Raw genomic sequence first — 72,089 nt, forward strand, 5'->3', positions numbered from 1 at the left:
TGCATTTAAATAGAGGTTTGTAGTTTAAGATTTTGCTCACTAGCTTGAGAATTCTTCCTCGTCACTAGTTTGACTTTCTTCTTCTTCTTCTTCTTCTTCTTCTTCTTCTTCTTCATTGTTTGCCCATCCACTTGGTATATCATTTGGATCACATTCCTTTATGAATGTTTCATCGGCCAATGGAGATATGACATGCATATCATGCGCAACATCGTGACCATAAGCGAAGTCATAGACATCATCTGATTGATAGTAATCGCTGTCTTCAGCTAACTCATCTTCCTGTAACTGATCATACTCGGGGTATAGTTTGGACTTCACCTTACAAACTGCCCGCCATTCATTTCTATCTGACTTTTTTATACTCGGATATGAAGTATAATAAACTTGTTGAGCTTGCGAGGCTAATATGAATGGTTCATATGTTTCAAACCTGGATTTATGATTCACCTTCACAATGCCTGAAGCTTTGTCGAGTCTTGTTGCAGTTGGATCAAACCAATGACACTTGAATATCGTAACCCTGTTATTCATGCCTAAGTAAGTCAACTCCATTATTTCCTCTATAACACCGTAGTAATCATGTTCATTTTCACCGTAGCTGCTACCCTTGACACAAATGCCACTATTTATCGTTGATTTGTTTATACCGTAGTCTTTTGTATGGAATCGATAACCATTTACGATATACCCGTTGTAGCATTGCACAACTTTGGTCGGACCATTTTCTAAATAACATATTCTTTGATCTTTAACATCACCATGGAGAACCTACGCACAGACATAAACAATGATTGTGATCACGATCAATTAAGTAACTTAGTGTTGTTTATAAGTACAAAATTTATGTTAGCTTCTTTACCAACTGTTTCAACCACTCCACAAACTTAGTTTCACGTTCTTTTTGTACTTCTGCATCAGTGAGATGTGAAACTTCGCTTTGCAACTCCAGATCAAATCGTCTGCAAACCACAAATACTTATATTACCGAGCCATGTATCCACATATAGAACATAAAAGGATTTATAATTGAGTTGCATATACATATACTTACTCGATGTATGGGTCGATCGCTGAGCAATTAAAAAGAATATAGATGTGTGCTGCATCTTGCTCTCGATCTGTCAATAGCCTTGATCAGCAACTACCAAATGCATGCCCAAGTGGTTGAAATATCGACAGCTTGTCAGCTACAGTTACTTGTTCTCCATCATCGTTACGGGGCGGGCATGTGTAACGTGTTGGAATATGAGGTTCGAAGTACATAGATGAGAAATTTGAAATCTCTTCTAAAGTGTACGCCTCACAAATAGAGTCTTCTACTCTTGCTTTATTACAAACCTTTTTTTTTAGGTCGAACATGCATCTGACAAGAATATACATTTCAAATTTTAAATATCTGTCATTAAAGAGACAAATATAAAAAAACATATACCTTTCAAATGGGTACATCCATCGATATTGCACAGGGCCACCAACCCTTAGTTCATATGGCAGATGTATGATCAAATGTTCCATAACATCGAAAAATGCTGGCGGAAATATCTTTTCTAGCAGACAAACAGTGGTGATGACAGAGTCCTCGAGATTCTTTACATCTGATACAACGACCTCCGATGCGCTCAATGTTCTAAAAAATCCGCTCAACTCAGACAATACCCCCCATATAGGTTTGTCTAACATATCATGGAATGCTAGAGGTATCAATCGTTGCATAAAGATATGACAATCATGGCTCTTTAACCCATATAACTGTCAATCGTCAATCTTCACAGCCCGAGCAATGTTAGAGACATATCCATCTGGAAATCTCAGTTGTCTCAACCATTGACATACATGTTTTATTTGATTAGATCCGAGCACGTACTTCGCCTTTGGTTTCAGTACTTTGCCATTATACTCTTTGAGTTCCAATTCTGGTCTTTTACATATTAATTTTAAATCCACACGAGCCTTCGGATTATCCTTCATTTTTCCTTTAATATTCATTACTGTATTGAACACATTATCAAACACATTTTTCTCTACATGCATCACATCCAAATTATGTCGTATCAATAGGGTCGGCCAATACGATAGTTCCTAAAAAATAAATTTTTTCGTCCAATTGTGATCCTTCCCAAATCCACGGAAGGGTGTAGGACTGCGGGCATCTGTTAATACATCTGAAAAGTATCACAATCTTCTTAGAATCTCTATGCCGGACAATCTTGAGGATGGACCTTCCGTTTCAGTTGTGCCTGCTTTAAACGCATTCTTTTGACGTTGGAACGGATGATCGCTGGGTAGAAATCGACGATGGCACTCAAACCAGTAAGATTTCCTTCCATGCCTCAATCTAAAAGCTTTGGAATCCTCCATGCAGTACGGATAAGCCAACCTCCCATGTGTGCTCCAACCAGATAACATACCATATGCAGGGAAGTCACTGATTGTCCATAGAACATCGGCCTTCATGTTGAAATTTTGTTTTTTGTGGGCATCATACGTGGTAACACCGTCATCCCACAGTACTTTTAGTTCATCAATCAATGGCCTTAGATATACATCAAGATTTTGGCCAGGTGAGGTCGGACCAGGGATCAACAGAGACAAGAAAAGATTTGGACGTTTCATACACAAGCTTGGTGGAAGGTTGTATGGAGTTACAAATACTGGCCAGCATGAGTATGAAGTTGATCTACCCCCAAATGGATTAAATCCATCTGTATATAGACTGAGTCTAACATTTTGCACTTCCATTGCGAAGTTCTGATGAGTATGATCAAAGTGCTTCCAAGCTTCAGCGTCAACAGGATGCGTGATCTTGTTTTCATCGTGTCGAACTTTATTTGTATGCCATCTCATGTGTTTAGCTGTCCTTGAAGACATATACAATCGTTGCAATCTAGGAGTGATAGGAAAGTAGCGGAGCGACTTGTATGAAACTTCCTTTGATCTCGTGCTACCATTGCCTCTTGTCTTTGGCTTGAACCGAGGATGCCCACATGACGGGCATGATATGTTGTTTTCCTGCTCCTTGAAATACAACATGCAATGATTTGGACAAGCATCAATCTTTTTGTAACCCATACCTAGAGGGTTGACCATAACTTTCGTACGATAGAAATTTTGTGGCAATTTCTCATCTTTGGGCAACATACTCTTCACAATCATGCACAAACGGTCAAAATATGATTGACTCAAATTATACTCGGACTTCAAATTCATTAGTTGAAGAACTGCAGACAAGATAGTGTGACTCTCACAACCGTTCCAAAGTGGCTCATCAGCATCTCTAAGTAAATCATAAAATCTACTAGCTGCAGCGTTTGGTGATTCTTCATCTACGACAGTTCTTACATCACTAGAACTCATAGCAGAACCCAGTTCTGTTCCTGCGGCATCAAATATCAAATTCGTATATGGATTATCGTGCACCACATTCACCCGTGCATCAAAATCGTTTCTAAATTCTTCTCCATGAAACGTCCAATTCTGATAATCACTCACAAAACCCTTCCTGTATAGGTGATGTCTAACGCCATGAGGTTCTACAAATCGATTATTCTTACAAATCTTGCAGAGACACCTAATCCGACCTGTGGGATCTACTGTACTGACACTTGCCATTGCAAATTCAATAAAATTGTCAACACCATCCATATATTCATGCGATAACTCATTGTCCACTATCCTACGGTACATCCATTCACGGTTTGCAGTCATTTTATCGTATGATGTTACGGATAGTATCCTAACCAGTTAAAAGAGAACCATCAGAATGCTATGATGAAGAAAATATCAAATTTATCATGCAATATATGATGTCATACAATCACAAGAATTATGATGCATGCATTGATAACTTAATATTTTCACGTGCAAACTATTCATGACACGATACATTCATTTGAAGCATGCTTTCAGTATACAATTTCACATGGAAGACATAATCAAATTAAAAGTAACTACATGTAAGCATGGATACAATCACATCAAACATTGCAATACATCGAAATAATTCATATCAAACAAATGTCAAACATGTACCTGCAGCAAACACACTTCAATATCCCACTAACTACTACCATGCCTAGCATGGACTCCGTACTCCAAAAATAAGAACACTTCCATATTCATACATTAAAATCATGCTCAGCATGATCTTCGAACTCCAACAAAGCAGTCCTAGATATCAACAACTAAGTGAGTGTGTGAACAATAAAGTGTTACATTCAATAAATTAAATAACATGTGATGCACTTGCATCACTTACTCACCATGGGTATTTACCCGATTTGCATTGTTTTTGTCACTTACTTACCACGGGTGGCGGGGCACAAGCGAGTTTCGTTGAGAAATCTGCACAAAAAAAATAATGTTTTAAAATGAAGTCACCATGAAAAAAAACCCTTTCAAACTTAGGACAATAGGATCCTGCCAACTCATCCTTGGGCGGATATGGATCCACGAATATCATATTTGTAGAAATTGTGACTAAATTTGCTAGAAAAGTTATAAATTGGGGTCTACCCCACCAGTATTCCAGTATATGAAGTATGAGATCTAGACATAACTACACTATTGAATTATCTGCACTAGACCTAATACCTCTAGCCTAGCTAAGCCAACTTAGCCTAGCATAGGAACCAAATCTCCTATCTCATCCACCTCTAGTGCTCACACCTAACTATAGTACTGCTCGAGTTTCACCACGCTGGTTACTTCTAGGTTCTATCCATTAACAACACATCACTGCTCATGACTTGAACCAGTTAGAAGTCATTCGGATGACCTCCCCATTGTAATGGAGAAAAAAACCTTTACAAAGAACCGATGAATACTAGGGATGGCAAAAATTGCCATGAGGAAGGTAAGAAGCTTGTTTCAAACAACTTTTTTTATGCTTATAAAACCTTATAATGACACTTCTCAAAAATGAAAAATTTGTTTTTATAAATGTGAAATCAAACTTTCTTGATGCTGAAAATGCACTTAACATTAGAACTTTACTTTTTTTAATTATATTTTTATTATTAGACCTAATGGGCAGCGCCGTTTGGAAAATGAGGTGTGGAGGGGCCCCGCTAAGCATTCAACGGGGCTCAGCTCTTGTGGAAGATGAGTTGAGGTGGCTCTGGCGATTGGAGGCACATGTAGGTGACTCCGATGAGGCTCCGACGGACATGGGAGAGGCTCAGGAGGCTGCGGATGGAGAGGTGTGAGGGTTGAACTCGAGCGCAACGAAGGAGAGGGTGCAATGGGAAAGGGCTTTTCCTTGCCGGGGTCGACCCCCTGACGGGGTCGAGCGCCTGCCGGGGTCGACCCTCTACCGGGGTCGACCCCCTGCCGAACATGACAAGGGGTTGACCCCCTGCCGGGGTTGACCCCCGGCCGGACACGGCAGGGGGTCGACCGCCTGGCGGAGTCGACCCCCTGCCGGAAAACGCAGGGGGTCGACCCCCAATCCATTTAACGGTGGGGCCCAGAAATACCTGCGCTTCCTCCAGGCGGCGGCGGCGAAAGGTTGACGGAAATCGACTTCCGGCGAACGGTGGGGGCCGGCAGAGAGGTCGACGGGATGGATAGGGCGGCCGAAGGAAGAGGGCCGCAGGAGGGAGAGGGCGTCAGGCAGGAGCAGCGAAAGAAGAAAGGAAAAAGAGGGCTGAGATTAGGGGTAATGCGACATTTCGCGACGGATTAATTCCGTCGCTAAGCCATCGTAATTCAAAAAACGAAAAAGGCGACAGAAAATATTCCGTCGCCTAGGCCGTCGCTATTTCGCGACAGAATTTTATCTGTCGCAATTCCGTCGCGAACTGCCGTATTTATTGCGACAAAATATTCTCTCGCAAAATCCGTCACTACTTAGCGACGGATTTTGCGAGGGAATATAATCTCTCGCTAGTTTCGTAAAATTCTCCAATTATAGCGACGGATTCATTTCTCTCGTTAATCCGTCGCTAAGTAGCGACGATATAACGCCGTCGCTAAATTCCGTCGCTAATCAACTGTTTTTTTGTAGTGTCTCTTTGGCATGATTTCCTCTAACTTCCCTCACTATTTGCTTTATGGGTACCCCTCTTTCATGTCACATGGGATTCTCCTCAATCCTTGGTAGAGTTAGATGAAAAAGCCAAAAATTTAGGCTTAACTTAATCCCACATTTTTACCCTTTTCACCAAGGTAGAAATTATCACTTTCTTGTGAAAAAAAATAATTTGTGCACAAGGGGTTTTGAACTTGGGTTTTCAACCTAAGGGGTAACGAGCCCCACCAGTTATGCTACATTGTTTTTCGTTGCAAAGTTTGTGAATTAGATTGTATTTAACCCTTTCAGTTTCGTTCCGGATTTCATAAAAAAAATAATGTTTTTCACTTTTACGTGGGCGCACCGTGAGTTTTGAACTTGGGTTGTGACTCCAAACAACCATATGCCATACCACTACACCATACCATCACTTGGTGTTTACTTTTGCAAAAATATTCTTTTTATGTCATATTGGGACGTTTTTCTTTGTTGATGGATTTCTTCCATTTTCAAGTGGATTTTTCACCCGTTGGTTTTAAACTTGCACTCGCTTACTTTAAATGTGCTTCGGATCTCACGCTATCATCTCAAAACCATCAGGTTTCCTTACTTGGCCTCGTGAACCGGGTCAGATCATCGGATCTCGTCAAAGTCCGGATCCAAGTACCCTTTCCAGTATTCGTTATTGGGTTCGCTCGACTGGCCCGCAAGCCTCAAAATCACATTGAATATCTCATAAACCATATTATCTCACGTAAACACATATTTTTATTTCATTGAAAATTCTTTAAAATTCATGGGTTTTACATGTAATGCTTGACATATCTGAACATAAAAAACTATATGATAAAATTTAAAAATTGCATATATATTAACTCCGAACATGCTTCCTTAAACAGAAACTGCATATACATTTAAATCTGAACATGTTTCCTTAATGAAAATGACACATGATAAACATCTAAAAACTGTATATTCATTTTAATAGAAAATCAAAACCCCAATCTGTCAACAACTAACGATTTTCAACATATAAAGAAAAAAAATATTTTGATGGCATCTTTAAGCACAATCTGATAAAGATTAAAAATCAACAGATCTGGACCTAATATGCACACATGTGAATATCGACAGATCTGTCCATATGTATATTCAGACAGATCTTTCTAGATTTGTCCATCGGTACTATCGAACAGATCTATCCTGATTTGTCCACATGTACGTGTGGCAGATCCGAACATAAGAACATGTACATAACTTCATTTTGTACTCTTGCTATGCATATACAGGAAAATAATTGAAAGGTATACAAAGAGAAAAATAAGATTTTGATACAAAGAGGAAATCGTCCTTCATAAAATAAATCCACACACACACACACACACACACACATATATATATATATATACCCGCTAATGACATATATCATACCCATCTACATAACCGAGGCACCAAAAAGAAATCTATTTACATGCTTCTTTCATTATATACTTTTTTTTCATAATAAAAAAATTAAAACCATGGGTATAGACAATTCTGAAAATATCTTTACATATATTTTCAGATTTGAGCACGTAGGGAAATCAATTTACATATATACAAATACATAAATCTGATAAAATCAACATTATTTATGTTCTTTTGCAACTAGATTTCCCTTCTTCCTCAAACCCTTATACAAATGAGATTTTTACTCATTCTTTCCCGTAAAGACTTAGAGAGAAATCCGTATCTTTGATTGGGGATGAAAAAGAACCAGAAGTATACGTCAGACAAAAAGAACTGAAAGTATACGTCGGATGATCTGAACGGAAGGAGATCCTCTCCTTCTTCTTCCTTCTTTTTTCCCTTTTCCTCGCTTTTTTTTTCTTTTTTTCCCTTCTTCCTTCTCTCTCTGCCTCTCTCTCTAGAAAATGAAATCTAGAGAGAGGGGCGAGTTAGACCCTTTTATAATTTTATAAATTTTTTTTGGTCTTCTAGAGAGAGGGTGACATCCCTTCTCGAGTTTCTCATCTATTTGGCTTAGAGATAAATTTCTATCAGTATAGAACTCTATCTCTAACATCTTTTCCACTTTTTAACAAATTATTACTTTATTATTCTTACTTTTTTACTACATGCGGGCTCTTCTAGAATCCCTACATATTAGGTAGAGTTTCACAAATGTAGAACTCTGCCATACCAAAAATAATTTTTTTGAATTAATTACTTTTTTATAATTAATTAATTAATTATTAAATAATAAAATTTTATAAAGTTTCAGAGGGTATCTCACCCCTCTGGGAGTCTTTGTAACATGGATTTTAACTTAATTTAATCTTTATATTGAATTTAAAACTTTAAATTGGTTAGATTTGGATTTTAGATCTGGGTCAAGATCCAAGATCCAAATCCATACTTAATATCCATATGAATCTCAAACTGGACCAGATTTCAATTAATATGGATCTTAGACTGGGTCCAAATCCATATTAACTTGGGTCAAATGGATTGGATTCCAATCCAATTCAATCCAGAACCGATCACATCGAGGCAGGTCATTTTTAAAAAAATGTGATTTTCGAGCCAACTGTAGCTCAAATTTAGGAAAACAAAATATTAATATTTTTAAAATTTTGAGACGCATCTAATGATATATTACCTAAACTTCGCCTTTGAATTTTGCCTAAATTTAACTCAAACTTTGCTCAATTTTAAAGGTTAAAAATAAATTTTTTTACCAAATCTTAATTGGCTCGTTTAGGTTTTGTTAATGGACCCAGGGCCAAGCCCAGACTCAACTGACTAACTAAAATCAAAGATTTCTATCGACTTTATAAAATACTCAGAAATTTTTTATGAAGTTTTAGAATTTAATATTATAGAAAAACACGATATTATACCTTTGGATTGGTATTCCATGTCAGGTGCCAACCTTTCTTAAATCCCAAGTCCAGTCCCAATGTTTCTCAAAAAGTATCAAATAGGGACCTTGGGTTAACCTCCCACGAACAAAACAGTGGGAAAATTTTGAGGTTTTGTAAAGTTTTGATTTTACCATTAATGAAAACACAATTGCCCCTTTAAACACATGATGGAACATTGAAAGGATGAAGGACGTTTTTATTATTTTTAGAACATGCAACGCTGATTAAGCGGTTGAAAGTAATGATAGGTCTCTTGTTTGACAATTGTCAAAAAACTTGGTCTGTATAAAAAAATTTGTAAAGGAGAGGCCTCTTTTCTTGAAGTTATAACTTATAAGCCTAACTTCTAATGGGATTCGCTCACAAAGGGTCGACACGACTGACTAGATGGGGTGGTTTAAATGTCTTCAAGTTGGAGGTTGACAGTTCAATACCTGAAGTGCACATTCTTTGCCACAAGACCTAAGCCAAACGAAAAACTATGAACTATTTTCCTGGAGACGGGTACTTGTGGAATTTTACCCTGCGAGCATTGACTCCAGTTCACGCCAAAATCCAAACTAAATGTGGCCAGAATCCAGAATGAATCTATATATGAACCATTTTTCTAGCACCGGAAGAAACCATATCAAAGTTTAGCCTTTCTAAATGAAACCTCCATAGCGACATGCTAGATCCTACCTCATGCAGCAGAAATGCACCAAGAACAACGTTGCCTGCTATATTAAAACAAGGAAAGGTTGTTACAGACACAGTAATAGCCCACCAATATGTACATGTGCAAATATACACTTGGGATAACCAAATATTTTTCGTTCTGAACTTCGAAGACCCCAAGAAACTTGATAAGCACCAATTAGGAGCCCCAACTAATCGATCTCTGCATGAACATAGTCAACAAACACAAAATTCCTTTCCAAGTGGTTCAAAACATAAGCAAACGCCCCACTCGCGACTGCAGCACCAGCAGTAAGAATTCTCAACTGCATCTCAGAAGGGATGCCAGCAGTTGCAGCCAAGATGACAGTCACGCCAATCAACACTTTCTGGAGTGCTTGGAAGGCATTGTATGCACCCTTGCATGAGGAGCATTTAAGTGTATATTGTTCATACCTATCCAGCATCTGCAAGCAAAATTTTTGTCCACTGTAAGACATCCAAATCTATGCATATGTGTCGTCCAATTATACTAAGTGTATATGCATATATATTTATAGAGAAAGCACTTTGCATGAATGGTATTTAGTATTCGAGTCATTGATGATTCACATAAGTGGATGCATGCCCACAAGAGCTCCGCCTTCCTGGCTAGGTGCGACCATAGTTTGTCACCTGACATGGGATGGCCATGGTTGAGATGCATGGGGCTTCCTCAAAGCTAAGTACAATCCCCAGTGGACAGGAGAGACATTAAGGGCTTTTTTTGGCAACCGATGGCGGCCAACATGCAGTCATTGATGGGGGCTTTCACTTGGCCTAACCAAAAAACAATAAAAATAAAAAACTGAAGTGGATGTTTGTTGCACCTGACGCTTGGATAATATCGTTGAAGGAAGTGGTTGTTGGACAACTGAGTTATACCACTCAGGTTGGCCATTTCCATGACGTCTTAACCAATTACGAAAAGCCAAAACAAAACGATCAGCCTGCGTAGGAGTGAAAGTCAGCTTTGTGTACTGTTGATTGATGTCTGATGACTCCTTTGATTTGGAAAGTAATATTTTCTCCTGGCCCTGAAGGACAATCACGTCACCATCATAGATCTTATTTGAAGTCCAGTGCTCATGCCACCTTGGAACCAACTGCATAAAGGCAAACAAAAAATCAAATGTTCAGTTGACCTAAAAATAGACATTTCATGTGTAGAATAGCAGTCGCGGCAACATCCATAGGCCTGAAGGTTTAACAGATATTATTCTTCTAGGAATCATTAAATAAATAAGGTTCTCGGGATCTATATCTATGTCACACAGATACTCTTTTTCTTCTGACATTCCATGTTCCCTTATATACTGCCAGCAATAGAAAACTTCATAAACATGTCCATATTCCATCCTACATCATAAATCTACACAAAAAAACTGCACATCCATACACCTGTATGAAGGACAAAATTTTGGTAGCAAAGGATTTGTTGTGGCCTGCATTCCAAAAATACCAGTCCTTTGGAAGACAATTTATCATTCTGTAAAACCAAAGAGCCAAATGAGCGAAGACTTTATATTGATAGACTCTCTGGTTTTACCTTCATATGGGTTTTGCTCATAGGAATTCCCCTCCACACCTAAGCCCCAAACCAGCCTTTCTCTGGTACGTATGCCAATAAGTGTATCAATTTCAATAACTTATATCAATGTTGGGCAGACACTCAACCTAGACATGGTTTTAAAGTCAACTATGATCCTTATGCACAACCAATCTAGACCTAATGCGCGCCACCCTTGAGCACTACTTGAGACTAGGAAAAAGTACATGTACCTCATTGTAGTTGGACCTCAGTCAATCCCATCAAGACCCAATCAAATAGGCTGGTGGTATCTTCATCACTTGGACTTGGTTTAAGCTTAAGTATTGATCGACCCAGATCAAGGCCCAACCCACATAATGTCTTGGTATTTAACTCATGTATACAGTCTAATCCAAAAGGAGGCAAAAAAACCAGTAGATTGAGTCATGGCTCTAATGGATCTGGTAGCAACTAAACTTGAACCCATCAAGTAAAATCCCATTTTTAGCAACACCACATGCGTGCCTGGCTTAGCCAGATAACAGGTCAGATACAGGTATGAACTATAGGTACCAAAATAGATTCTTGTCTACATGAATCTACTTGAATGAGCTACTAGTAATAAAAAAGCAATTTCCATAATATGTAGACTCTTAAGAATCAAATAACCTATCAAGAACTATTAACCAGGCCATGGATGTGAAAGCATGCACGGCCATTCATTAGCACGCATTAAATTTTTTTAACATAGCAACCATGATTACAGCTTGTACCCCTATACGCTAATTGCCAACAGTACACACAAATCACATTCGCTTTGTTGGCTTCTTTCATGTGTAAAAAGGATGCAAACTTGGACATCAGTTTGCTTTTGCCCAACATTGGTTCTTTCAGAAGCATTTTAATCATGACTAAAGCCATTTATTAAACCTTGCTTACTCATACAAGTAATCCAGCCCAGGAAGAAGGGTAACAATCTTCCTTAAATAGATGAACTAAAGATTTATCTGAATAAATGAATTATACATGCACTTTCGATGAGAAATCTGAGAGAAACTAGACATGTGCCACCTTAAAGTATATGTGAACTAGAATAAAAGACCACAGCATTAAAGGGAGGAGAGGACAGGAATTCACCATCTCAATAATTTGAGATTCTAGGCCAAAATCAATTAAGGAAGATCTTTAAAGAGTTTTTGCCAAAAAGAAAATAGAACATGAAAAGACAGTGGTTTCGTCAATCATCAAAGGGTACTTGTGTAACACTCCGAGATTTTCAACCCTTGAAAAAAAGTGAAAATGTAAAACTTTTTTTTGTCTTTATTAAAATCATCAATGGAAGCCTTTTTCTTATTAACCTTTGGCTTCATAACCTCATACATGTTATATTTTACTCAAAACGATTATACTGAGTTTGAAAGCAGATAACTTTATTCGTTTTATTCGTTTTAAAACTGAGTAATACAATTTATCCAAATTCAGTGCCTGAGAAAGAAAAATGATTGGCTCGTCGACAATGCCGCAACATCTTACATCCGCCCAGTAGCTATATCGTCATTCTTCACCTGCAATCATCTGCCCAAAGAAAGGGTCAAACTTGTGAAAGCCTGGTAGAGTTTTATACCAATTCCAAGTAAAAGCATAATATTTGACATTTACAACACGGTGTTCACAAATAGTGAATTTAGATTATACATTTCAGATAATCAACAAATATGCAGGTATCAACGAAAGGAAACATGATTCCAAAATGTTGATACAGAAATTCAGCTATCACAATACATACCATTCAAACGTCACAGTTCATCAACAGATATTCAGTTAAAACCATGGTTGCCTGTGGAGGAAGCGGGAGCGAGAAGTGATACGGGAAACAGGAGAGGGAAGCGAGGCACTTTCAAAATTTTAGGAAGCGGGAAGCGTGGGACGATTTAGAAGCGAATCACGAATTGTCTTGGAAGCGAACCGAAAGCAACCTAGGAAGCGAGGGGGAGTGAAAAAAGAGAAAAAAATAATAAATAAAAAATGAAAAAGAGAGAAGCGAGGGGGAAGTGCGCTTCCCATAAAAAGGAAGCATGCTTCCCCAAAAAGGAAAGTGCTTCCTTGCGCGTTTCGGAAGCGTGACGTTTCGCGCTTCCGAAACGCGCTTCGGGGAAGCGCGCTTTCGATAACTCTGGTTAAAACATGATTTTATCATGATCATTGAGAAAGTATGATTATGCAACTTAAATGGCACAGTTCATCCATAGCTAGGACTAGAATTATTCTATAGAAAGGTAAGACCAAAATATAGAAAGGAACAAACTTAATTGTTTCATAATATAAGGGCATGTTTCCATCTCAAACTGTGTGATTCAGAGGCCCTTGTTTCGATATTTATCCACCCTGGTACATGGGTGGCAAAACATTGTATACAACCGAAGCATCTGAGGGTATATTATTCTCAGGTATTTTTAATCCGGGTGCCTGACTGATTTGGCCCAAAGCGGACGATCAGTGATTGAGAGAAGTCTCCGCTAAGGCAAAACAAAAATAGGATGCATCCTGGACTACTGTAGTAGTTGGGGATCTATCACCTAGGAAAGGTGGATAACCTCAGCCTCCGAAGTCCTACGAGTGAGTAAAGATCACTGGGATGCCTCGCTCCAAAAAATCAGAGCAAAATCACTCGAGGTTGTACCATCTACCTTCTCTAAGGTAGATATCAGAATAGAATGGGTCAGAAGGGTTATCCTTATTACATGGATCATTATTTTATGTGTCTTATACTTGGTAGGTCAAAATGTATAAGCGTGTCTTGACATCTTACAATACAATGTTAGCCAGAAGCCATACTTAGAATATACAAGCGTGTCTTGACGTCTTACAGTATAATGGCGGTCATAAGCCATACCCAAATGTACAAGCGTATTTTGACGTCTTATAGTACAATGGCAGTCATAAGCCATACTCAAAATGTACAAGTGTATCTTAACGTCTTACAGTACAATGGCATTCATAAGCCATACTCAAAATGTACAAGCGTGTCTTGACATCTTATAGTACAATGATAGTCACAAGCCATACTCAGAATGTATGTGTCTTGATGTCTTACAGTACAATGGCAGCCATAAGCCATACTCAGAATGTATAAACGTGTCTTGGCGACTTATAATACAATGGCAGTCATAAGTCATACTCAAAATGTACAAGCATTTCTTGACGTCTTACAGTACAATGGCCGTCATAAGCCATGCTTAGAATGTACAAGTGTGTCTTGGCGTATTGCAGTACAATGGTAGTCATAAGTCATGCTTAGAATGTACAAGCGTGTCTTGACGTCTTATAGTACAATGGCCATCATAAGCCATGCTCAGAATGTACAAGCGTGTCTTGACGTCTTACAATATAATGGCCGGCATACGCTACTGTGCTCTTAGGGCACCAAAAAAAGGTTCCTTGGCCTCTTCAGGGCCGCACGTGTTTATTTCATATAAAATATTATTCTATGACGGAATAACTCATCGCCTGTAGGGGTTCGCAAAACCCAAGCTCTATTATCAAGATATAACAATTACAGATATACATGCAAGCATAGAATAATACATGCAAAGCTTGATCTAACGTAAACTATTGCATGCGAGCACAAAATAATGCATGTGAAGTTTGTTCTTACGTAAACTATTGCATGCGAGCACAGAATGATACATGTGAACCATCATTTTTGTGTAAACTAATACATACGAAGATATGTGAAGCATAAATCATTGCATACAAACATATTTCCTCGTAATATCACATATACAGGAATATCACGATAACCTTTTCTTCGTCAAATATTTATTTCCTTGTAAACTATTTGTAAAATATCCATTCCTTTGAAAGATATCCATTTCCCTCGTAATATATTTATTTTCTTGAAAATATCTATTTTCCTCATCAAATATTTATAAAAGATTCATTTTCTTGTAAAATGATCATATCGGTACATTAATCAAATAAAACAACCGATGATAAAGTCAAACATTATAATTTTATGAGCATTTGGTAGGAATAGACCCTACCTTGGAATGTGTGCAGATAACCTAAGAGAAGCAGAAAATCCCCAAAATACCAGGGGGAATTTTCCTCCAAAATGTGCGGTGTAGATCACGCTCTTAGTGATAATTCTAACATGGGCGAGACATAGTGGATGCCTTGAATTCTATCTCACCACGAAAACACGTGCAAGTTCGTCGATGGAGGCGACAAAGTTGAGTGGAATTGGAACACGTAAATGAGAGAGGTTCGAGAGAACTTAAGAGAAAGAGAGGATGGGAATAAAGGGGAAGAGATGAATTTGTAAAAAGGGGGGCATGGTATTTATAAGATGAGGAGTTTAAGGAGAGTGACAAATGTAAAGGGAATGTTAACAAGTGATGTTTTTTTTTAAACAAGTGGAGGGTTTTACGAAGACAAATGGAGAGAGGCATGCAAAAACATGGGGAGTACGTGTTTGGTTTTGAGTTTCAATGGGCCAAAACGGTGGGTCTTTGGGAGTGTGAATGATATGGGTTTGGGTTGGATCCTGATTCGATCCAATCAGAATCCAATCGTTTTGGATCTAGTTTCTCTAACTAGATCTTAGTCTAGTTAGGGGAACTAGGTCCTTATATATTTATTTATATATTTTCTAAAAACCCCAAAGACTTTACGAAAAATGTCATGTTATAAAAATAAAACTAACATCTATGTCTACGAGGGGTTGGCTACTGGTCAACAGGGGTTCGAACGACTATGACCCTCAGGTCCCAACGGTTCCTAGAATTTTTTGAAATTACTACAATGCCCCCGAGATTTGTCGGGCGTGCTCCAAACTCATATCAACTTAGTTTTAAACAAAATCAAGACCGTTCCTGAAATTTCGATATGAATCCAACTACGTGTTTGAAAATCATAAAATAGACTTTAAAATTTATGATTTTTCCCTTGGTGTTGTTGGGCATGCTTTGAGTTTGCACGAACTCTGATTTTAATGAAATCACTTTTGTTTTCTTAGCATTCTCAAATAACATAAATTAGGCCTTTAAATATGTTCATAAATTACGGTTTTGCCATTAGTCAAGAATATGATATTTAGATCTTAGTTAAATAAAATAATAATTTAGTAGTTCCCTCGATACTTGGATTTCCCCTGAAATCTCCTAGATAAAAGTTTTAACTTATAACTGCTACATATTCAAGATCCAATCATCCAGTAACTTTAATAAATACTGGAATATTATTAAAAAATAATTCGATAATAATAGCTAATGATAATTAATTTCATTAATTATGCCAAAATAGTTTATTTATAATCCTAGAAAATTTGCAGCTAGTACAACTTGCAAAGATACTTGCAAAATACCCATAAGCTAATTCTGAAGAAACAGAAAACATAACATAATGGACAAAACATCAGACCAATAAAAAAAATGGTTATGTGGTGACTCATGAGGATTAGCCAGAACATCAGACCAGTAAAAAAAAAGACGGTTATGTGGTGACTCATGAGGGTAAACAATCTTCTATATGGAAGAATAAAATTTCCTCTTAAGTTGCATGTAGAAAGCCTTTGACACTGTACACCAGGGGACTTGTTGTATGCTATAAGTAGGGAGTTCTTTAAACTGACTTGAAGAGAACAGTTTTGGACATGTTTATCTTCAACTTCCACCTGTCCATCATTATGGGTATTCATATATTCTCAAGCCGGCATGTGGTGTTGAGCAGCAGGAATCCTCAACCTTCTCTATTCTCTGATTATTATGAGGCCATTAGCTTGCGCTTGAAATAGCCAAGAGTAAAACTTATTATGATAATCTCTTACTGAAAAAGCATCACTGATTGCTCACATTCCACATCTGGTTCATTCTTACATATGCCAGCACAATAATATGCATCTAGCTCATTCTACAGATACCGAATAGCCTTTATTACCAAGGGAAAGTTTTCCTAGATATATTCAATTTTGACTTTGATTGATGTCAGGATCCAAACTCCCCAGGAAATCAATCCTGTGAACCCGGTACGCTGAACAGGACGCGACTCAGGGGAACATGCGTGCGGGCTGCAGGAGAGCAGGGAGTGGACGGGGCGGCAGGCCAGTATGCTGCAGCGGGCTGGTATGCCGCAGCAGCAGGCAGCAGCAGGCAGCAGCAAGGAAGGCGTGTCCGGCAAGGTGGTCACAGTGCAGGCAGACATGTTGCAGGGGGACATGCCGGTCAGGCGGACACACTGGAGGCAATGGGAAAATGATGGGCATGTGTCACAGGGCAGGGGACACGGCAGAGGCATGCACGCTGGGCGTGATGCCGGGGCGTGAGTGTCCGAAAGCAGTGGGGGATATGCTGCAGGCGCGACAGCAAGGAGCGAGCAGGGGAGAGGCATGTCCGGTGGAACAGGGACACGTTGCAGGCCGAGTAACAGAGGAGAGAGAGGTGTGTCTCTCTGAGGCAGCTCGTGCAGGCGGGTGGAAGGTGCGGTCGACGGCCGGAAGGGAGAAAAGCGTTCCCGACTGGCCGGCGATGTTCAGAAGGATGAGGGAGAAGAAACGTTCCCTCGGAGCAATCACTCACATGAATACGAACGAAGAAAAGATGAATCGCTCACTAATCTTCATTAAGAAAATAACAAAGTTGGGTACATATTTTTATAGAGTTACAAAATGATAGAAGAGTAACAATACACATGCACAATCACACCCTAGATGGGATTCGGGGGGGGGGGGGGGGGGGCGCATCCCACTAGAGTCCCAGCCTGGGCAGGTTTCCCTGGATTGGATTTTGGGGCTGGGCGGCTCCTCTAGATCAAATCGTGACTGGGGCAATCCAAGGCTGGGGCAAATCCTTTGGGTTGGACCTGGAGCAGGAAAGGGTTCGTAACAATCCACCCCTCTCAAACACGCCTTGTCCTTGAGGCGGAAACTCCGGATACTGCGTGGCTATCCAATCTTCCTCTTCTCGGATCACTTCGTCAACTCCACTTCCGGTCAACCGAACGAATACGTCTGTGATTAGGCGACCATCCCTTTTCGACCTTATCTTCCCAAGGACCATGATTGGTTGAGGTGAGGTATCACCAAGGTTGGGCAGGGCAGGACACCCGTCGGGCGACTCTCTCCTGTATGGCTTAAGGCGTGAGATATGAAACAGGGTGTACATGAGCTACTGCAAGAAAGTCCAAGCGATAAGCCATTGCCTTGACCCTCCCCAAGACGGGAAAAGGCTTGTAGAAGCGGAGTGCCAACTTGTGTTGTTGTACTCGTCGTACTGTCCCTTGCCGGTGGGGTGGCAACTTGAGGAGCACAAGGTCACCCACCTAGAACTATCGCGATCGATGCCTCTAATCATATGTTTACTTCATCCGCTCCTGAGCAGTAGCCATATTCTTATGCAACAATCGTAAGAGGTGGTCTCTCTCTAGCACGATCGACTCAACTGTGTCTGCCCACTCAACTCCACCAACATAGTCGGTTGTGGTCGGAGGGGGTTGTCCATACACAACCTGGAATGGGGTCGCCTGTATGGCAGAGTGGTATGTTGTGTTGTAGGACCACTCAGCCTATGAGAGGAGCCTCACCCACTCCTTAAGACTGTCACCCACAAAGGCGTAGAGGTAGTCCTCCAAGCATCAGTTTAATACCTCAATCTGTCTGTCTGAGGATGATAGGCGATACTCATGGCCAAGTTGGTCCCACGCATTCGAAAGAACTCCAGACAGAAGATACTAAGGAACATCGAGTCTCTATCATTGACGATAATATGGGGCATCTTGTGCAGACGAAACACCTCACGCACAAACAACTGCGATGAACGAGGCAGTGTATGGATGAGACACAACAAAAAAGTGCTCATGCTTGGACAAGTGATCCACCACAACCATGATCATGGACTTTCCCTGCATGGAGGGAAGCCCATTGATATGTCCTCCCAAACTCGGTTCGACACCGGAAGAGGCTGCAACAATCTGGCAGGGGAGGCAGCCTCGTACTTGGCTCTCTGATACACATCAAAGCACCCCACAAATTGTTGAACTTGACTCTTCATACCCCTCTACGCAAACTCCCTACTCAAATGTTGATAGATCTGTTGGACCCCCTCATGACCCGTTGTAGGGGTCGCGTGGTACTGCTCTACGAGAAGAGTCGTAAGATCAGACTCAAGAGGGACTACTATCAACCCACCGTGCAATACCAAATTCTCCTGAATCTTAAGTCTGAGAGCCTCCCCTCTGAATATTCACCCTGACGGTAGAGAGGAAGTCGCGTGCCGCATACTCCAGTTGAAGGTCGTCCAAGAACGGGAATGTGATGAAGGTGAGGATGAGACATGTCAACTCATCCTCATGTCTCTGCTGCGATAGGGCGTCAACCACCTGATTACTGCCCCCCTTGCGGTACTAGATCTCAAAGTCGTACCTCAAGAGCTTCGAGATCTACTTCTGTTGGGTAGGAGTACTCACCCGTTGTTCAAGCATGAACTTGAAAATCCTATGGTTTGTCCAGACTATAAAATGTCAACCAATCAGATATGGCCACCATTTGTCCATGACCATGAACTCCTTGTACGTGGACAGGATCCGCTACTCAATTGCGATGACCCTACTGAAATAGGTGAGAGGGTGTTCCTGTTGCGTAAGAACAACCCTTATCCCAAACCTGGATGCATCGATCTCAACCACAAAAGTCTTCGTGAAATCCAATAAGGCCAATACGAGCACCTGAGCCATGGCCTCCTTCAGGGACTCGAAGGTCGTAGCCGCCTCGAGGCTCCAGTTGAAGGCTCGAAACAACAGGTCTCTTGGATGGGCAGGATAGTGGGCGGAAACCAATGCTATCTCAAACGTTGGCTACCTTATGAGGCAGGGTGAACAGGCGAAGACTATAATCCACGACTGGGTTTGCCACTGATGACTTTACTTACACTCATGTCTCTATTCTCCCTGCTGGTGGCAGGTGTCTATTGCTTTGAATGTTGTGCTTCTTTCAGAACCTCGCTACTCAGCAAACTCCACTTAAAAATACTCATCTGCGTCACTCTTATGGTAATAGCTCGCAACCATCTATGTCTCACTATGCCCTCGTATGTATCACTGTCGATGTCTTGTTCTTACCACACTCCCTAAAAATCAGTCCATGAGATTCTTATGTCAACCAATACTAGAGTGAAAAATGAAAAAAAGTAGCGTAGCTTAATCTTCGCTCTCAACAACTAGTATGCTCAACCGAAGAGCAGATACATGGTTGGCCGGCTAGGAAGTTCCTTGTTGAAGGCTTTCTTTTTTAGGATAGTTTCTCTTTCCTTCCCTTCAGTAATCACTCTTTCTTTTTCTTCCCGGGGGCCTCGCTTGATAGACTATGCTATTGGCTTCACATTTTTTTCTTCCTCACCTCGTGGTGATAATAGGATTGGTCTATCACCCTTACTCAGTCCAGTTATTCGAGTCAAGCTTTCTCCAGCTTGTGAACTTAGCCTCACATGACTAAACTATCGATGATTTCTTTGCCAATAAAGAATAGTCTCAATTGGGTGGTTCCCAACCCTAACTGTCAAGCAAGGTTTGTCTCCACAGTAGGACTGCAAAAGAATGCCATCTCCCTTTTCCCTCTTTTATGTACAAGTGCCTTAGTCACACTTGCCCAGGTAGAGATCGCTTGACAACCAATTGTAAAGTAAGAATAGAGTTCCATAGTCTCAAAGCTACGTTATATCCCATCCAATATTATCAAAGACATTATGCAAGCCATGATTACGTCCTTCCTAGTTTTTTTTTTAATCCAGTAAATACCTTTGTTCGAGTTAATGACGGAGTTACTAATTGACCATTAACGCCGGTCAACGACATGCCTAAGAGCATAATAGCAAGGGATCCAGGAACAACCTTTTTTAATGTCATGCTAGCGAGTTTTATGTAGACTAACAGAACAAGAACCTCCACTATGATATAGTTAGGCCCTCTTTAGTAGGGCGGTCAGGGGGCAGGCAATCTGGGCATACCCCTGAATGAACTTCCGATAGTACTCGATAAGGCCAAGGAATCCTTGCAGCCCCTTGAGCGATTGGAGCATCAGCCAAGTCTGCATCGCCTCGATCTTCTCGAGGTCCACCTCCACAACTTGGTTTGAGATAACGTGACCCAAGTAATGGACATGGGACTGGCCAAAGCTGCACTTGGCTCGCTTGGCATACAACCGATGCTCAACGAGGGTCTCTAGGGCAATCCGCAGGTGGAGCATATAGTCTTCCCAAGAGGGGTTGTAGATGAGGATATCGTAAAAAAAGACCAGTATGAACCGCCTAAGGTAAGGTCGAAACACATCATTCATCAAACCCTAGAAGGTTGCTGAAGAGTTGGTGAGACCGGACGACATCACCAAAAATTCATAGTGATAGTTGTGAGTCCTGAACGCGGTCTTCTAGACATCATCCGGGGCCATGCAGATCTAGTGGTAGCCAGATCAGAGATCCGAATTCAAAAAGTAATGCACCCTATGCAGTTCCTCCAACAACTAATCGATCACCGAGATCGGGTATTTGTCTTTAATCATGATCTGATTAAGGGCCCGATAATCAATACAAAGCCACCAATGTCCGTCTTTCTTCACCAACAAAACCAGAGAATAATACAGACTCTTGCTAGCTCTGATGATCCCATCTGAGAACATCTCCTTCACTAGTCGCTCAATCTCCAACTTCTGAGCGTGTGCATAACTATAGGGCCGAACATTAGCCGACTTGGCTCTAGGCTCAATCAGGATCGACTTTTAGACTCTGAAGCATTATTTCATATGACCCCAAATGATACCTTGATTTTTGATTATTGCACTAATTCAAGTAAATCTCATGTTTTCATGGTCGATGAAATTTCACTTAAAATTAAAGAAATTGAAAACCTTGAAAACTTTTCAAACTTATTAATTCCAAAAATCAAATTTATTCCCAAATTAAACTTGAATTTGCTTTTTGTTTCTCAAATCACCGTTCATGGTTGTAATGTCTCCTCATCAGATCATTATTGGATGTCGGGTCACCAATCAAGGAGGCCGATTGGGGAAGACCATAGAGAATGAGGCCTTAAATAAAAATGAAATCCTTACCATTTGGAAAAAAAAGAAAATTATTTTCCTCTAAACCGCTTGAATTAATGCACTCGGACATTTAAGGTCTCACACCTACTGCCTCTAAAGGTGGATATGCTTATTATGTCATATTTGTGGGTGATTATTCTAGATACATATGGTTTTACTTTCTTACACACAAATTTGAAGTTTTTGGTATTTTTAAGACTTTCATAATATGATTAAAAATTAATTTAACTCTAATATATCTATTTTTCGCTCGGATTCAAGGGGAGAATATATGTCAAATGATTTTAAAAATTATTTGAAGACCAACAAAATTTTAGCTAATACACCTTAACAAAATGGTTTGGCCGAAATGAAGCATAGACATATTATTGAAACTACAAAAATCCTTCAACCATGTGCCAAAAGAATTTTGGGCCGAAGTCCTTCTTAATGTTGTGTATCTCATTAACATAAATCCTTATACCAAGCTTCAAAATATATCTCCTTTTGAAAAAAATTATAAAATTTTCCTTGATTACTTCATATTAAGAGTGTTTGGATGCAAAACTTTTTGTTTTAACCAAAAAAAATGATAAACTATCAGCAAGAGCTATATACCCTGTCTTTCTTGGATATAGTGAAAATAAATAAGGTTTTAGATGTTATGATAAAAAAAATGATAAACTTTATGTTTCAAGAAATGTTTTATTTATGGAAAAAGAAAGTTTTTTCGATTATGTTGTGCCTAAGAAAGATACTAAATAATCCTTTTGTTAGAATTATTGCTTAAAAATTGCAATGGTGAGCATGAATTTAATGATGTGATTGTGAATAATATTATTGATAAAGAATCACAAATCAATATCTAGGATGGTGAAAATAATGATAATACGGACAGCGAACCCACATTAATTCAATATAGTCAAAGAGGAAGTAATAAACAACTCAGTTCCTTAGAAAAATACTCATGAAGTAAGAGATCAAGAACATAACCTTAGACGATTTGATAGTCTCTAGACCCCACAAAAGATTTGTGTCCTAAAGTCATTTTCTCCTTAGTATAGAGCTTTCCTAGTTAAAATTTATTCTTATTTTGAACCATCAACCTACAACCAAGCCAAAGATTACCCTAAGTAGATAGAGGCTATGAATACATAACTAAAAGCTCTTGACAAGTCTAAAACATGGAAAATCAAGAACTTACCTAGTGGCAAAAGACAATAGGTTGTAGATGGGTATATAAAGTCAAAACTAAAAGTGATGGGATCATTAAAAAGATATAAAGCTAGGTTAGTAGCAAAATGTTACTCCCAATAATATGGCATAGACTATGACAAAACCTTTGCCCTAGTAGCTAGAATAACTTTTGTTAGGACACTCATAGTTATAGTTGCTATAAAAGGTTAGCCAATATATCAAATGGATGTCAAAAATGTCTTTTTTAAATAAGGAATTAAAATAAGTTTATATAGATCCACCTCTTCCACCTCTTGGATTTAAAATTTCAACCGGAAAGGTTCTTCATCTTAGAAAAGTCTTGTATAGTCTAAAATATGCTCCTAAAGCTTAGTACGATAAGTTTAGTATTGTTATGATTAAACTTATATATAAATCTTGTTATACTAACACTGTTATGTTTGTTAAGATATTTGATGTAGGTATCATTGTGTTACTTTTGTATGTTGATGACATGATTATTACCGAAGGAGATAAACAAGGAGTTAACTATAACATAAGTGTTTTTAAAGAAAATTTTGAAATGTATGATCTTGGGTTTCTTAGATTTTTTTTGGGAATTGAAGTTACTTATTCCCCTTGTGAATATTTACTAATCCAAACCAAGTTTACAATTGAAATTATAATCAAATCAAGAATTATTGATGAAAAAAGGGTGGACACTCTAGAAGTTATCAATGCCAAGAAAAAGATAGATGATGAAACACCTTTGGATGATCTCACACATTACCGTCAGATGATTAAAGCACTTACATATTTGATAATTACTATGCCTGACATATCGCATACAGTTCATATTATAAGCCAGTTACAACACTCTCCTATCATAGTGCAAATTAGGGTTGTGATGCAAATTATTAGATATTTACAACATTTTGTTTCTAAGGGACTTATGTTATCTTTCTCCTCCTCTCTTGACTTAATTACTTATTCTTATTCAAATTGGAGGGAGATCCTAATAATAGATGCTCAACTACTAATTTTTGTGTCTTTTTAGGTGATTCATTGGTGTCGTGAAAGTGAAAAAACAACATAAGGTATCTTTATCATCAACAAAAGAAGAATATCATGTTATGGCTACTATGACATCAAATATTGTGTGATTGAGAAGATTGCTTGAAGATAGGGGGTTCACTTGCACACCCTCAAAATTATGTTGTGATAACAACACTATTTATATAGCTGGCAACCATATATTTCATAAAATAACTAAACATATTGAAATGGATTGCCACTATTTTTGTGAAGAATACTTGAACAAGACTATCATTTTGCATTATGTCACCTCGAAATATCATATGGTTGTCTTCTTCACCAAGGTGCTTCTGTCTCCTCAATTTCACTTTTTCCTTGACAAACTTTCGGTGATATCACCATAAGTTTGAGGAGGGGGTGTTAAAATATGTAGTTCTCTCTCTCTCTCTATCTATATATATACATAAATATATGCATATTAGGTCTTATGTATCTTTTATTTTTATTTTCAGTTTCTTCTTTTGTATCTCTTTTTCGTATTTTTTGTTATTTTATTATTATTTTTATGTGTCATAGGTTGTGCTGATTAGGAGCACTTTTATATCTTTTTTTTATAATTGTTTGGGCTAGCACAATGCTAGTTGAGCCATAGTTTTAAAACCCAGTGACTCGTCACTCGGCTCCTTCATGATTGACTTGTCACTCAACCGAGTCAACCCGGTGACTCGGTTGGGTCATGTTAACTTTATATTTCATATAAAATATGTAATATATGCATATTTTATGTATATTTTATAGTATATTATTAATATATTATATATAATATGCATTATATGTTATTTTTATAATATGTTTAATGTATACTTATATTAATATATGTATAATATACATAATATTTATATTATATTTCATATACTATATGTAATTATATACAATATATATGACTTGGTCAAGTCATAGACTCATAAGCATAAGCCAAGTCATTAGCTGAGTCTTGCTAAAACTTGGCTGAGTTATGTTGATTTCCGGGTAATTCACTTGTTTGACCCAGTAAGTGACCGAGTGGAATCGAGTCAATCGAGTTGAGTCCCCTCTCTTCCTCACTCTATTGTATATATCTATGTGGTGTTTTGTCCACATTAAGTGATGCTTCTCTTAAGCATTTTATTAATAAAATATTTATTTTTTATTTGTGTTTGCTGCCTATTGTGTTCTTGTATTTGCCCATAAGTGGCTTTTTTGTATTGTCTTAGTGGCTTTGTGTTTGTGCACTCTTTTTGTAAATGTATAAACCTTAGTGGGATTTGTATTGTGCACATCCTTTGTATTTGATTACAAATGTTTTCGGTTAACAACACTAAATGCTAAATTAGTAAATCTACTGATCAGTTCTGGGTTAATTTTCTAGGATGCATGCCAATAAAGAAGAAATATTGGTGAAATATAGATCTTTTTCCCCATTAAATCCAAATTCTGGAATATTACTGAATCTACAAAAGTAAGACTATTAACCAACTAGGCAGTATAAAAATGTAAAAAGAGCAAAGACAAGAAATTTCATCTCCAAGACCCAAACCAAAGAAATAAGCTTGGATTATGGTCAAGAAATTGAAGAACATTATGGTGGAAAACAAAAACATTTATTGAATGAAATAAAGTTTAATATCCACATAATAACATTAATCAATGAAAGCAGTATATCTGAAGAAAAAGAAACAAAAGAGAAATGGAATCCTACCTGCCACCATGCTGGTCCTGGCATTGCAGAGCGAAAGAAATTACGAGCACTACAGACGATGGATCGGGTCTTTCCAGCAGCCATAGGTATATTGAATGAACAAATCCAGATTTTCCATGTTTGGGGATCATAAAAAGGGAGTTGTGTATCTATTTCTACCCTGGAAAAACAGAGTAGAAATATTAATCAGAGCTATAAAGAGTTAAATTCAAAAACTGAAGGATCAAATTTTCTTCACAAATCATTGCATACAGTGTGCTGAATAAAATATATGCATATTTTTCTAGCTGAAGGACAGAAAGAAGAAAATAGACAATCAATCTCTGTCCTAAAAAAAAGAAAAAAAAAAGCAAAGACCACTAGGATACTAGAATGGATTGATCTTTACCTAGAATATGTCAAAGATATGGATAAGATAGGGTTTGGGAGATGGAAACGATATATTAATGTGTTAACAAGCATGAAGATATATATATATATATATATATATATATATATATATATATAGAGAGAGAGAGAGAGAGAGAGAGATTGCAAGGTTATTGCATGAACAAGCACAAAATACAGTAGAATGCAGTAGTAGCTGCAGCTAATGACAAAACTAGGCCCTTGTTTCTTCATCCTCATTATGAATAAAGTGACATCATCCTTGTTCCTCATTTGGGGCCAATATTCGCTTCACGAAATGTCAAGTTCTATTTAACCTCAACAAAAGGTTCACAAGAGTTCCATGAGCAATGGCCCAATATTTGGCTTCATCAGAACATGCAACAACAATTTTGTTTTATACATCTCCATGATAGAAGGTTCCCACCTATGATGCTAATAGCAGCAGCCCAATTAGCAAAAGTCAGCACTTCAATGACAATGGCCATAATTAGAAAAGAAGATACCCTTACCACGGGTCATCTTAAGATACCTCAATATTTGACATTAAAATGACGAAACATGATATAGATTTATTTAATGGCCAAATGAATAAGATTACCAAACAATCCTTAATACAGCCTCATATAGCCATAGAAGGATTGCTCATGACCATACTGTAGCAACTTGAATAAGGAGCACCCGAGCAGAGCCGAGGCAGACGAGACGAGACGAGAGGAGAGGAGAAGAGAGAGAGAGAGAGAGAGAGAGAGAGAGAGAGAGAGAGAGAGAGATCGGCTGAGAGAACTCGTTAATTTGATTAGGGCTAACCTCTATGTTTAAATAGAGAGAGGCCAATGTAAAAATTTACACACAAGTCCCTCATTAAACACTAAATATCAAATAACCTCTAGTTTAAGAAAACTTAACCTTAAAACCTCTTAATCTCAACACTCCCCCTCAAGCTGGAGCATAGATATCAATCATGCTCAGTTTGTCACAACATTTTGAGAAATTTGGTCTAGCAAGAGTCTTTGTAAACATATCTGCAACTTGGTCCTCCGACTTTAGATATTTGGTAGTGATAAGACCAGCTTGAATCATATCTCTTACATAGTGGCAATCAACCTCAATATGATTTGTTCTCTCATGAAAGACAGGATTGTTCGCTATATATGTGGCAGCCTTGTTATCACACATCATGGTCATAGGAGAGGAAACCTTCACCTGAAGATCATGAAGAACAGTACGAACCCACATTAATTAAGCAGCTGTTTGGGCCATAGCCCTATATTCTGATTCTGCACTCGACCTAGAAACCACATTTTGCTTCTTACTTCTCCATGAAATTAAGTTGTCCCCCAAAAACACACAGAATCCTGTGGTAGATTTTCTATCCACTACAGATCCTGCATAGTCAGCATCAGAGTAGGTCACTATCTCCAGAGTTCCACCTTTCCTGAATAATAACCCTTTTCCGGAGAAGATTTTAAATACTTTAGAATCATTATAGCTGCATTCCAGTGTACCTCAGTTGGTTTGTCCATAAATTGACTAACTTTGCTTACTGCTAAAGCAATATCTGGCCTGGTCACAGTTACATAAAGTAGCTTCCCTACTAGTGAGCGACAGCTTTTGCTATCAACCGGTTTTGACCCTTCTTTAAACAACTGAACTTTATGATCTATGGGAATATTTGTTGGTTTAGCTCCCAACATTTCAGTTTCCTTTAATAAGTCAAGACCATACTTCCGTTGAGACAAAACCATCCCTTCACGGCTCCTGGCAACTTCTATACCCAAAAAATATCTAAGTGAACCAAGGTCTTTTGTAACAAAGTGTTTTTGAAGATGAGCCTTTGTGGCTTCAATATCTTTCACATCATCTCCCGTAAGAATGATGTCATCCACATATACCACCATAACAACTATGCCTGAGTTAGTTTTCTTGATAAATAGTGTATGATCTGCCGCTGACCTATTAAAACCAAAGCGTGACATCACTTCAAACAACTTTTGAAACCATGCACACGGACTTTGTTTCAAGCCATAAATCGCCTTTCTCAATCTACACACCTTTTGACACTTCCCCTCAACCTCGAATCCTGGAGGTTGTTGCATGTAAACTGTCTCAGATAGATCCCCATATAGAAATGCATTTTTCACATCTAATTGACACAAGCTCCAACCATGATGAACAACTATTGAGAGAACAAGACGAATGGTTCCCATCCGTGCAACAGGAGAAAAGGTTTCAAAGAAATCAATACCATAAGTCTGAGTATACCCTTTTGCTACTAATCTGGCCTTGCACCTTTCAATAGAACCATCCGATTTGTACTTTATTGTATATATCCATTTGCATCCAACAATGTCAACATCCACTGGGGAATCAACGAGATCCCATGTATGCTGAGACAATAAAACATCCATTTCTTCTTGCATAGCCAGCTTCCACCGGTTATCTAGCTCTGCCTGTTGATAGTTCAGAGGAATAGTTTCAGCAGATAAGGCTGAAATAAAAGTTTTCATCTGATTTCCAATTCTGACATCAGAGACAAAATGAGATATGAGATATAAGGTACATTGTCGTGTCCCCTTTCGTAGAGTGATAGGCTTGTTATCATCATCATAAAGATTACTATTGTCAGTAGTACTTACCTCAGGAGAAGAAGAGGATGAAGGCACTTGAGGAGGTGGAGCTCTACGCACATATACCAATGGAGGATTATTAAATCGTGAAGAAGATGAAGTTTGGTTCGGTAATGAGGGCACATATTCCAAAGAAAAAGGAGGTATAGGTAATGGAAAAGACTCAGCTGGATCAACCTGCAGCGGGGAACCGGTACTAGAGTAATATGGAATGGATTCCAAGAAAGATACATCCACACCAATATCCCTTTTGATTTTTTGGATAACCTATAAATATGCATTTTGTAGCGTGAGCAACTAATTTATCACAGTCAGGGCCAAGTTTGTGTACAAAACAAACACATCCAAATATTTTTGGTGAGAAAGAGAAGAGTGGGGCATTAGGTTTTAGGATAGGTAATGGAATTTGATCACCCACAGAAGATGAAGGCATGCGGTTGACCAGATAACAAGCAGTGATAATCTCATCACCCCAATATAACGCAGGAACATTGGATTGAATCATAAGGGTCCGGGCCAGAGTTACCGGAAGCGCCTAGGCAAAAGGGGAAGCGCGCTTCCCCGAAGCGCGAAACGTCGCGCTTCCGAAGCGTGAGGGGAAGCGTCCCCCTTTTTTGGGAAGCGCGCTTCCCTTTTATGGGAAGCGCGCCCCCCTTTTATGGGAAACGCGCTTCCCATAAATGGGAAGCGCGCTTCCCCCACGCTTCCCCCACATTTCCCCCACGTTTCCCCCTCGCTTCCCCCTCACTTCCCCCATTTTTTTCATTTTTTTCGCTTCCCCTCGCTTCCGGTTCGCTTCCTAGGTCGTTTCCGAGACGGTTCAAAATTTTCTTCTAAGTGGTCCCACGCTTCCCCGCTTCCTAAAATTTTGAAAGTGCCTCGCTTCCCGCTCCCGCTTCCTCGACTGGTAACTCTGGTCCGGGCAACATCAAGCAGGTGTTTGTGTTTTCGCTCAGCCACCCCATTTTGTTGAGATGAATAGGCACAGGTAGTTTGGGGTTGAATGCCATGATCTTGGTAAAATTGTAAGAGAACTTTTGATTTAAACTCAAGAGCATTATCAATGCGAACAATCTTGACAACAGATTCAAACTGAGTTTTTATTTCAAGAATTAAGGATTTGATAATACTTGGAACTTTAGATCGTTCTTTTATTAAAAACACCCATGACAACTTAGAAAAATCATCAACAATAACAAGATAATATCGACACTGAGTCCTAGTAGGAATCTTACTAGGACCCAGAAGTTCAAAAACTTTATGACTAGACTGACTCTGACTCGAAGGGAACGAACTTCGATGATGCTTGCCCAACTGACATGATTCACACTGAAATGATGTAGTAGAAGGAATTTGAGGAAAGACATAACGAAGCTTTGACAATGAAGGATGACCAAGACGACGATGCCACTGAACAGGACTGGATGAGTGTTCCACTGCAGCATAAACATTACCCCTGGATGATGTAGGTAGTAGACTCCATTTTCTTCATAGCCTCCACCAATCTTCTTCCCCGTCAGCAAATCCTGAAAATGATAACCTATCTGATCAAATATCACTCTACAGTTTAGTTCTTTTGTAAGGCAACTAACAGAGAGTAAACTTTGAGGAAAGTTAGGAGCATAAAGAACATTTTTCAACTGTAAGGTGGAGGATATAGAAACATTTCCTTGACCAACAACTGGTGAGGAACTCCCATCGGCTAATGAGACTCCTCGATGAACAATAATATCCTTTAGATCTGAAAAGACAAGCGAATTTCCACACAAATATCTGGATGCACCATAGTCAATAATCCACTTACTATCATTCAGATGAAGTTGATTCCCTATTGAGTAGGCAACACCGACTACAGGAGAGGTGGAACTCAAAGGGTGAAGAGCTATCAGCTCATCATATTCTGCTCGACTGAGGGTGATACTGTCACTTGCAGAGGTATTATCATGTACATTTGTTGCCTCTAGTGTAGTAACATTTGCTTTTGGAGCACATGACTTTGATAAAGAAGAGGTTGGCCGACCATGCTTATCCCAACAACGATTTTCTAAATGTCCAGATTTTCCACAGAATGTACATTGAAGTTTGCCTCTGCCTCCCGTACCTCTCCCACGACCTCGTCCTCTGATATTCTGAATATTTCCATGCCCATAACCAGATGAGGCAGCTAGAGCAGATGATTGGGACACATGATGAGATTGTGGAAGAGAGATCGCAAGTCTACTCAGACGATTGTATGCATCAGCAAGAGTAGGTACATCTGATCCAGTCAACATTTGAACTTTTGCAAGAGAGAATTCTGAAGATAAACCTGTAAGAAACCGAGCAACCATAGTCTGTTCTTGATGATCCTTTTGCTTCGAACAACAAAGAGGCCTATGAGCATTGAGTCTTTCAAACGCATCTTTGACGGAGGCATAGTACTGGGCCAATGTCTGATCTCCCTACTGCAAATTATATATCTCCTGTTCGACTTGCAGGATATGACTCACATTAGTCTCTTGTGAGTACGTATCTCGAAGATTGTCCCACATTTGTTTGGTTGTATTATAGTAAATTAAGCCATCTGCAATATGGGGTTCGACACTATTCATGATCCATGACATAACGATGTCATTATCTTCGTCCCAAGTAACGTATTTTCCCACCTTTTCATTGGGTTCATCTTCTAACAAAATATGTTTTCTACGATGTCCAGATACCGACATCATAAAAGTTCTGGACCATCTGGCATAGTTAGTTTCATTCAACCTTACAGAAGAACCATACAATAAGGGATTTGCAAAAGCCTTATACTCCCCAATATGTTCAATTTTGGAATCACATTTCGAAGTTTCACCCATACTGAATATTTGATGCTATTGCAGCTGCCACAAAAAATCAGATTCACTCACTTGAACAACGTGTTTTATAATCACACGACAGTCAAGTCCACGACTACACAAAGTTTGCCACACCAGAAATAAAATTCACGACAGGCTACAATTGACACAGAAAGTAGCGTGTTTCACAATCACGCATCAGCCAATACCACGACCGCACCTGACTATTCAACCCACGTCAGATACAATTGGTAAAACAACTCAGAAATATAGATCTGAGAAAGCTAGAACAACGTCCAACATGACGACTTGTTCATGGTCAGATTTAAGCACCTGTACTTAACACATAAATCCCACGACAGTAGATAAAAGCTTCCCACAAAAAAACTTTCCATAAAGCAAGGAATCACGCCTGCTGCTTCCACGGCACACATGTTACAACTGCTAAAAAAAAATCACGAAAAACAGGAATCACGACTGCTGCTTCCACGACACAGAAATGACAAAAAAAACTGATTAACAGGCTGCTACTATTGCAGAGAAATCATGCCTGAGAAAAAAAAAAACTTTCCACGACACATAAAAGCACGCCTGCTCTTCCGTAACTCCCAGTCGCAATCGATCTGTAGATTTGATTACAGATCTGTATCATGACGTGAGTCAGACATCAGATCTGTGATCAAATCTATGCAATTAGAAAAAAGAAAACCCACACTTGTTTACGATTTGGTGTAGAACAATCACGTTTTCAGGCTCCCGAGATTCACGGCTCTGATACCATGTAGCAACTTGAATAAGGAGCACCCGAGCCGAGGCAGACGAGACGAGACGAGAGAGAGAGAGAGAGAGAGAGAGAGAGAGAGAGAGAGAGAGAGAGAGAACTCGTTAATTTGATTAGGGCTAATCTCTATGTTTAAATAGAGAGAGGCCAATGTAAAAATTTACACACAAGTCCCTCATTAAACACTAAATATCAAATAACCTCTAGTTTAAGAAAACTTAAACTTAAAACCTCTTAATCTCAACACATACCTCACCAAAATTATGTTTTCAGGAATTTCCCATACTACATAAATGTAGACTCTTTTATTCATAATTCATGGAAAAAGTTCAAGAAGTTTTAGTTCCATTTGTGTTGTATGTCAAAGCCTCGCTAACTGCACTCTTGAATGAAGCAAAAATCTCTACACATACAGACATTCTGGCAATACTAATCTTTTTGCTCCATAAGGCCTATTCTAGCGATAATAAGGCATGCATTGAATCAATAAAGGCACATAACCTGTATCTAAAAGTACAAATTTATATGCAATGGAAAAATGAGAGACTATATGCAACGTAAAACATAATACTGCTAAACATCTTGAAGGATTTCACCACCAAAATGGTAAATAAGGAGCTACAAATCTATATTTCTGGCAACACCTTTTTCTTCAGCCCATATTTTGGAATCTGGACACACTTCTTCAAGATGAAGGTATTACACAGCACCCTGCATCAACCAAGATGCAGCAGAACCTATGACTAGAAGTGTAACGCCCCAAATTTCAAACTTGCGAACCTTTTCAGAAAAACAAGCAAGAGACTAGAAATGTCTCTTTCCTTTAGAGTTGTTTATAAATCAGCAGAAGACTTCGTTTGTTAATGCAGAAGGCAAGCTGACAACTTTGGGCACGTTAACTAAAAGAACCAAAACTCACGAATTCGGATATCCAAAACTCCAGGATGCGAGCTAAGAGCAAGAAGAAGAAGTCTTGAAGCCATCTTGCAATCGCACCATCGCCCGTAGTGTACCTAATCATCACCTATACCCATAGAATGAGTTAGTTTCACGAAAAACTAGTAAGTGCACAATAGAGACTAAAAAAAATTGAATTAAGTACATTTAATTCAGTATGCTGAGCAGTTTGAAGCAGATATGCAGTTAAACAGGTAAGCAGTACAACAAGGTAAGCAATGCAAACGCGTAAGTAGCGCAAGCGAGTAAGCAGTGCAAATGCGTAAGTAGCGCAAGCGAGTAAGCAGGGCAAACGGATAAGTAGCGCAAGCGAGTAAGCAGTGCAAACGGGTAAGTAGTGCAAACGAGCAAGCAGTGCAACTGTCAAAACGCAGCATACGATTCAATTGATCGTAGGCTGTGAAGCACCACGCAAATAGCTTGTTCTCATTTCTAGAACGGGGTTCTCGCATCTAATCATCATCAAGTCATCGTTTGTCGCTCTTAGTATTTCTAACAAACGCTTTCTCCTGAACAACCATTATCTATTCCCATCTCTCAAGGCCTTCTGCGACAAACTGTCACCTGTTATGACCCACTTAAGGTGTCATACTTCTCAGAAAAACCCACCCTTCCATAGAAGGTCCAAGACACGATCACTATCTAAAATCGCTAACGATCTGATTGTCACATCTGAGTCCTGCATGTAATCATGCTAAAACAGAAAGCCAAACTATAGATTTGTAACTGGCTATCTCAAACAATCTCAGAAGATCATCACAGCTCACCATAATTTTTTATGGTAAGCAAAAACACAAGATCCACGTCGGATCGCTCAGTCCGGGAGATATACGACCCGACAGGGAATTACCGCCCTAAAGGGTATACCTGGTCTTGGACCATACACTTCCTCACAGGAATTCACCGTTTTTGCGGCTACCCGTTCGTGGACAGTGTACATCCTCACAGCAAAACCTTCGGGAAATCGGTTCCCAATAAATGCCATATCCAATAAAAATAATTGCGATACACACATCAACGTAAATGACCGCTCTCAGGGTCGATAGCCACTATTACAATCTACAAGATCAACGCCGAATTACCTGGTCTGAGAAATGTATAACCTCATAAGGAATTCCGCCCTAGATGGTATACCTGGTCTTGGACCATACACTTCCTCACAGGAGTTCACCATCTTCGCGGCTACCCGTTCGTGAACAGTGTACATCCTCACAGAGAATCTACCACTCTAGCCGGTTACCTGGTCTTGATCATACACGCCCTCGCAGATAATCCTTTGGAGATCAGGTCCTCAACGGATACGATACTCAGTGATACATGCATCAATACAATCGATTGCTTCGAACAATTGACCGCTCTTGGGGTCAGTAGCCACCAATATGGGCACAAGTATGAATATCATCAATATGTAGCGTATCACTGCACATGGTAAAACAAAACACACGATCACCCATTCCTCCAATAAGGCTCCATGAACCATAAACATATTATCGCATACTTCCAACATTTCTTGTCACGTGACATATCAATCACATCACACAGAAACATATAATAGTACTCATCGTGTTATTGCCACAAGGAACATTGCAATCCTTAAATAAGACCTCAAAGTATGCGTAAACGACACATGAGAACATGCAGATATGACAATCCAGTTGATTCTATAGGCAAAGAGTAACTAATTCTATCCGACAGCCAAACAAAAACAACCGAATAAGACAAACACTCATAACAATGCTTGTAAGACATAAAATTACCATCAAATGGCTTAGTCCATCAGTAAGTAATTAAATTAATCATAAGGCATAAACCATTGTATCGCAAGTCATTCATAAGTTATACACGATAAGCAATCACATGACAACAGTTATATCACAATATGTAAGCAACTTATAAGACAAGCGACCACATCAATCCTAGTTGCCATCAGTTCGTAGATTACGAGTTGTATGCAATCACCTCAATCATAAGAGATACAAGCCAATAAGTGCTACGTTACAACAAGCACCAAGCAGTTCGACCAAGGGGTAAAGCGATTCATATGCTAGTATATAGCAACTGGCATAATGCTATTATTATAAGTACTTAACTAGTATGAGAAGCTAGTTATTACTTAGCAAAGAACTGCGTAAGCAGTTTAACAACTAGAGTAACGCCTCGACAGGCGGGTACAGCTTCACGAGTAGCATACTGAACTACCGAGCAAGCAAGCAATCGACCAGTGTGAACAGACTTTATGTTTCGATATTACTGGCCTGCGGGTACGCACAGGCAAAACGTAGAAACAACTGGGACTAGTTCGGGCGTCTGTTATTCTATGTATTTTCAATAACCCGAATAACTAGTTGAGTCCGCTCCTAAAGGGCCGGCTTTAACCGAGAGAGGATTCCCCAAAAGAGACAGTACTACGGATGCATCCAACTTCTGCAGAAGTGTTGAGCAAACTATTGTAGCCCCTTTCCCCTTCACTCCAATGACTGGGGAGGCCAGATCATTGCCTGTAGGGTGTTTGTTAACAACTTGTCCAATAAAGTTTTGTACCGCTCTGTCCTCTCCCTTGACAGAACAACCAGAAGTGAATGGGTGCGTTAGGGGTTGCTTAACTAACGACCCATCCCATGCTATGGTCTTTAAACCACTCGAGCATCTTGCCTGTGAAGACGAATGTGATGCCATATAGGTGATTACAGCATTGTGCATTTAGCACTATTCGAGGTCGCACGACCGTCTCATCCGATCATCGCAGTACTAGACGTGTCGTGCACGACTACAAGTACTCTAGGATGAAGGGGGTATAGCTTCTCAATAGAAGCCTCAACATGAGTGTTTCACAAAGATGTAATGTCTATCAACTTTACTTTATCTTTTGAAACAGCAGTACCTTGTGCCAACATTATGCATGCGATTTTCTAGAATCACCTTCGCTATCGAGGTATCTACATGTCTCGCATGACTCGATACCGACCTCGATAGATGGGATACATGTTTCTCAACAGAACCCCTGCTAAGTAGTTCGCTCGAACCTCAACTCGTCTGCAGGACTGCATACTCGAAGAGTCAGGATCCTTGCAAGGTATCCCTCTCCTTAGACGAGGATGTATCGTTCGCTCTCGACTGAACTCTTGTCGCAAGAAGGGGAGTGATAAATGTCTCTTGCATCCTCCACGAGGATGCCTCAAACGCGTATACAATGAGCGAAAACCTGAGCGTCATCTGCAATAGCAAGACAGTAACAACACAAATGCAAAAGCAAGAGCCTAGGCGCAAAGCGCGACGGCAGAGTAAGACTGTAAGCAGGAGTGCAATGCAGAACCTTTGCGCGATGCGCAACGACAAAGTAAAAGACTGAAGCAGGAGTGCAACACAAAACCTTTGCGCGATACACGACGGCAAAATAAAGGTTGTAAGCAGGAGTGCAACGCAGAACGTTTGTGCGATGCACGACGACAAAGTAAAAGACTGTAAGCAGGAGTGCAACGCAAAACCTTTGCGCGATGCGCAACGGTAAAGTAAAAGACTGTAAGCAAGAGTGCAACGCAGAACCTTTGCGCGATGCACGACGACAAAGTAAAGGACTGTAAGCAGGAGTGCACTGCAGAATCTTTGCGCGATGCACGACGGCAAAGTAAAAGACTGTAAGCAGGAGTGCAACGCAGAACCTTTGCGCGATGCGTGACGGCAAAGTAAAGGACAAGGATCGTGAGACCGGGTCCTTGAGTTAAATGCGTACTCATATAAATATATATGATATATATATATATGCATATATATTTATTTAATTGTCCTTTTTAGTTAATTGAACTCAATTCAATTGTACAAGTCTTCTGTGCAATCTTCCCCTACCTTGGAGAGTTACGAGTTTGCTGGCGTCTGCGGATGTACACGATTAACGGCTCGGGTCACGATTCGTCGTAGTTGTAAATATACGATATTAACATGCAACCCAGACAAAAGCAAAAGTAAGGAGAAGACTCGACTTCTCCGATACATAGGGTTGGGGCCAACCGTCCCAATTGACTCGAAAAAAGGATGGGGCAGGGCCAAATGACCCTTGCCGCCAAAAGAGGGACGTAGTCAATGCGAGCTGATGACTCACGCTTACTAGGAATTCCTCATTGAAGACCAACGATTGCAATGATGTATCCCCATCACGATGTAGTTTTCGAAGATTACCCGGGTCTGTTGGCCAAGGGTATAGACTCGTGCACAAAGGGGAGGGGGCCATCGGCCCCTGCTGGCAAGCAAAAAGGGCAAGGGCCTTTGGCCCCTGCTGGAACAGAAAAAGGAGCAGGGGCCTTCGACCCCTGCTGGAACACTAAAAGGGGCAGGGGCCTTCGGCCCCTGCCGGAACATCAAAAAGGGGCATGGGCTGCCAGGAAAATGAGCAAAAAGAAAGAGGCGCAGGGGCCAACAGCCCCCCTGCGGCCTTTGCAAGCGGAGGTAGGGGCCAAAGGCCCTGGTCGACGTGCTAAGCAGGGAAACGAGATAGGGGCCTAAGGCCCCTGTCAGTTTCTCAGAGGAACAGGAAGCAGGGAGGAGGGGCTCGGCCCCTCCCCTGCCGTAGCAAAGAGCAGGGAGGGGTCCTACCCCTCCCCTGCTAAAAGGGGGCACAGGGAGGGCATTTAACCCCACCGAGAGACGAGAGGTGGAAGGAGGTTTCGAGAACCTCCCCCCTTCGTCGCTGCGTGCTTTTAAAAGCACGCAACCAACTTATCACCCGGGTCGGATCCAGGTCCGGATCCGGCCCAGATACAAACAATTTTTTTTTTTGGGTTATTACATCCTACCCTCCTTAAAAATAATTTCCTCCGCGAAATTTCTATCGCATTCATTGGTCAAAATACAAGTCAGGGTATTTTTCCCTAACATTTGACCATTCGTCAGCCGAATCTTTGTTCGAGTTCCTTGTCATCCTTTACCCAAGATCAAAATCTCAGGAAGCTCAAAAAAGAAGCCAAAAACATTTGTACTATTCATGCGTAACATGAGTAGTTTACAAAAAACCCAACAATGCTAGTACATAAGCGGAACACGTCAAACCACTTAGCTTAACAATGCTAAAAACATCTACAAAACAAGAAAAAATTGTATACTCACAACGCGATGCGGATGCTCAATGGTCAAGAATTCATACTTCCCTTAGCTCTGATACCAAGTTGTAACGCCCAAATTTCAAACTTGCGAACCTTTTCAGAAAAACAGGCAAGAGACTAGAAATGTCTCTTTCCTTCAGAGTTGTTTATGAAATCAGCGGAAGACTATTCGTTTATTAATAAACTTTGGGTACGTTCGCTAAAAGAACCAAAACTCACCAATTCAGATATCCCAAGGAAAATTCGTTACAAACCCAAAACGTCCAGGACGCGAGCTAAGAGCAAGAAGAAGAAGTCTTGAAGCCATCTTGCAATCGCGCCATCGCCCGTGGTGTACCTAATTATCACTTATACCCATAGAATGAGTTAGTTTCGCGAAAAACTAGTAGGTGCACAAGAGAGACTACAGGAAACTGAATTAAGTACATTTAATTCAGTATGCTGAGCAGTTTAAAGTAGATATGTAGTTAAACAGGTAAGCAGTGCAAACAGGTAAGTAGTGCAAGCGAGTAAGCAGTGCAAACGCGTAAGTAGCGCAAGCGAGTAAGCAGTGCAAATGCGTAAGTAGCGCAAGCGAGTAAGCAGTGCAAACGGGTAAGTAGCGCAAGCAACTAAGCAGTGCAAACGAGTAAGCAGTGCAACTGTCAAAACGCAACATACAATTCAATTGATCATAGGTTGTAAACCACCACGCAACTAGCTTGTTCTCATTTCTAGAATGGGGTTCCCGCATCTAATCATCATCAAGTCATCATTTATCGCTCTTACTACTTCTAACAAACGCTTTCTCCTGAACAACCCTTATCTATTCCCATCTCTCAAGGCCTTACGCGACAAACTGTCACCTGTTATGACCCACTTAAGGTGTCATACTTCTCAGAAAAACCCACCCTTCCATAGAAGGTCCAAGACACGATCACTATCTAAAATCGCTAACGATCTGATTCTCACATCTGAGTCCTGCATGTAATCATGCTAAAACAAAAAGCCAAACTATAGATTTGTAACTGGCTATCTCAAACAATCTCAGAAGATCATTACAGCTCACCATAACTTTTTATGGTAAGCAAAAACACAAGATTCACGTCGGATCGCTCGGTCCGGGAGATATACAACCTGACAGGGAATTACCGCCCTAAAGGGTATACCTGGTCTTGGACCATACACTTCCTCACAGGAATTCACCATTTTTGCGGCTACCCGTTCGTGGACAGTGTACATCCTCACAGCAAAACCTTTGGGAAATCGGTCCCCAACAAATGCCATATCCAATAAAAATAATTGCGATACACGCATCAACGCAAATGACCGCTCTTAGGGTCAATAGCCACTATTACAATCTACAAGATCAACGCCGAATTACCTGGCCTGAGAAATGTATAACCTCACAAGGAATTCCGCCCTAGATGGTATACCTGGTCTTGGACCATACACTTCCTCACAGGAGTTCACTGTCTTCGCGGCTACCCGTTCGTGAACAGTGTACATCCTCACAGAGAATCTACCACTCTAGCCGGTTACCTGGTCTTGATCATACACGCCCTCACAGATAATCCTTTGGAGATCAGGTCCTCAACGAATACCATACTCAGTGATACATGCATCAATACAATCAACTGCTCCGAACAATTGACCGCTCTTGGGGTCAGTAGCCACCAATATGGGCACAAGCATGAATATCAACAATATGTAGCGTATCACTACACATGGTAAAACAAAACACACGATCACCCATTCCTCCAATAAGGCTCCATGAACCATGAACATATTATCGCACACTTCCAACATTTATTATCACGTGGCATATCAATCACATCACACATAAACATATAATACTACGCATCGTGTTATTGCCATAAAGAACATTGCAATCCTTAAATAGGACCTCAAAGCATGCGTAAACGACACACGAGAACATGCAGATATGGCAATCCAGTTGATTCTATAAGCGAAGAGTAACTAATTCTATCCGACAGCCAAACAAAAACAACCGAATAAGACAAACACTCATAACAATGCTCGTAAGACATAAAATTACCATCAAATGGCTCAATCCATCAGCAAGTAATTAAATTAATCGTAAGACATAAACCATTGCATCGCAAGCCATTCATAAGCTATACACGATAAGCAATCACACGACAACAGTTATATCACAATATGTAAGCAGCTTATAAGACAAACGGCCACATCAATCCTAGTTGTCACCAGTTCATAGATTACGAGCTATATGCAATCACATTAATCATAAGAGATACAAGCCAACAAGTGTTACGTTACAACAAGCACCAAGCAGTTCGACCAAGGGGTAAAGCGAGTCACCTGCTAATATATAGCAACTAGCATAATGCTATTATTATAAGCACTTAACTAGTATCAGAAGCTAGTTATTACTTAACAAAGAACTACGTAAGCAGTTTAACAACTAGAGTAACGCCTCGACAGGCGGGTACAACTCAATGAGTAGCATACTGAACTACCGAGCAAGCAAGCAATCGACCAGTGTGAATAGACTTTATGTTTCGATATTACTAGCCTGTGGGTACGCGCAGCCAAAACGTAGAAAAAACTGAGACTAGTTCGGGCGTCTGTTATTCTATGTATTTTCAATAACCCGAATAGCTAGTTGAGTTCGCTCTTAAAAGGCCAGCTTTAGCCGAGAGAGGATTCCCCAAAGGAGGCAGTGCCACAGTTGCATCCAACTTCTGCAGAAGTGTTGAGCTAACTATTGTAGCCCCTTTTCCCTTAACTCCAAAGATTGGGGAGGTCGGATCATTGCCCGTGGAGTGGTTGTTAACAACCTGTCCATTAGAGTTTTGTACCACTTTGTTCTCTCTCTTGACAGAACAACCAGAAGCGAATGGGTGCGTTAGGCGTTGCTTAACTAACGACCCATCCTATGTTGTGGTCTTTAAACCACTCGAGCATCTTGCCTGTGAAGGCGAATGTGAGGCCATTTAGGTGATTACAACATTGTGCATTTAGCACTATTCGAGGTTGCACGACCGTCTCATCTTATCATCGCAGTACTAGACATGTCGTGCACGACTACAAGTACTCTAGGATGAAGGGGGTATAGCTCCTCAATAGAAGCCTCAACAGGAGTGTTTCAAAAAGATGTAATGTTTATCAATTTTACTTTATCTTTTGAAACAACAGTACCTTGTGACAACATTATGCATGCAATTTTCTAGAATCTCCTTCGCTATCAAGGTACCTACATGCCTCGCATGACTCGATACCGGCCTCGATAGACGGGATACAAGTTTCTCAACAGAACCCCTGCTAAGTAGTTCGCTCGAACCCCAACTCGTCTGCAGGACTGCATACTCGAAGAGTTATGATCCTTGCAAGGTATTCCTCTCCTTAGACGAGGATGTATCGCTCACTCCCGACTGAACTCTTGTCACAAGAGAGAGAGTGGTAGATGTCTTTTGCATCGTTCACGAGGATGCCTCAAACGCGTATGCAATGAACGAAAACCTGAGCATCATCTGCAATAGCAAGGCAGTAACAACACAAATGCAAAAGCAAGAGCCTAGGCGCAAAACGCGACGACAGAGTAAAGACTGTAAGCAGGAGTGCAACGCAGAACCTTTGCGCGATGCACGACGGCAAAGTAAAAGACTGTAAGCAGGAGTGCAATGCAAAACCTTTGCGCGATGCACGACGACAAAGTAAAGGTTGTAAGTAGGAGTGCAACGCAGAACCTTTGCACGATGCACGACGGCAAAGTAAAAGACTGTAAGCAGGAGTGCAACGCAGAACCTTTGCACGATGCGCGACGACAAAGTAAAGGACTGTAAGCAGGAGTGCAACGCAAAACCTTTGCGCGATGCACGACGGCAAAGTAAAGGACTGTAAGCAGGAGTGCACCACAGAATCTTTGCGCGATGCACGACGGCAAAGTAAAAGACTGTAAGCAGGAGTGCAACACAAAACCTTTGCGCAATGCACGACGACAAAGTAAAGGACAAGGATCGCGAGACCGCGTCCTTGAGTTAAATGCATACTCGTATAAATATATATGATATATATATATATGCATATATATTTATTTAATTGTCCTTTTTAATTAATTGAACTCAATTCAATTGTCCAAGTCTTCTGTGCAATCTTCCCCTACCTTGGAGAGTTACGAGCTTGCCGGCGTTTGCGGATGTACACGATTGATGGCACGGGTCGTGGAGCGTGAGTGAGATCCGCCGTAGCTGCAAATATGCGATATTAACATGCAACCTAGACAAAATCAAAAGCAAGGAGAAGACTCAACTTCTCTGATACATAAGGCTGGGGCCAACCGTCCCAATTGACTCGAAAAAAGGATAAGGCAGGGCCAAATGACCCTTGCCGCCAAAAGAAGGACGTAGTCAATGCGAGTTGATGACTCACGCTTACTAGGAATTCCTCATTGAAGACCAACGATTGCAATGATCTATCCCCATCACGATGTAGTTTCCGAAGATTACCCGGGTCTGTCGGCCAAGGGTATAGACTCGTGTACAAAAGGCAGGGGGCCATCGGCCCCTGCTGGCAAGCAAAAAGGGCAGGGGCCGATGGCCCCTGCCAGGAAAATGAGCAAAAGGAAAGAGGTGCAGGGGTCAACTGCCCCCCCTGCGGCCTTTGGAAGCGGAGGTAGGGGCCAAAGGCCCCCAGTCGGCGTGCTAAGCAGGGAAACGAGACAGGGGCCTAAGACCCCTATCAGTTTCTTAGAGGAACAGGAAGCAGGGAGAAAGGGCTCGGCCCCTCCCCTACCGTAGCAGAGAGCAGGAAGGGGTCGTGCCCCTCCCCTGCTAAAAGGGGGCACAGGGAGGGGATTTTACCCCTCTCGTGGCCACACAGAGAGATGAGGGAGAGAGAGAAGAGACGGGAGAAGAGGAGAGAAAAGGAGGCAGTGGCGTACCAGGGGGGTTTTCGGAGGAAGCTCGCCGGAAGGAAGGGGGTCGCCGATGTCGGTGGCGGCGGGCTGTCGGGGGTCGCTGGCGTCGGTGACTGTGGACGAGCGAGAGGGTAAGGGAGAGAGACCGAGAGACGAGAGGGGGAAGGAGGTTTCGAGAACCTCCCCCCTTCGTCGCTGCGTGCTTTTAAAAGCATGCAACCGACTTATCACCCGGGTCGGATCCAGGTCCGGATCCGGCCCGGATACAAACAAAATTTTTTTTTGGGTTATTACAAGAAGTACATTTTGTATCAAATGGAAAAATGAGAGACTATGTTTTCTCACTAGATAGAAAACAAACAGCAAGATTTCAGCACACAAATTACTGGCAAACATCTTGAAGAATTTCACTACCCAACAATAAATAAGGTCCTAAAGATCTATATTTCATGCCATGAACTTAGAATGAAAAACTTCCTTAATCTCTAACTTGATGTCTATATCTAATAAACACAAATCACACTATAAACGGTTCTGTAATTTGGTACATTTGGGCCATGTATTTCAGAATTCATGTTGGCCATATCAATTGATTGTTAACTCGCACTTGCATTCAAATTTCACCCTGTTCTTAACAGAGCTATACACATTATTTCATGGGGTATACATAGATTATGTCATCAAACTATCAATAATACAAACCTAACATGAAATCAGTGTGAGCAGCCATAGGCCCTCCAAGGTCATAGTCCCAGCCCACATGTAACTAATAAACTCAGCCAAAACAAGAAAAGATTTAACTGGAATTATTTTGAGCTAAATGAGTGAATTTGGCAGACACGGCATAAACCCAAGCCTTATGAAACAACCATAGGCATATACTCACTTATTCATGTAGTAACATGGAGCAATAAACATGGAACTAATACGAGGGTTTCCATCATTAGATCCTGAAAATCCCCAAACACCACTGTCCTCCATTTTAAAAGGCAATGGCTTGGGTCTATCCCGTCTTCCAGTAACCTATCAAAGCAATCAACTGTTATAAGCAATGTTTAATAATTTGAAAATCAAAATTAGCCACTATTAGCTAAAATTTATAATCCATAAAAAGAACAACTTTGCCTCTAGAGCAATAGGAACTGAGATAGCTGCTTCACAGAGATATTTTGTTCATATAGTTACATTTGTGCAGTTTCATGTGCAAAGAATTGGCTCTACAGTCTACACACACACATACACATGAGAGAGAGAGAGAGAGAGAGAGAGAGAGAGAGAGAGAGAGATTAAATAACATCTCTTTGTATGAATAAACCAGATCTGAAAATATGGTCTTATAGTTATTAAATGATACCTAAGCCTTAGCAAAGAAGCTAAAGTGATCCGCTTTTACCTCAAAGACAGGAACTGCACAAATAATTGCAAGAAAATTTCTCCATGAAAAAATAGAACTTGTAGGGAATAATTATTAATGAAGCTATATTAAAGTTGTGCCTTTTTATGTTTAAAACAAGATCTGCATACTTATCAAGTGGCATATATTTTCACGAGTCTATCCCCATAAGAGAGATTAAGATCTTGGGCAAAAAGAATTATGAAGCCGATAACGGACTTCCTTATTCCTTGATTGCGATGCATCATAACTTGTTAGACTTTTGCATTTATTTATGTCTTTATTATAACTATTCGGACAATGCTCTGCCTTTGGTTAGAATGGCCAAAGGATATTTCTCACAAAGCAATCATTCATCTTCGAGGAGATAACATCCAAAGTATGCTTGGTAAAAGAGAAACGGGCATTCGTTTAATTGAAAACTATCAGATCAACCTTTTTGAGAATGACATCTTTCACTGCAAATTGATAGCTAGCGAGCATTGTGAGACGCACCTTGAGATGGGCGAAATCTATATGAGAAGGATCAGAAACATTTTCCATAAGCGTGTCATACCCATAGAACAAATCCCTCTGGATTGTCACACTTGAAAATCCAGGATCGGCAAAATCATCCGGCAACCTGATCTTTCGCAAAAAGCAAAAGAACCAATGTAAGAATTTTTAGGATTAAAGAACAGAGAAGAAACCAAAGAATTGGGTCAGAATTGAGCTGCAACATACATGGGTGGCTTAGTAACTGAAGCCTTCTCCCATCCATTCTCATCCGGTCAGAATGAAGCCAAACAAAGAGCAGACCCTGAGATACAAGAGCTGGAAACCTGATCACGCAGGTTTTTGGTGACGCTACGGCACGGACTTCGGGGCCTTCAGGAGAGGCTTGAGGAATTCTAGCACACGATCCATCAGATTTAAAGGACCACCCATGGTAAGAGCATTGCAACCAGCCATCTTCATCCACCCTTCCTTCCTGTGAGGACCACCGTGCTCAATGTCAGCAAATCCGTACTCTGTATGTATATATATGTATATAGGTACGTATTTGTGTGCAAAGGGTTTAAGGGCTCATTCATCCAAGGTAAATCAGGGCTTAAATGATCATTTTGAAAGCATAGACGATGGGTTATGCAAATGAAATTTCCTGTACTACCTTTAGTTGGTGGAGGAGACTGTGTCAAATTAAAAGTGATCGACAAGAGGTGAATCTTTCGGTACTACCTCTTGAACTTGATGATTGAAAGAGACTATGTTAGCTGAAAGATGGTTATCGATTCAAGAATGCAAAGTGTCTGTTTGAATGTGCATAGATTAATGACGGACTGTATAACTGAATATTCTTGTAATACTTTTGTCGGTCCGGAGGATTGACGAGACTATGTCAGATCATCGATACTACCTCTTGGTCTCAATAATCGAAGGGATTATGTTAGCCGAAAGATGGTTATCGATCCAATAATTATGTTAGCCTAAAGATGGTTATCGGTCCAATAACAAGAGAGATTGGGGAGTTACCGAGAGCGGGGCAAGACGATGAGGGCACTTGTCCTCGAAGGCGATCCAGTTGCCTTCCCTATCCTTCCAAAGGACGATCTCCCTGCCAAGCATCTGGAAAGGAGTGGGGAGGCGAGGGTCGAGGTCCTCGATGAGCGACACCGGATACCAATGGTCCCTCCACGAGAACTTCTCCTTCTCGTCGCTGCCTTCCTTCTCCTCATCGGCAGCAACGACTGAATACTCAATCTCGTCTCTTTGGGAAGACGTGACCGCCGAAGTCGTCGCGGCATGGAAAACCACACACCTCCTCCCACTTCTTACAGCAGTAGTCAAGGACGCTGGAAAGGAGAGACATGATTGCTTGGTATTGCTGCTGTGGTGCTGGTGTTGTAACAACGAAAGGCTGCCGCTTGGGATCGATGTGCACGCGAATGATGTCATCGTCTCGTAATATTATAATGCACACAAGAATATTATAATGCACAAAATTAGCACCGGATCTGCTGCTGCAAACGCACAGGAGAGCTAAAGAAAGGAGGGGCGATCTAGTAGAAGTTTTTTCCGGTGTGTTCCAACGAGGGAAGGAAGAGTCTGAGACCCAACGCGCTACGTGTGTGGAGGACAGTGCGACACGTGTTCGTTTGAAATCTTTTTGTCAACGCTTACACCGGCGCCCGCAGGAATTGTGTACAAGGTGCGCTTCGGGTTTTGTCAAAAACTTTGGTGCTGCAAGTTGGGGTGTCAAGTCAACGGGTCGGGTTTGGTTCGGACTTGAGTGAAACTTAATTCAGATTTGATTAGAGATGATAGGTACTTAATTTGGATTCTAACCCAATCAAACCTTCTTTTTTTTAAGGCAAGCTGGGGTTAGGCGAACTTCAACAGCCACCCAATATGACAGACGGATTTGATCCTGGGCCTTCCTTCAGCTTGACACAGGACCCCGCTTACCACATGGGTCGAGTCCAATCAAACTTATCATAAGAGAAACCATACTCAAATCTTTTAAATATTACATGAATCAGACCCGGACCACACTCGATAAATTAATATTTTTATCTTTCTTACATGTGGATCTTAGTGGGAACTCAGGTCAGGCCCGAGTCTGAGCTCTGTATATTAATCGGACTCTTTGAATCCAAACTTTTTTTTTATCACCAGATCCTAACCGTATAAAGTGAGAGTCGGCAAATCCAACCAACGACCCGATTCCAATCCCTGTCACATTTTTGTCATCGGGAAAATGACCGAATAAAAAAGTGTAAGATTTCTAAAATGTTGGTCTAACTACTTCATTCCTTTCATGGGGAATGGAATCTTAACTTGCGGGCAGCTTCTTTTTCTTACCCTCAACAGGAAAGTGGGAATCCAGCGGATAAGATTATTTTGTTGCTTTAATGGGCAATATTATAAGGAAAAATGATTGCATGGACTTTGGCGGACTTCCGGTTGCATACGGTTTTTATAGTGTTATTTTGGTTGGCCATTTTGCACACACAAAGTTTTATTCAAAAATACGTATAAAATACCCAAAGTCAACCGCCTTAGCGCTTGTATTATTGAATAGTGTTGGAAAACGTGGCAAGACATATACACCACAAAGAATATTATTAATCGAAAGATAGTATATCAATGTGTAATTATAATTAAATATAGAATTTTATTACTTTGTTTTATGAGAAACAATCATATTATTTATTTATTTAAAACAATGATAAGAATGATATAAGTTATGCATTTTTATACATGATTCATATGACATGTCAATTTAAATATGCAAATGAAACATTCATAACCAAATTAATATTCTAAATTAGTATATATGATTATAAATAATTAATTAAAATATCTAAGTTTATTTAGATGAATCAAATTTCAAATAATAGACACTTGCAATTAAAAACAAACATGTAATTATAGCCAACAATCATAAATGAGATCAAACTTATTTAAAAAAAAATAATCGCATCTACCAAAATAGAAACCGTTTGATTGTCATGTAATTTCGGACATGAGAAAAGATGAATTTTCTTTTGGCTAATAAAGACAAAATCTAAATAATTGAATAAGCTTTTCAATGCATCAAAAATCACTAAATTGAGATATGTGATTTCAAAGTTATGACTTCCATAAGCATACTATGTCAAATGCTTTATGATTTTGAGTGTGATTCGACTCAAATATATGAAGAAGATCCAAACACAAATTTGAATAAATAATATACATAAATTAATAATAACATAAAAAAAGTATATTTCAAGAGAGAGCTTTCAAACCCACATTGATTGAAAAAAAAATAAGGCATAAGTTTACGTCAACTTACTTTAACTTAAACCACCATCAAAATAAAATTGGACTCAAGCTTTTATGTTAACCCTAAATTTAGAAACATACCAAATAAGACGGACTTGGGCTTGCCTCTTAGCTACAAGATACAAGTTATGTAGAAGTATTTTTCTATTGCTACTCCCTAGGGTGAGATGCTCTATTTATAAAGTATGGGGACTTAGTTTCTCATTAAAAAAATGAGTCTCAGTTAATGTCAACCTCCAACAACACTTTTTTAATTGATAAGGTCATCCATCATTAGGTAATATTTTTAATTAAAATAAGACTCTAAAAGTTATAAAAGATTTAAAGATACCAAAAGCAAAATTTAACAAATACAATAATTATAAAAAACATCCCCAAAACAAGATTTACAAAAAAAAAAATTGACAAATCATGACTTTGACTTAATATATGCATATTTAGTAGTATACCAATTATGACCACATTGAAAGACGTACTAAAGGTATAACCCTAATATAATATGCCCATGCTAGTTACCACTATGAGCATCATAAAAGCTTTACTACCCAGTATATAGATACATGGTACAAATATAGAACATACTGATTATTTAAAACCAAAGTTCACGTAGTCAATCATATCTCAAAGGCTACTAATGAGTGTAATTATTAATCATTTCCTCTCAATAAGGCTATGTGCACCTGCACATATCAAATTGTCTAACTGACAAAGAGACAATGTCAGATCTATTACAAACATATGTGCTTAATGCTCCACGGTTTTTATCGAGTCTTCGGAGGATTTTCCTATATTGGCACCATGAGTATGTCTATCTCTTAAAAGTTTCATCTTCAAAAGACCCTACTGCAAAAAAAAAATAAGATACATTACATCACCCGAATTCACTCAGGCTTATATCCCTAACCTAATTTGTGAGACATCAAAAATAGTATATCCAAAGACTAGAGGCTAGGATTTTTTCTCGTATCCAAATTGACACAACTTAAATAAGTTTCAGATGAGCTCATTCTGCAACCAAAACTGGCAAAACCATGATAAGATCTTGCATAAGTCATAGTTTCATGCAATATCAAAACAACAGTTCATGAACATAATTGCGACCATATTTGAATATTCATAGATTTCATCAAAAGTTATTCAAGGCCATATAAAATATCCAACAAATAGCTATTAATATAGTTGTATATATTTTTTTATTGAAATAACTAAAAAACCCACCTAAAGGTCTTCTTACCATGCACATGGCTTTGCCCTCCTTGCTACAATAGACATACACATGTACTTTCTACTTGGGACATTTATTAGGCATGGTGGCATTCACAAGTCACTCCTACCACATGAGAAGAGCACTTAGGTTGTATGTCTCCTTAATAAAAGGTATTTTAGAAGAACTATTTATGATTTTTTTTATTGTGAAGGATGTATAAGCCACACACAACAAATGGCTAGATTGTTGGAAATTCTCCTTCTATGGAGTTGTTTGGAAGACAGACCATTCAAAACAATGTCCTACTTGATGGTGTTAATTACTCTTCCAATAAACTTAAAAGAGTTGCTATTTGCTTGTATTGGAGTTTTCAAAATCTGTAAAAATGAAAAGAAGACCTAAAGTTGACGCCTTCATGGGGGGCAGGGGGCATGGGGTAAGCCCACAGAGTTTTACGTTGGTAGGATAGTGATTGTAATTACGGCAGGCAAAGCCAATGCGGCTAGGTCTCTGATCCTAGGGACAGTTTCTCCATGTAAATATCTAGAAAAAAAGACAAGGTTGAAGTTGAAGTCGCATTGATAGTTAAAGATGTATGTCATCTATATCTCAAGGAAACACAAATTTTGGTAGATAAGGAGACTTGTGCCACTTTAGTTAAAGGGGCTTAAGCTTCTTTCAAGAGCTTTAGATGCGTAAACCTCTTTAGTCCTCATGTACAACCCTGCCAAGGAAGAGGCGCCTCTTTTCAGGGTGACCTTTGGTCTTTCTGGATTGAGTCTTAGATTTGATCCAATGCATGCCTAATGAACCCAAACCCATTATAATATTTTAATGCCCAAATTGCCCATGACCTTTCTAACTAAGCCCAAGCCTAAACTTTTCTAACTAAGCCTAAGCCTAAACTTTTTTTGCTTCAACTTAGGTTGATTGAATCTTAGAGGACATCTTTTTTAGCTAAATGGATTCTAGTTGTCTTCTTTCAAGTCAAACCATCCTTTCTTGTGAACTGAGCTCCTTGGCACTAATCCTAGTCCAATTCTTTGCATGTCATGAAGTGCTTGCCTTTGCCAGGCCTAAGTAGGGGTGGCCAACAGGCTGGGTGACTGACATATTGGGTCGAGTTCATACTGGGTCGTATTAGGTAGAGTTCATACTGCATTTTTGTCCCAAATCAAGTCGGGTCAATTCATCCCGATGAGATAATCGGGTCCTAATTAGGCCGAGCCCCCTGTAGAACTGAGTCGGGTTTAAAGGGCTCAGCGTGAGCCTGAGTACAATTGAGTCAGGTCAGGCTTAAATGGGTCAGGTTTGTCAAACCCTAATTAGGCCAGGCCACACTGGCTCGATGGCAACTCCTAAGCCTAGCCTATCCTTGGATCATATTTATGTATTTAAAGAACTAGAACATAAGATCTGAATCAATGTTGTAAGAATCATTTCAAAGCCAAAATCGATTTTCAAATAGATTAAGAGAATCAGGCAAATTCTGATTCAGGGGCTGGATAGTTTTGAATCAGCCAAATTTTAATCACAAAAAGACATGTCAAAAAAAGAATAAAATATTAAAAAACTAATTTAATCATTTTCAAATTTATTTGAAAATTAGTCTGTTCACATCAGTTTCATATCATTTTTCTACTGATACGATACAAATTGTCTGATTTATGATGATTCACAATGATACTTGAAATTCCACTAGAGGGGGGGTGAATAGTGAAATATGATAAAGATCGATAAAATAAAATAATTAAGCAATAAGGCACAACACATAAAACACAGAATTTATACTGGTTCGGTCAGTATCCAGACCTACATTCAGTCCCCAAGCAAACCACTTGAGCTTTTCACTATAACATCCGAGTCACCGGATAAATAGTACAACACCCTCTTCCTCAGAGGTCTTCTTCTCTCAACAGAGAAGGGGCACACCCTCTTCCACAGAGGTCTTCTTCTCTCAACAGAGAAGGACAATACCTTCTTTCACAGAGGTCTTCTTCTCTCAACAGAGAAGGGCAACACCCTCTTTCACAGAGGTCTACTTCTTTCAACAAAGAAGGAATACAGTGAATAACAGAGTTACAATACTTTCTATAGAACCTTCAGAATGATATGAATGCACGAATGAAGGATTCTCAGAATGTTCTGTTTGTCACTCAGAGGATACTCTTTGTCAAAGAGCTGGACTTGACTTTTTCTCTTTTCTTTCTTTCCTTTTTCTCTTTCTTTTTCAAGGCTCTCTTTTCAAATATCGAATAGGTATTTTTCTCGTTGTAATCTCACACGTCTATTCCATTCCCTTGTTTGAATAGTTTATTTGAGTGTGTTTATATAGCTTTTAAAAAGTAGTCGTTACATTTTGGAATTGTAACTTTTTGAAATGTGAAATGTTATGTCATTTCAAAAAATATCTTTTAGAGAAATTCGAGAATGCCTTTTTCCATAAAAGTAAAATAGAGGGTACACTAGTCGTTGTAATATTTTAGGTAATACATATTTTATATAAAAAGTCTATTTCTTACAATAGTACATTGAACGTTGGGTTATAGTTTTGTCTTTATTCTAATTAATGATTTGAGGTACATTAGTACTTCTTTGCTTTAAATGAGTGTAAGTACAATGAGTGCTTTGAGATATTTATTTGTACATAGTCATGTCAAGTGTTTTCTTTATGTTGTGTATTTCAAAATCTCCAGAGAGAATGAGGACCAAAAGAAGGTCAACATTCTTTGAGAAGGATATTAACAATGATTTGTTACAGGAGGCATTTAATGCTTTGTAAAGAGAATGATGACTTCAAGTAAGTCGATATTCTATGGTTATGAAAAAAGGTAACTAGAGTCCTTTCAAAAACATATTTTATTTGTTTTTCTTTTGTGTAGCCGATTTATGTTTTTGTCTTCTTCTTATATTAAAAAACATTTCTTTAAAGAAGGTAACTAAAGTCTTTTCAAAAACATATTTTATTTGTTTTTCTTTTGTAGTCGATTTTATGTTTTTGTCTTCTTCTTATATTAAAAATATTTCTTTAAAGAAGGAAACTAGAGTCTTTTCAAAAACATATTATATTTGTTTTCTCCATGTAGCCGATTTTATGTTTTTGTCTTTTTCCTACATTCCTTTTTTCATGTTGTCTTGTATATAGTGTAAGGTACAATTATTACATGACAAAATGTCTTTTTCATAAAAGGTTGTAAGAAGGTACAATTATTGGTTTTCAAAAAGGAGCTTTTTGAAACTATCGTATACTTTTATGATATAGTGTTTATGAATGAGTATGTAATATGCAATATGCAAGTTCTTGAAAGTTCTGTTACATATGACTTTAAAGAAGAAAGAAGTCTTCATCTTGAGGTAGCCGATCTCTTCATTTGAACTTTAGGAATGCATGGCTCATCAAGCTTTTTCTTCAAGGAGTATGATTGCACCATATTTGTACTTGAACAGGAAGTCTCCATCCTTATTGGGTGAGATATCCTTGCATCAAATATTCGTTAGATTTATGGCAAAACATATTCAGTCATAATATAACATTTTTCAAGAGGACATATTATCATATCATATAAAATCAAATGAGACAGTGTATCATATTATGTGACATCAAAACAGAGTTTATCAACATTCTCCCCTTTTTTGATGATGACAAAATATGCTCCCCCTGTAAAAAAGATATTATGCATAGAAATAATAATATGAAAAAATTTGAAAAATGTTTTAAAGAGAGTATTTCTCCAATAATGGAGACAGGTTTTCTCCCCCTTTGTCATGGACAAAAAGGAAGGGATCAGAGTAAGAGAGTTATTACAGACCAAATATTACAGTCTAAAAGTAATTAAAAGTTATTACAGACCAAAAAAATGAGTTTATCTCGAAGGTGGAGGAGGTGAATGTGTTCGGTCGGCACGATTCCGCTTGCGAGTCTGCTGCAACAAGGCTTGATTATGAAGGATACGATCCTGAGAGTGCTCGATATCCATCATAGCAGAAAAGTAATTGAAGGAGGATGTTGGATCTGCTTCATCAGAGCCGGGCATGTGCAGGGAGCTTAGATTGAAGGTGGTACCATCGAGGACTTGAAAGGGACGGAGGATGACTTCGTTGTGAAGGGGTACTTTGAAGTATTTGAGAATGAGAGTTATGAAACACCCAAAAAGAAGAGGCTCGAATTTTTGATAACGAATAAAAAGGTCGAAAAGAATGGATGACCAGTTTATCGGAAGAGAAGAAAAGATTGTGTAGATAAGAAGAGAGATTTTTCGAGGAACTAATCCCTGGCGGGGATGCTTGGGATAGATGTTGTGGAGAAGAATCTGGGCAAGTAGTTGAGCATGAGATTGGAGATTCCTCATGTGCCATGGAAGTTGGTAGCAGTTGGTGCAGAGAAGTATTTTTCGAAGTACCGATCGTTCGATTGGTACTATGGTGTTAAGGTCGGTACCGGTGGAAGGTAGGTTTAGAATTCTACCTAGGTCGGAAGCATCGAAAATCATCAACTTTCCTCGGACTTTGCTGGTGATTGTGGTTTGTTCATGATCAGTAGAGAAGTTGGTATAAAACAGTCGAACTAATTCGGGATAATAGGCAGCTTGGGATGAAGATCCTAGTAGAGGTTTGAGTTCAGAGAGATAGGTGTCTAAGTCAAAGAGCATGAAGTCGTCAAAGTTAACCAATTTACCTTCATAAATGGGGCGAGAGCATAGTAAGTTGTAAGTGTGAAACAAATCTGGATACCTTAGATCTGCTGCAGTAATCACATTATTGGAGGAGGAAGAGGCCATTGCAAGAGTTTGTAAAAAAAAGGACTAAGGAGAGCAAGTTTGTAGGAGAATTGATAGATACGAGTGGAATTGGTATGGTATGAACCAATCCATTAAATAGAAGAATGAAAATAATTTAGATATGTTTTGAATGACATTGGAAGTGAGTGATTTTTAGAATTTAGTCAAATAAGGAAATCCGTGAGAAGTAAGTTAAGAGGCTTGTGAATGACAAATCAAATCAAGTTTGGAGGATAGTGTATTATATTTGAGAAGAAGTCAAGGAGGACATGGTTTTGAATTATTCTTTTATATAAGAAAGAATTATCATATGAGAGTTTTATCGAATTGTGAGTTTGTGTCATGTATGGAGTAACTTGATGTGTGATAAAGCCAAAAGAGTGAATTTTTCTATGGTTTTTAAAGATTTTCGAGAGATGAGGTGAAATAATGGCCTAATAAAAACAAATATCCTTTTATAAGATGTTTTTACTTTATGGAGAGTATTCATGAAGAATGTGTTTGGAATAAGACAAATAGAGATGTGTGAGTGACATAAGATGAAGTTTTTCTTGAGAAAGTTTTTAATGAGTCTTGATTGGAGAGAAAGATATACAATATGAAAAAGGTCATGATTGCTAAAGACGATAATTGATTGTACATAGGCTATGATATAGCAAAAATTTTACGTGAAATGTAGCAACAAAAAGATTGATGGATAAATAATCAAATTTTGACCCAAGTTTTAGAGAAGTATATTGATAGGACAAAGAAAGAGATATATCATTTGAATATGAGGAATATACTATTCTGTTGAAGATCGGCTAGCCTATCGTGAGAGAAAGGAGTGATGATGATGGAAAGAAGAAGATATTTTGATTAGACATAAAGTTGTTTTGAGAGAAGCAAAGAGAAACTCGTGAAGAGAGAGAGAAAAAGTGAGAAATGATGGCCTACTAAAACAAGAAACAAGTGGGTGTTATTAAAATATAATGCATGGGTTGAAGTGTAGAAGATTGTTATTCGTATGAGGGGTTTTCACAAGAGGACAAAAGGTGATGAAAGGATGTTATGAGATGAGTGATATGAAAGAGTGTCATAATTACTTATATTTAAAGAAGGTAGTACTCATGGGTATGCGTGGAGGAGGATAGGACAAAGTGTGATTATTAATGTGTACTTGAAAGGTGACAAAATGAAAGACATAAAGAATGTGTTGTTATTCATAGAAGTTTTGGTTTGAGGAACACGGTTTTTGGAGGAATTCGATTGAAGGAGTTCATAGTTTCTTTAGGAAAATAGTAAAGAAGTCAAAGTTATGAATGGAGATTCAAATCGTAAGTGTGAGAGAGAGAAAAGTAACTAAAGTAACTATATAGTAAAGAGAAAGTCAAGTTATGAGAAACAATAATTATGAAAGTGATGTGAAAGATGATGTGGCAAGAGGTAGAATGTACTTTGACATGAATTTTCAACTTTTAAGGCAATTTGTGGTATTCGAGACCCTTAGAAATGATTCTTTTGTAAAAATAAAAAAATAGTAAAAGGAAGACACGATTATTAAATTTTTAAAGTTCTTTTATTATCCTTATTAAGATGAATTTAGTAAATATTATGAACTCGAGTGAACTTAATATTTTAGTTTTATATATCATTCAATTTACATATACCTAGTTCTCTTCTTATTCTTATAAAATCTTCATTTTTTAAAGGTTTAGTAAAGATGTTTGCTAGTTGTTTATCTGTGGGTATTATATTATTTAAGACTTGTTCTCTTAGAAAGTGATGTCTAATTTGAATATGTTTAGTTCGAGAATGTAAAACAGGATTTTTGGAAAGGTTTATAGCACTTGTGTTATCACATAAAATAGTTGTATTTTCGAATTTTAAACCAAAATCTTTCAAAGTTTGTTTCATCCAGATGACTTGTGTACAGGCTAGGCTAGCAGCAATGTATTCGGCTTCAGTAGTTGATAAGGATACACAGTTTTGTTTCTTACTGAACCATGATACTAGTGAGTGCCCTAGCATATGACATGTTCTACTTGTGCTTTTTCTGTCAGATTTACTTCCAGCAAAGTCAGCATCGCTGTATGAGATTAGATCAAATGTAGAGGATTTTGAATAGAATAATCCAAAATCAACTGTGTCTTTTAAATATCTCATTATTCTTTTTACAGCTTTAAGATGTGATTTTTTTGGATTTGACTGAAATCTAGCACACAAGCAAACACTGAACATAATATCTGGACGGCTAGTAGTTAAATAAAGAAGTGATCCTATCATACCTCGGTATACCTTTGTATCAACAGACTTACCATCTTCATCTTTGTCCAAAACAGTAGTAGTGCTCATATGAGTAGATTTTGAAGCAGTTGAGTTCATGTTGAACCTCTTCAGAAGTTCACGAGCATACTTAGATTGATTGATGAAAACTCCATCATTGGTTTGCTTAATATGCAGTTCAAGAAAGTAGGTGAGTTCTCCCATCATGCTCATTTCAAATTCTTTCTGCATGGACTTAGAAAAATCTTCACAAAGAGTGCTGTTAGAAGATCCAAAGATGATGTCGTCGACATATATTTGAACAATTAGGGTATGATTATTCACTACTTTAACAAATAATGTAGAATCTGCTTTGCCAACAGAAAAACCCGTTTTTAATAAAAAGGTTTTAAGTCTATCATACCAAGCACGAGGTGCTTGTTTTAAACCATATAAAGCACGTTTGAGTTTAAAAACATGATCTGGGTATTGTTCATTTTCAAATCCTGGAGGTTGTTTTACATAAACTTCTTCATTTATAAAACCATTTAAGAAAGCACTTTTAACATCCATTTGATATAATTTGAAATCCATATAGCTTGCATATGCTAAAAGCATTCTAATAGATTCAAGTCTAGCAACAGAAGCAAATGTTTCATCAAAATCAATACCTTCCTCCTGGTTGTATCTTTGAGCTACTAGTCTGGCCTTGTTTCTTATAACATTACCTGTTTCGTCTAGCTTGTTTCTGAAGATCCATCTTGTCCCAATGATTGGATGATCCTTTGGTCTAGGTACAAGATCCCAAACATCATTTCTTTGGAATTGATTCAGTTCTTCAGTCATGGCTAGCATCCAGAACTCATCAATGATGGCTTCATCAATCTTCTTTGGTTCAAGTTGAGAAATGAATGCCATGTTTGCAATCCGTTCTAGCTGAGCTCTAGTTTGAACCCCCTTTGTTAGTTCTCCCAAAATCTGCTTTTGAGGATGATCTTTGATATCGACAAATGTTCTTTGATGATCATCTTCATTAGACTTAGCTGTGTTATCTAAAAATAAATCTGTACTTTCAACATCATCATCATTAGTTTGTTTATGAACAGATTGATCAATAGATTCACAAAAACTAACATGCATAGATTCTTCAATAGTATTATGACTCTTATTGAAAACTCTGTATGCTTTACTATGACTTGAATATCCTAAGAATATGCCTTCAACAGATTTAGCATCAAACTTATCCAGGCTATCTTTTGTGTTTAGGATAAAGCATTTACATCCAAAGACTTTGAAATAGTCTATTCTTGGAGTTCTGTCATAGAATAGTTCATAGGGAGTTTTATTTAATAAGGGTCTAATGAGAACTCTATTTGTAATGTAGCATGCAGTATTAACAGCTTCTGCCCAAAAAGATTTAGCAAGATTATTGTGTTGGAGCGTAGTCCTGGCAGATTCCTGAAGGGTTCTATTCTTTCTTTCTACTACACCATTTTGAGGTGCAGCTCTAGGAAAGGCAAAGTTATGAGAAATACCATGCAAGTTACAAAAATTTTCAAAAAGTTCATTTTCAAATTCCCCTCCATGGTCACTACGGATTTTAACAATAGAACAAGATTTTTCGTTTTGTAATTTTTTACATAAGATTTCAAATTGACAAAATGTGTCACTTTTGTTTTTCAAAAATATTACCCAAGTAAATCTTGAGTAGTCATCTACAATAACAAAAACGTATTTATTGTGATTATGACTAGCTACTCTAGAAGGACCAAAAAGATCCAGGTGGAGAAGCTCTAAAGGTCTTTTACTTGAAATGATATTTTTTGATTTGAAAGATGATTTTGATAATTTTCCTAATTGACATGCATCACAAAAGTAATCCTTTTTAAAAGAAATTTTGGGTAACCCACGTGCTAACTTATTTTTAGCTAATTTAGACATGTATTTAGAATTTACATGACCCATTCTTAAGTGCCATAAATGTTGAGAGTCATTATTAGCTATAAGACAATGTTCTGTGATGTTTTCTAGGTATAGTTCATATATATTATTCTTTCTTATACCTTTTAAGATGATGTTTTCATTGGTGTCTGCTATGAGGCATGCATCATGATTAAAGCTAACAGTATAACCTGTGTCACACATTTGACTGATACTTAGTAGGTTATGTTTTAAGCCTTTAACAAGGAGAACGTCTTTGATAAGAGGTTTATCTATGTTACCAATATTTCCAATACCAATTATCAAACCTTTGTTGTTATCTCCAAAGGTGACGGTTCCTCCTTCTTTATGATGAAGAACAACAAAAAGGTCTGGATGTCCTGTCATGTGCTTTGAACATCCACTATCTAGTATCCATCTGTTCTTCTTCTTTGGAGCCTGCAAAACATTAAGTAAATCTCCTTTTTGGTACCCAATCGGGTCCTTTTTTGTTAGACTTTGGAACCCATATCCATTTGGATTTGGGTTTGTCTATATCTTTAGAGGAGTTAAAAAGATTATCATTACAATACTCCTTATTTGGTTCAGATGAACTTTTCACAACCGTGGTCTTTTGATTCATACAAGAAGGTTTTTTGAAATGAGAGTAGCCAATACCATTCTTGTAAAAACAGACCTTCTGAGAGGATAAGAGTTTATCCAAGTTCTCTTTACCTTTAGTAAACCTGAAAACCGTTTTCATGAGGTTCTCAGTTTTACTTTTCAGCTCTGAAATTTCTACTTGCAGATTTTTAGTTTTGGAGCTAATAGAAGAAATTTCAGACATAAGCATAAGATTTTCCTTTTTCAACTCAGAATTTTCACTGCTGAGTTTTTTATTCTCTTGGGAAAGCTTTAGATTTTCAGATTTTAAATCTTTATTTTTGAAACTTAATTTTCTAGATTCTTCAAATAGTTCTTGAAAAGCATCTAGAAGTTCTTCAAAGGAAAAATCAGAGATTTCACTTACCGAACTTTCGTTTGCCATGAAGCACATATTTGCAGTTTCGGCTTCATCATCACTTGACTCTTCACTAGTGGATGGTTCTGAATCATCCCATTGAGCATGCAGAGCCTTTTTCTTGAAGAACCTCTTCTTTGGTTCCTCAGTCTTGGACTTTCTTTTGAGAAGGGGACAATCACGTCTTAAGTGGCCTGGCTTATTACACTGAAAGCACATGGGATCTTCTTTAGGATCTTTTCTTTCCTTGTGCCTGTTTGGAAGCCGATTCCTTCTCATGAAGCGCTGGAATTTTCTGGTAAGAAGCGCAATTTCTGATTCTTTATCTGAGTCTTCATTCTCAGATAGGGCTGGGAAAGCTAGAGTTTTCTTTACTGGTTGCTCTTCTTCCCTTCTTTCTTTCATGTGGACTTCATAGGCCATAAGATTGCCTATTAAGTCATCCAAAGTAAGCTTAGATAAATCTTGAGCTTCTTCAATAGCAATAGTCTTTTTCTCTCAATCAGTTGTGAGAGATCTCAAGATTTTCTTCACCTTTTCAGTCTGGGAGTATGTTACACCCAGAGATTTCAGATCGTTGGTGATGTTGGTGAATCTGGTAAACATCTCTGTGATGGGTTCATCTTTGTTCATTTTGAACAACTCATATTTTCTAACAAGAGATGAAATTTTGGCTTCTTTCACTTTGTTGGTTTCTTCATGAATAACTTCCAAAGAATGTCAAATATCATATGCAGATTCACATATAGATATTCTATTGAATTCGTTTTGATCAATGACACAATATAAGGCATTCATAGCCTTTGCATTTAGGTTTGCCATTTTCTTTTCTTCATCAGACCATAAGCTATAGTCTGCGAATGGAGATGTGTATGGATGCTCAACAATTTTCCATACAGCAAAATCTATGGATTTGAGAAATATAGCCATTCTGCACTTTCAGTATCCATAGTTGGAGCCATTGAAGAAAGGTGGACGAGATGCGTGTTGACCTTCAATATCACGAGCATAGGAAGTAGATGCCATTTGTGCTGGAAGACTTGTTACGTCGAAACCAGCAAACCTGCTCTGATACCAAATGAAATTCCACTAGAGGGGGGGTGAATAGTGAAATATGATAAAGATCGATAAAATAAAATAATTAAGCAATAAGGCACAACACATAAAACACAGAATTTATACTGGTTCAGTCAGTATCCAGACCTACATCCAGTCCCCAAGCAAACCACTTGAGCTTTCCACTATAACATCCGAGTCACCGGATAAATAGTACAACACCCTCTTCCTCAGAGGTCTTCTTCTCTCAACAGAGAAGGGACACACCCTCTTCCACAGAGGTCTTCTTCTCTCAACAGAGAAGGACAACACCCTCTTTCACAGAGGTCTTCTTCTCTCAACAGAGAAGGGCAACACCCTCTTTCACAGAGGTCTACTTCTTTCAACAAAGAAGGAATACAGTGAATAACAGAGTTACAATACTTCCTATAGAACCTTCAGAATGATATGAATGCACGAATGAAGGATTCTCAGAATGTTCTGTTTGTCACTCAGAGGATACTCTTTGTCAAAGAGCTGAACTTGACTTTTTCTCTTTTCTTTCTTTCCTTTTTCTCTTTCTTTTTCACGGCTCTCTTTTCAAATATCGAATAAGTATTTTTCTCGTTGTAAGCTCACACGTCTATTCCATTCCCTTGTTTGAATAGTTTATTTGAGTGTGTTTATATAGCTTTTAAAAAGTAGTCGTTACATTTTGGAATTGTAACTTTTTGAAATGTGAAATGTTATGTCATTTCAAAAAATATCTTTTAGAGAAATTCGAGAATGCCTTTTTCCATAAAAGTAAAATAGAGGGTACACTAGTCGTTGTAATATTTTAGGTAATACATATTTTATGTAAAAAGTCTATTTCTTACAATAGTACATTGAACGTTGGGTTGTAGTTTTGTATTTATTCTAATTAATGATTTGAGGTACATTAGTACTTCTTTGCTTTAAATGAGTGTAAGTACAATGAGTGCTTTGAGATATTTATTTGTACATAGTCATGTCAAGTGTTTTCTTTATGTTGTGTATTTCAAAATCTCCAGAGATAATGAGGACCAAAAGAAGGTCGACATTCTTTGAGAAGGATATTAACAAGGATTTGTTACAGGAGGCATTTAATGCTTTGTAAAGAGAATGATGACTTCAAGTAAGTCGATATTCTATGGTTATGAAAAAAGGTAACTAGAGTCCTTTCAAAAACATATTTTATTTGTTTTTCTTTTGTGTAGCCGATTTATGTTTTTGTCTTCTTCTTATATTAAAAAACATTTCTTTAAAGAAGGTAACTAAAGTCTTTTCAAAAGCATATTTTATTTGTTTTTCTTTTGTAGTCGATTTATGTTTTTGTCTTCTTCTTATATTAAAAATATTTCTTTAAAGAAGGAAACTAGAGTCTTTTCAAAAACATATTATATTTGTTTTCTCCATGTAGCCGATTTTATGTTTTTGTCTTTTTCCTACATTCCTTTTTTCATGTTGTCTTGTATATAGTGTAAGGTACAATTATTACATGACAAAATGTCTTTTTCATAAAAGGTTGTAAGAAGGTACAATTATTGGTTTTCAAAAAGGAGCTTTTTGAAACTATCGTATACTTTTATGATATAGTGTTTATGAATGAGTATGTAATATGCAATATGCAAGTTCCTGAAAGTTCTGTTACATATGACTTTAAAGAAGAAAGAAGTCTTCATCTTGAGGTAGCCGATCTCTTCATTTGAACTTTAGGAATGCATGGCTCATCAAGCTTTTTCTTCAAGGAGTATGATTGCACCATATTTGTACTTGAACATGAAGTCTCCATCCTTATTGGGTGAGATATCCTTGCATCAAATATTCGTTAGATTTATGGCAAAACATATTCAGTCATAATATAACATTTTTCAAGAGGACATATTATCATATCATATAAAATCAAATGAGACAGTGTATCATATTATGTGACATCAAAACAGAGTTTCTCATCAAATAGATTAAGAGAATCAGGCAAATTCTGATTCAGGGGCTGGATAGTTTTGAATCAGCCAAATTTTAATCACAAAAAGACATGTCAAAAAAAGAATAAAATATTAAAAAACTAATTTAATCATTTTCAAATTTATTTGAAAATTAGTCTGTTCACATCAGTTTCATATCATTTTTCTACTGATACGATACAAATTGTCTGATTTATGATGATTCACAATGATACTAATAACATTGATCCAAATCAACCATAAATTACTGAATAAAAAATGACCGTACTGAACGGGTAATTTGATGCATTTTTCTAAAAATCTTATAATTTTTGATATTCTCTCCTATGTTCAAAATCATAATTATCTAAATTTAGAAAACCTTTTTACCCTTCAGGCATGCAAACTTCTCCTATATATGTGAACTTCTTCTAAGATACATGCTTATAACTTTCATGTTTTGAGTCAAAACCAAAAACTCATCTAGGGTTCTCATTTCTAAGTTTCAAAACCTGAATAGAAACATACTTTGCACCCTCTAGGGTTGCACATTTTTTTATCTATTCTATGCTATTTTCTGGCCACCCACAGTGAAAATCCAAAGCAAAAAGTGACAGATCAAAACGCTAGCTTTCTATTGCCACCAAGATCACCTTGATTTGATGAACGATTGAGGAGAAATATCATCTGAAAGATAGATTGTTCCTCCTAAACATGCAAACAATGAACATAGGCATGGATGAGGATCTCCACATAAAATATAGGTGGACTTGAGGAAATCCATATAAAATATAGGCAAACTTTCTCAAGTTTGCATAAAATATATGGGGGTTTCCTCAAGTCCGCATAAAATATATGTGGACTTCCTCAAGCCCTCATATATTTTATATATACTTGAGGAGGTCCACATAATTTATGCGGACTTGAGGAAGTCCACATAAAATATATGCGGACTTCCCCATTTTATTTAAGTTTAACAGGAAGTCCACATATAATTTTATGTGAAATTTGAGAAGTCTGCAAAAAAATAAGTGGATCTCAATGTAAGTGGATGTATGCGACACTCAAGGAGCAAAGCGATATATCGTGCAAACTTCATCAGTTCTATGCATGCGAAGGGTAAAAGGGGACATTCCAATGCTGGCTATTTACGGCTTTGGACATGGAAAAAATATCATAAATTATGGGGTTTTTAGAAAAATACATCATTTTTCTCATACAATACAATCATTTTTCGATTACAGAACATGTCCTAAGATATAGTTTCAAGTCCCAAATTATAATGATTCGAGTCTTAAGTCTTCAATTTATGTCTTAATACCAACGTAAAGTCCAAATCTATCTAGATCTTGTTGACTATATTTGATCTATTACAACCGAACCATAATTGGTATAAGGGAAATACCTATGAATTTTACATTGAAGGCACATTTAAAAGTGAGAAAGATATAGGAAGAGTGAAGGCAGAAAGGAAAAATGTAGGCTTTTTTTACTATTTCAGACGAGATAATTTCTCTCTGACACTACAAAAAAATGTTAATTAGCGACGGAAATTGGTGATGAAATATTTCCGTCGCAAAGTTGCGACGGCTTAGCGAGAGAAAAGTAGTCATCGCTAAAATTAAAATTTGTTGCGGATTTAGCGACGAAAACATTCCGTGTCATACTCCGTCGCTAATTAGCAACGAAAAAGTTCTGTGTCAAACTTCGTCGCAACTTAGCGACGGATTAGCAACATAAGTTTTTCGTCGCTATGAAAGTCACTACATAGCGATGGAAATTGCGACAAAATATTTTTGTCACAAATTTCGTCGCTATTTTTTGATATAAGCTCGTCTAAGTCGTGACATTCTCTCTCCTCTCTCTCTGATTTCCCCCAAATCGAACCCTAACCCTCCTGTCTCTGCCGAGCTTCCTGTCCGACCACCGCCGCCCCTTTTTCGGTAACTCCACCGATGCCTCCTTGTCGGACGATCGACCCCATCCGGTCACCTCACCCCTCCCTCCTCCCTCTTGGTTTCTCTCCCTCTCGAGCCTCCTCAGTTGCCGGACCCCCCCATCCGCGCTCCCTCTCCTCGCCGGAGCCCCCCGTTTGTGCTCCCTCTCCCTCAGGTGATCCCTCTCCCCCTACATTGTCTTCTTTTTTTAGTCTTGGTCTGGCAAGGGCCATCGATCCTTGCCTCCTCCTTTTCAAGAGCCGCAAGGGTCTTTGGACCCCCTCACTTTTTTTTCGTCTTGGTTCGGCAGGGGCCTTTTGCCCCCCCCCCCCCCACCCCTTTTTTTTTGGTCATATATAACTGTGCTTTGCAGGTGGGCAACTGAGCTAATTGCACGATGCTTAGTGCTAAGCATCACATGTGGTTAAAAATGAAATGCAAAAAGAAATAAAAAAAATGCAAAGGCAATAACATGCAAATCGGGTAAATACCTGTGGTGAGTAAGTGATGCAAGCACATCATAGGTTATTTAATTTTTTGGATGCAACAATTTTTTATTCAACACTCACTTAGTTGTGGATATCTAGGACTGCTTTGATGGAGTTCGGAGATCATGCTGAGCATGATTTTAATGTATGAAAATAGAAATACTCTTATTTTTGGAGTTCTGATTTCATGCAGTTGTTTTTAATTTGATTTTGCCTTCCATGTAAAATTATATCATAAAAACATGCTTCCAATGAATGTATCATGTTATGAATGAGTTTGCACATGAAAATGAATGATAAGTTATCAATGCTTCAGACATGCTTCAAATGAATGGTTTTGCACATGAAACATCAATGTTCTTGTGATTGAATGACATTATATATATATATATATATATATATATATATATATATATATATATATATATATATGTGTGTGTGTGTGTGTGTGTGTGTGTGTGTGTGTGATATATCAAATCATTATATCTACTACGAATGCATGATAAATTTGATATTTTCTTCATTATAGCATTCTTATGATTCTCTTTTAACTGGTTAGGATAATATCCGTAACATCATACGACAAAATAACCGCAAACCATGAATAAATGTACCGTATGATAGTTGACAATGATGTATCGCTTGAATATATGAATGGTGTTGTCAGTTTTATTGAATTTGCAATGGCAAGTGTCAGTACACTGAATCCCATAGGTCAGATCAGGTGCCCATGCACAATTTGTAAGTGCAATCGATTTGCAGAACCTCATGGTGTTAGACATCACCTATACAAGGGTTTTGTGAGTGATTATCAGAATTGGACGTTTCATGGTGAAGAATTTTGAAACATTTTTGATGCACAGGTGGATGTCGTGCACAATAATCCATATGTGGATTTGATATTTGATGCCGCAAGACCATAACTGGGTTCTGCTATGAGTCCTAGTGATGTATCCACTGGGGTAGAGGAAGAAGCACCAAATGATGCAGCTAGTAAATTTTATAATTTACTTAGAGATGTTGATGAACCACTTTGGAATGGTTGTGAGAGTCACACTATCTTGTTTGCAGTTCTTCAACTAATGAATTTGAAGTTCGAGTATAATTTGAGTCAATCATGTTTTGACTGTTTGTGCTCTATTGTGAAGAGTATGTTGCCCAAAGATGAGAATTTGCCACAAAATTTCTATCGTGCGAAGGTTATGGTCAACTTTTAGGTATGGGGTATCAAAAGATAGATGCTTGTCCAAATCACTGCATGTTGTATTTCAAAGATCAAGAAAATAGCAGATCATGTCTGTCATGTGAGCATCCTCAGTTCAAGCCAAAGACAAGGGGCAATGGTAGCACGAGGTCAGAAGAAGTGTCATACAAGCTGCTCCGCTACTTTCCTCTCACCCCTAGATTGCAACGATTGTATATGTCTTCGAGGACAGCTACACACATGAGATAACATGCAAATAAAGTTCAACATGATGAAGACAAGATCACACATCCTATTAACGCGGAAGCACTTTGATTGTACTCATCAAACCTTCGTAATGGAAGCAAGAAATATTAGGCTCAGTTTATGTACAGATGGATTTAATCCATTTGGGGGTAGATCAATCTCATACTCGTGTTGGCCAGTATTTGTCACCCTATACAACCTTCCTCTAAGCTTATGTATAAAGCGTCAAAATCTTTTCTTGTCTCTATTGATCCCTGACCTGACATCTCCGAGCCAAAATCTTGATGTATATTTAAGGCCATTGATTGATGAACTGAAAATACTGTGGGATGACGATGTTCTCACGTATGATGCCCACAAAAAACAAAACTTCAATATGAAGGTTGTTGTTCTATGGACAATCAATGACTTCCCTGCATATGGTATGTTATCTGGTTGGAGCACACATGAGAGGTTGGCATGTTCGTACTGCATGGAGGATACAAAATCTTTTAGATTGATGCATGGAAGGAAGCCCTATTGGTTTGATTGTCATCATCGATTTCTACCCAGTGGCCATCCATTCCGATGACAAAGAAATGCGTTCAAAGCAGGCACAACTGAAATAGAAGGTCCACCTACACAGTTGTCTGGCATAGAGATTTTAAGATGAATGTGATACTTTCCATATGGACTGACAAATGTTCGTAGTCCGACGCCCTTCCTTGGACTTGGGAAGGATCACAAATTGACAAAGAAATCTATATTTTGAGAACTACCATATTGACTGACCTTATTGATATGACATAATTTGGATGTGATGCATGTGAAGAAAAATATGTTTGATAATGTGTTCAATACGGTAATGAATATCAAAGGAAAAATGAAAGATAATTCGAAGACCCGTATGGATTTAAAAGTAATATGTAAAAGACCAGAATTGGAACTCAAAGAGTATAATGACAAACTACTGAAACCAAATGCAAGGTACGTGCTTGGACCAGATCAAGTAAAATAGGTATGTCAGTGGTTGAGACAATTGAGATTTCCAGATGGATACGTCTCTAACATTGCTCGGACTATGAAGATAGACGAGGGACAATTATATGGGTTGAAGAGCCATGATTGTCATGTTATCATGCAACTGTTGATTCCTCTAGCATTCCATGATATGTTAGACAAACCTATATGGGGGGTATTATCCGAGTTGAGTCAATTTTTTAGACCATTGTGTATATCAGAAGTTGTAGTAACTAAGGTAATGAATATAGAGGATTCTGTTGTCACTACTATTTGTCAGCTAGAGAAGATATTTCCTCCAGCATTTTTCGATGTTATGGAACATGTGATCATACACTTGCCATATGAACTTAGGGTTGGTGGGCCTGTGCAATATCTGTAGATGTACTTATTTGAAAGGTATATTTTTTTTTTATATTTTTCTCTTCAATGCTATTGGGAAATTATTGTATTACGAGATGTATATTGTTGACAAATGCATGTTTGACCTCAAAAAAAAGGTTCAGAATAAAGCAAGAGTGGAGGGTTCTATTTGTAAGGTGTACACTTTAGAAGAGATTTCAAATTTCTCATCTATGTACTTTGAGCCTCTCATTCCAACATGTTACACTTGCCCACCTTGTAATGATGATGGAGAATAATTTATTGTAGCTGACAAAATATTGATATTTCAACCACTTGGGCATGCCTTTGGTAGTTGCCGGTCAAGACTCTTGGAAGATCGAGAGCAAGACACAACACAAATCTATATTTGTTTTAATTGCTCAGCGATCGACCCCTATATCGAGTAAATATACATAATATGTTACACTAAGTTCTCTACGTACATGGTTCAATAATATAATTATTTGTTAAGTGCAGATGATTTGATCAGAAGTTGCGAAGAGAACTTCCCCATCTCACTGATTCAAAATTACAAAAAAAATGTGAAAATAAGTTTGTAGCATGGTTGAAAGAGTTGGTAAGGACGATGACATGCATTCTTTCCATGTAAACAACGATATGTTACTTAATTGGTCGTGTTTACAGTCATTGTTTATGCTTGTAGGTCTGCCATAGTGATATTAATGACCAAAGAATATGTGATTTATAAAATGTCCGACCAAAGTTGTGCAATGTTACAATAGATACATCGTAAATGGTTATCGATTCCATAGAGAAGACTACGGTGTAAACAAGTCAATGATGAATAATGATGTGTGTGTCAAGAGTAGCAGTTACGGTGAAAATGAACTTGACTACTATGGTGTTATTGAAGAAATAATGGAGTTGACTTATTTAGGCTTAAATAACAGGGTAACTTTATTCAAGTGTTATTGGTTTGATCCCACAACAACAAGAGTCGACAAAGCCTTAGGCATTGTAGAGGTGAATCATAAATTAAGGTTTGGAACATATGAACCATTCATATTAGCATCGCAAGCTCAACAAGTTTACTATACTTCATATTCGAATACAAAGAAGTCAGATAGAAATGAATAGTGGACTGTTTGCAAGGTGAAGTCTAAACTATACCCCAAGTATAACCAGTTACAGGAAGACAAGATTGTTGAAGAGGGTGATTACTATCAGTTAGATGTCACACATGGTCTGCATGTCACATCTTCATTGTCCGATAATACACGTATGAAAGAATGTGATCCAAATGATATACCAAGTGAATGGGCGCTTAATGAAGAAGAAGACGAAGAGGACGAAGAGGAGGAGGAAGAAGAAGAAGAATATGAAAGTCAAACAAGTGATGAAGAAGCATACTCAAGCTAGTGAAATACATCTTGTAATACACACTACATCACTTTCTCATATGCTCTTATTTTTGTAGTTCGGAGACCATGCTAGTCATGGTAGTAGTTAGTAAGATATTTGAGTGTGTTTGTTGCAGGTACATGTTTGACATTGATGTGATATGAATGTATTGCCATGTTTAATGTGACTGTATCCATGCTTACATGAAGTTATTTTTGATTTGATTATATATCCATGGAATTGCATATCATGTAACTGATCCAAATAACATTTTTATTTGTAAGAATATGGTTCGTGGAGGTAACAGTGGTCGAGCAGCCAGTGGTCGAGGACCAAGTGGAGGCTGTGGGACATCATTAGGTAGATGTCTTTGTGTTATATTTAAATATAGGCATTCATTATATTTTTGCTTATATGTTGATATAAAATTTGTTACTTGTTAATCATCTTTATAGAATCCCAGCTCAGTGATAGTCAGTCTCAACCTTCGTCTTCACGTAATGCTTCGATAGGTATATCATTTAAATAATTATATACTTGAATAGTTTAAATATGCATTGTGTGAATTTCTAACTCACTGTTCTGTAGGTGATGTTTCACCTATACATGACCCACCTACACCAGCTACTCATACACATCACGAGACAACGCCGGATGTAGGGTCTTCTCAGTCTGATACACGATGACTCATTCAAATAGTGTATATCGATAGTCGACCGTAAGTATTTCATTGTCACTTGTTCAATACTTATCTTATAAATAGTGTATATTAACAGTCGATTGTTAATGTGTATCAATTCATGTGCAGTGCGAGGTTTGAGCCGCAAGAAGTAATATGAGAAATTAGGAAGTCACTACTTCAGCATCTTTCAGGACCGGTCGCTCAATGAAAAGAGTGCCCGAAGGAGGTGCTGGACAGATTATTGTCCTCATTCATGGTATGCAATCATTTATCATAACTAATGTGTTTCATATTTATTTTTTTGTTATAGTCATGTGTGTTAACTTTTTGAAAGTATTTGTAGGCTTCGCATCACTTCGCGATTGAGAACAAGGAGAAGGACGCAAGGGTAGTGTGACAGAAGATGACTGTCGATCGATTTGTCGATATGCTGCATAATATGTAGATTGCAGCAGTAAAAACAGCTGGTGGGATAGATGATCCACTGCAGTGGAAAGGCCATGACCCTTCTACTATCAAGAGAGATTATTGGGAGGGAATGTGCGACAAGTGGGCGAGCAATGAATTTCAAAACCACTCAACAAATGCTGCACAAAACTGAGCGAAGATGCCCAATACCCATCCACACACAGGTGGATCTAGGACTTTTGGGAGCCACCAGAAGAAAATGGTAATTCATCAATATATATATATATATATATATATATAATCAAATTTATAAGTATTTATGCATACTTTTTAATTGATTTTTTTATCCTTTAACCTTGCAGGAAGCAGAGGAGGCATTGTGTCTTACAAAGATGTGTTTATTGAAACACATAAACGTAAGAGCACAGGAGAGTTTATATCAGATAAGGCGAGAGCGATATTGGTATGTATTTATTGTATTAATAAACATTGTAATATACAAATTACTATGAATTATATTATCATAAACATTGTAATTATTAATTCATATTGTAATCATTACTTTATAGGAGTCATACGAGCAGCAGATGGTAGAGCGATATGGCGATGACTCCACTCAGCATTCACCTTTTGATCCTGCAGCATGGGTGGCTGCAACCAGTGAACCCAAAAAGGGTCGTGCGTTCGGGTTTGAGAGTAACATGAACACCACACCAGTCGTTGCCTCCTGCAACCAGTGCTCTTAGAGTTTTCTCGCCAACATCAACTCCCATCGTCCGATTGACCCTGCTATGTCTTGGGATGGTGTCTATCAGCATCTTGAGGACAAAATGCGTGACTTTTTACATGAAACCATTCCCAACCTTGTCCATAATGAGTTGTGCAACTTTTTTCAAAATAGGAGAACTTTGTCTGCATTCAACATGAGCTTCAATGCCCGTCAGGTATAAAGATTCATGTAATTTGTTTTATGTCGTTAGATTTTAAGCTAGTTTATGCAAGATTGAATACATATATGTATGATTGAATCACTATAACTTTTTTTGACACCTTTAGAACACATATATGCATGATTGAATCACTATGAAAGTTTTTTGACAACCTTAGAACACATATAAGCACTATTTCATCATTATGAAATTGTGTTACTGCCTTAGAAGACATATATGCATGATTGAATCATTAGGATTTTTTCTTACTGCCTTAGAACACATATATGCATGATTGAATCACTATAAAAGTTTTTTGACAACCTTAAAACACATATATGCATGATTGAATAACTATGAAAGTTTTTTTACTGC

General features: G+C 38.4%; 1 pseudogene across 1 annotated transcript; it reads right to left on the reverse strand.

The window, feature by feature from the left end:
- Positions 1-9,759: 9,759 nt before the first annotated feature.
- LOC149822470 (pheophorbide a oxygenase, chloroplastic-like) lies at positions 9,760-47,034 on the reverse strand (annotated as a pseudogene). The gene is made up of 7 exons (XR_016425805.1): positions 46,612-47,034; positions 45,823-46,069; positions 45,595-45,721; positions 44,593-44,729; positions 26,161-26,320; positions 10,446-10,721; positions 9,760-10,043 (listed from the first exon to the last, which is right to left on the reverse strand). The product of XR_016425805.1 is annotated as a pheophorbide a oxygenase, chloroplastic-like (transcript).
- Positions 47,035-72,089: the final 25,055 nt, after the last annotated feature.

This window comes from Nuphar pumila, chromosome 11 (assembly GCF_984573655.1).
Source record: "Nuphar pumila chromosome 11, dmNupPumi1.hap1.1, whole genome shotgun sequence".
NCBI lineage: Eukaryota > Viridiplantae > Streptophyta > Magnoliopsida > Nymphaeales > Nymphaeaceae > Nuphar > Nuphar pumila.